General features: G+C 39.2%; 3 protein-coding genes, 1 long non-coding RNA gene and 1 other non-coding gene across 6 annotated transcripts; 1 reads left to right on the forward strand and 4 right to left on the reverse strand.

Moving 5' to 3' along the window:
• Positions 1–1,815: 1,815 nt before the first annotated feature.
• On the reverse strand, positions 1,816–9,843 carry LOC146472584 (uncharacterized). Its single transcript, XM_085119334.1, has 3 exons — positions 9,710–9,843; positions 9,414–9,487; positions 1,816–6,028 (listed from the first exon to the last, which is right to left on the reverse strand). Exon 3 carries the CDS (start codon positions 6,021–6,023, stop codon positions 4,338–4,340), a length of 1,686 nt encoding a protein of 561 aa, XP_084975460.1. The 5' UTR covers positions 6,024–6,028; positions 9,414–9,487; positions 9,710–9,843; the 3' UTR covers positions 1,816–4,337.
• A 455-nt stretch (positions 9,844–10,298) lies between these two features.
• Positions 10,299–18,631, forward strand: LOC146472585 (alpha-L-fucosidase-like). The gene is made up of 9 exons (XM_085119336.1): positions 10,299–10,545; positions 10,633–11,111; positions 12,238–12,344; positions 12,595–12,725; positions 13,832–13,962; positions 14,292–14,392; positions 15,889–16,021; positions 16,971–17,141; positions 18,388–18,631. Exons 2-9 carry the CDS (start codon positions 10,828–10,830, stop codon positions 18,629–18,631), a joined length of 1,302 nt encoding a protein of 433 aa, XP_084975462.1. The 5' UTR covers positions 10,299–10,545; positions 10,633–10,827.
• Positions 18,632–22,678: 4,047 nt separating this feature from the next.
• Positions 22,679–37,639, reverse strand: LOC146472586 (alpha-L-fucosidase-like). Its single transcript, XM_085119223.1, has 9 exons — positions 37,610–37,639; positions 37,183–37,382; positions 31,622–31,728; positions 30,970–31,100; positions 30,388–30,518; positions 29,557–29,657; positions 24,639–24,771; positions 23,818–23,988; positions 22,679–22,922 (listed from the first exon to the last, which is right to left on the reverse strand). The coding sequence occupies exons 1-9, from the start codon at positions 37,637–37,639 to the stop codon at positions 22,679–22,681; spliced, it is 1,248 nt and encodes a 415-aa protein (XP_084975349.1).
• Positions 37,640–41,153: 3,514 nt separating this feature from the next.
• Trnas-uga (transfer RNA serine (anticodon UGA)) lies at positions 41,154–41,226 on the reverse strand. Its single transcript has one exon. It is a non-coding gene; the product is annotated as a tRNA-Ser (tRNA).
• A 19,094-nt stretch (positions 41,227–60,320) lies between these two features.
• Positions 60,321–62,279, reverse strand: LOC146472588 (uncharacterized). Of its 2 annotated transcripts, none has more exons than XR_014866578.1 (3): positions 62,153–62,279; positions 61,205–61,289; positions 60,321–60,599 (listed from the first exon to the last, which is right to left on the reverse strand). It is a non-coding gene; the product is annotated as an uncharacterized LOC146472588 (long non-coding RNA). The 2 variants fall into 2 exon arrangements; XR_014866577.1 differs by having other exon boundaries at positions 61,202–61,289.
• Positions 62,280–62,651: the final 372 nt, after the last annotated feature.

Below are 62,651 nucleotides of genomic sequence, written 5' to 3' on the forward strand. Positions count from 1 at the left end.
ACCTTGGAGAGGTCTCCGCCTTGTTTAAAGAGAAAGAGAAAAGTAAAATTAAATAATGGTATTAAAAAATTCTGGGTGAAAGTGGCTCTCCCCCTTCCTGCGACATCTCCTTAAATGCCAATTTGATTACTGCGATTGGCTGAGACGTTTGGAAAGCCAACTGAAGGCTCTTTTGCAAGTGGCCGCAATTTTTCCTTTTACTTGCAACACGAGGCAACGGCCGCCCGGTTACCTCGAATGGTAAAGCATCGGACTGCTACGTCAGCGGGAAGTCGCGACTGAGTCTGGACGACCAACACTCAGGGTCTTAAAACAACTGAGGAAAAGGTGGCTAAACATGCCATCGTTTGATTCTCTGAAAGGCTCCCGAGTGAATGAGACGACAACTATGGCCGAGTGCTGAGTGCTGGGAAAAGGTGATGATGATAACTGCGTCTATTCCCCAGTGACTGTTTTTGCTCAGTGAATTTTTTTGGCCTGTTTCGTCGACCTTTGAAAAGTGCAGTCAGCTCGCGCTATGAAGATTTTTTTTGTTTTGTTTTGTTTTGTTTTTTGCAACGTCTTACGTGGTTTGTGGAGAGGACAAAAGAACGAACAACAGAACAATGTTCCTAGCCCTAAGAAAACAATGCAGCTGCAGGTTATCAGGGTCCAGTGAAAATAGACTTTTCGGAGGATGCAGGTCTACTTTCCTTCCGGACCACTATAATTTTGTGTCCGTAAAATAACGAGAAGTATTTTGCTGTAATTCTTTCTCGCCGGGACTTCAACCTCTGTCCATACTAACAGGGTGAGAACCGGGTGTTCTTAGAAGGGAGGTGTCCTTAAGGCAAGAGTTGACTGTAGCTAGTTACAATCGAGAAGAAGTACTTTTATAGCTAGGGAGAAAAATGACCAGACTCAAAATAAAACTCAAGATTCCTTTATTTGATATTAATACTGTTTCTAGTTTACAGTAAACTTAACTTATCATTTTTTTTTATCAGATATAATCCTTTCGGTGAACTCAACCTTGTATTTATAATTAAGTAAAGTCTAGAAGTCGTTACTTCCTCAGCAATATAAAAAAATGTAAAAATTTGTTTGTTGTCCTTCGTCCTGTTTACAGAAGTTCATAACTCCACATGCACTGTAGACTTCAAGTGAAATCTGCGCCTCGATCAACATCCGAGCGAATGTTTGCCGGCTTTGAGCCAACCATGATAGGGTAAGCTGTCAATTTGTTTTAACATAACCTAGTAACCGATCTATTCAATACGAAATTGAGTAAATATTGGTAATTTTCCACTGGCTGAGTGGAACAAATAAGTGGAAAATGTTTCCTCACACACCACTGGGGCCTGGGTTTAGGTCATGTAACCTTAAGGCGGGCAGTTTTTTTTGTTGCGTCCGCCATTACTGACCATCCCACCCACCCACCCTTAGAATTCAGTTTGTATGCTGTGTTAGTATGAATGTACAAACCTTGCTTTTTGGTCGTTTTTTTTCCCATTTTTTGTGTTAGTAAGTTGTACATTTTTTTGGTTTTACAATTAAGGCCAGGCTGCGGCGGCCAGCTTGACATGGCTACCAGTGGTGTGCGAGAAGGTTTATTTTTAGGTAGTTGGTTTGTTAGTTCGGCAATTTTTCTTGCAGGCGCCCGGCCCCAGGGCAGGCCATTAGGGAGCTTTAGCAACGACGACGGCAGTGAAAAGGTAAAACGAATTCACGTTTTCTCAAACGTCGTCGCGATAATTCCAACTCGCTTCAAATGTCAAATGTAGGTGAAATTTTCTGGAGTTGAATTCTTGGAGCCGCACCCAAGTTTAGAAAGAGAAAAAAAATTCGTCCTCGTGTATTTACATCCTCCATAAAACGTAACATCAGGAAATTTCACGTCCTAGACGTGCAGTGACGGCAACAAAATGTACCAAAAAGTGTAATGCACGTGCAGAGTTACTGTTTTGTTTATTAAGCCTATTGTCTTTTTGTTTATTTTTTACGTTCTCGTTGCCGTCGCCGTCGTCGTTGCTAAAGCTCCCTATTACGCCACGGTGCAGCCAATCATAGTGAGGCATATTTCGCAACTTACCCAAGTAGTCGGTAACTGGGCTATGCTAAAAGCAGTAATGAATTCGTAGCATACTAAACTCAACTTTTTAACAAGACAAAAGGCTTCACCTTGTAGAACCCTATTTCAAATGTACTAATCTGTCGTAACACATACATTTAAGAAACAAAAAAACACAACGTACAGTTAACATCTACTTAGTCCCGGAGCCTGCTCATGGGACAAACAAACACATCGAGTTCTAGCTAACTAGAGATTAGTCATCCTTGCTGATTACTCTGTCCATTCTACACCCGATAGAAAAATGATCGTTGTCTGATTTTCTTGGAATAAACACCATCAAGAGCCTTTTGTCCGAAGTGTGCAACTTCCAAAAATATTCTTATAACGGCGTTTTCACAAGAAGAGTTCTTTTTAGATAAGTATTTCCCGCGAAAAATTACTGTTTCCGTCGACATTCCGGCTGCTACTTTATCAGTGAATAATATTCAGTTAAAGTAACGCTTGAAATGCTATCAGAACACTACGAAAGAGAGTTTTCGCAATTCTTTTGAAGAGCCTATTCACCCCTCATCGCTTGTCATGGTTATCCGAAATCTTAACCCAAATTGTGAAATCACCATTTCCGTACGAGTGTTGATCAAGAATAGAGATAACTTGCCCTTATTTTCTTGCATCGTATCGATTGACGTGGTTTTATTTTCTAATTACCAGCCTTATATTTGGAGTTTCAAGAAGCAATAAAAAGACAACATGTACGCACTGACTCCAAGTTTTCACTGACATCATTAAGACCATTTTTCAATTAATTCGCCTACCTTTCAAGGACATCTTGAATCGTCCAATCAGAATTCAAGGCTGGGCCTTATATTTTACGAATTTACATTTTGTTCGCGTTGAACACAGTCCAAATTACAAATCAGAATTGAATCTGCAATCTTTTTGACTTTAAGGCCACACATATCTCGAAGCAAAGTGTATCACGTGTTGTCCATGTGGTTAATGACTTGATTTACTGCAATAGTCTAGTTTCCGAGTTGCTTTGAACCTCATTGTGAAAGCAAAGCTAACTGCAAAGTTTTGAAAATTAGCTTTAATTCATTGCAAAAACTAAGAGTGCTTGCCATTTGCCAGAACTGGCCAGTCCGGCCAGCCAGTCTGTAAATCAAATGAGTTATTTTGAAGGGATGGTGCTGCAAAATCTTGAAAAATAATCACTCCAAAAATGGTCCGCGCCATTTTGTAGAAATTCGAAGGACTAGGATAAAACTTATCCGTCAAATTGGTACTGATTCCGTTTACGAACTGAACGGTCTGGCTGGCCAGTACTGACAAATGGTAAGTGCTCAGATTATCATATGAAAAGCTTTGTACTTAGCTTCGCTTTCATAATGAGGTTCACATCGACTCGGAACTGGCCTATTTTTTTAGATTACCCCGGGCTTGAGTTAAATTCGACACGACTGAAATTGCGAGTATAATCCGAACTAATTTAACTTGTTAATTGCGCATTTATATTTTGGGGTCGTACAAGCTTGTTGATTACAATCTATGTTCAAGATAGGAATAAAATCTGCACTTTGCTCAACTCTCAGGCAACTCACTTCCCAACGCAGTGTTTTACTTGTTATGGTAGTTGTTAAGATATTGGACTGATGTTCTGGGACGTTTGCTATTGGAAGCGACTCTACTGCGATCAATGATTTAGGAAACCAACTCAAAGACAGCAACCGTGTATTTTTGATTGGATCGTTAATCTCACGAAAGTATGCAGATTAACCCAGTGGTCACGCTTTGCGCTCACTGTCACTTCACGGTGTAAGTTATCTGATACATGTAAAGGAACCTCCACCCTTATGTAAATCTAATTGACGTTAAATTGTTGAGAATAGTTAATTCCAAATTTTGTTTAGACAAGTGGAAAGAATGTTTTTGTGTCGAAACAATTGGGTGTGATTATCTTCAGATCTCCCGCAATTTGCATTTCACGAGGACTTTCGACTGCCGCTTTTGTCGGAAAACGGACTTTCTTTTGTGTGAAATTACTTGGCAACCATATGACGTCATAAAATCCAAAATGGCGTTGCGCGGGAAAAAGTAAAAACAGTGAAAATGGGCGATAAACAAATCCTGTTTTGTCTGACAGTGAATTACGATTTCCTTGTTGTCTACCTATACTTGGAATAAGCTGACGCGCGCTGATTTATCTCAACAGTGGAGGTTTCCTTTAAATGCCTTGAAGATCGGGTGGCAATGAGACATAGGAGATTAAATTAATGTAAAGCCATTAAACCTTTTTCTTCATACCTTGGTTGTGTCTGCACCGAATGTGCTTGTTCATGTTTCCAAGCTGGGTAAATTTTCTGAAACAATGTGGACACTGAAAAGGTTTTTCTCCAGTATGGATCCTGCGGTGCTTCTTGAGCGTCGATTGATCGGCGAAGCCCTTCCCGCACCCCTGGTGTTCACACTTGAAAGGCTTTTCACCCGTATGTATGCGTTTATGATTCCTAGCAGCAGTGGAATGCGAGAAACGCCGATCACAGACATCACACTTGAATGGCTTTTCTCCTGTATGCGAACGGGTGTGAGATTCCAGACCTCCCGCTTGCGCGAACGACCGTTTGCAAACTGTGCACGAGTATGGCCGTTCCCCTGTATGGATTCGCATGTGAACCTTGAGGGCTGACTGACGGGAGTATATCTTTTGACAGAACTTGCACCTATGAGATTTTGGTGATTTGTTCTGATGGAGACTTTCTTCGCTCACTGCATCTTTAAATTCCCTGGCCTCGTTTTGCGCTTGATGAGGTGCCTCCTCTTGGACACTAGGAACATGATTTATTTTGCTCGGTACTTCTTCGTAAACAGGTTTTTCCTCTTGAGGCACGTGGTTTGGCATCATTAGCAGGTTTGCTGCACGGAACATGTACTGAACATCGGGATATTGTGGAGTCGTTTCCCTGGTAACCAATGGAATAGGCGTCTGGCAGCCCATTCCTCGGGGAAGCTGTACGTTAGACACGTGATCTAACGTGTACCCCACGGGGGTAGTCTTAGGGCGCATGGCTGCTTGAAGGAACGAGTTGAACATCCCTGATTCGCTTTCAGGGCTCTGGCGCGGTGGACACTGCCAGCCCATCATGGGTGCAAATTTAGGCTCGTGAAACGGGGGAAACTGCGCGGCCATGTTGAGTGAGGATACAGGAAAGTAGGGAGAGAGATTAGGATCTATCATGGCTCCAGCAGCTAACGGCGAAGACAACCTGTTTTGTCCTCTTTGACCTACGGAGCTGAGAGTTTCGCTGTAATTAACACTCCAGGTCGGGGATGATCCATTGTGTGTTTCAAATCCCGGCAGCCTCAAAGCTTCATTTGGATGAAACACATGGCGCTGAATCTTAATTTTGCTGGCGAGATTTCCAAGTAGATTTCGCTTTTGATACTGCGCAGTGAGCTCGCTATGAGGAGCGTTCAGAGGCAGTTGAACTGAGGGCTGATTTTGCAGCATTGTGTTAGTAGTCTGCAAAGCGTCCTTGCACCAAACTACAACGCAGTTGTCAGGTTTCGAAGACGATGACCTGATAGGGGGCATTAGCAAGTCTCTGTGTGAAGCACTGTTCCAAATATCACAGCTTGGCGGAGAGTTTACAGAAATTGTGGGGAATCCATTTGGACTAGGCTGCATACCCTGTGTTGAGGAAGAACCATAAGTGTACGGCCCAAGAGGGTAACGACAGGAGAAATCTTTTGATGTGGTCGACACAGGCGATAACGCGGCGTGGTGAGGTTGTTGTTCGATCGATGAACCATGATAGTTCAACGGCTCAATCGGCGGGAAATCATTGATCAAGGTGTAACGGTTTTCACAGGACATCTTTCTAGTAGTTGACGTTGGCTCTTCTTGGTATTCCATTGGAGGGCTTAGAGAAGGGACTGATGTGTGAAAACTACTGTGATACTGTTTTGACATGAACCCTAAGAAAGGTAAAACGAAACAAGCAAATAAACAAAAAACTTTTCGCTATGGACGTAATTTCTCATTTATTTGATCGACCGGGTTCATTTTAAAATGCATTAAATAAAGGTGAAAATATAGCTCAAAATAGAGCCTTGTATGAGACTCGAAACAAAGTATACTTGGTAAGTTTTGACTTCTGGGCCCGGTTGTTCGAAAGCCGATTAACGCTAACCCACGATTAAAAGTTAACCGAGATTTTCATCTCTCATTTAAGGACGGTGCCTACTAATACCGAAGTATTTTTGTGCGGTTTATGACTATGCGGGAAAAACAGATCTTAGTGAGGCCTATTGGAATCCAAAATGAAAATTGGGGGTAACCACGCATTTTTTAGAGATAATTAAGCAACAATATCTCTAAAAAGCGCCAAAATATAAAGCAATGTACAAGTATGGGATTTTTTCCTAAATTAAATCTTAATTTTCTCTGAAAAATGTATGGTTACCCCCAATTTTCTTTTGAGATACCAAAGGAATTTGGTAAGTTCTACTTTCTCCGTATAGTTTTAAACCGCGCAAAAATATTCCTGTATTAGTAGGCGCCACCCATAGGAAACCCGAGTATCTTGCGATGCGCAGAACGTATGCGCAGTAACAATAGTAGGCATCGTCCTTTAAAGTGGGTTTTGAAAGCTAATTTTAGGCTCATGCTAAAAACAAGTCTAACTCAAAACTGAAGTTCAAAACTCTTTGGCAGAACCTTTAATAATAAGTCATTACACTCGAATCAAAGTTCACGTTAATCCAGGATTGTTTTAACCGAGTTTTGAACAACTGGACCCGGAAGTATCAGTTCATGGGGAAGGGAGGTTCACAAAACCTAAACATTAGTAAATCCAGACAGTAGTACCCTATTCCCTGTACGGGAAAGTATATTTAATTTACAAGGACACAATGATACCGACACAAGGATACTGATCTCCAAACATGCACCTTTTCGAAGAAATTGTGTATTTTTGGTATTCTTAAAGTGTTTCTTTAATAGATCTGTTCATACACTTTGCTTGTTCTCGCTTAGTAAAAGTAGTGACCAACCGCAAGTAAATCGGAAACAGTAACGCCGAGTTAAGTTGCTCACTCACATATGGAACATTTACGAGCATCCAACTATGGAAGTTGTCTGACTGTTAAAACTTAGGCCATTTCTTAGCCATTAGAGGATTTTCTACTAGTAACTCATCATACTTCTATTATGTCGCATTGTCTCGTGGCGTCTTTCTTAAAAGGAAGGCATTTTGCGCGCTACGTTCGTTTGTCGCCCGTTACCAGTTAAAATGGTGCAAAAAAGTCAAAGTGCCGTTTAGTCTCGAATGCACGTGATCTCGCTTGTCTTCTTTTTCCGGGAACAGCAATGAAACAAAAACTATCCCCCAGATCATTCTCTTTCCGCCCGCCATTTTTATTTTTATTTGATTTTATATTTTGGCTTTAAAAATGAAATAAATAAGTCATTTACATTTTTTCCCGGAGCACCGTCTATCCTTTGCATCCTGTAATCTGGTTCCTAGGAAAGTCTAATCTTCGACATTTAGGGATTTTCTTGTCGCATCTATGAAAATCCGTCGAGAACTATAAAGAAAGTAACCTATCCATGATACATTTACGCATGTGCGCTCGACTGCAAGTGGATCGGAAACAAATATACACTTAATTATAACTGATGTAATTACTATAAAAGATATGCTTTTATGGGTAAGATAACTGCTGATTATGCTCATCCCGTCATGAACGCTTCAGGCCACCACAGAGATTAAGAAGCCTTAGGAAAAGGGGACACCCTTACATCCTGCCACTTGTCAGAACTGAACGTCATAAACGCTGTTTTGGTTAATAGATGCCTTTTCAATTTTATCTAACTGTCTTGGCACATTTGTCAATAGTTTGTGATTAGTTCTTTTTTAGAGTAGTTAGTTATAAGAAATCGTAAATCCAGAGACTCTGGGCATGTTTCTTTTGGCACTTGTTAATAAAGAATTTATTATCTGGCGCAGATATTGCGACACGAATTTCACGCACAGCTCGCGCAGTAAGGATGCGCAAACGAATAAATCGAAGGAAATCAGGCGTTGACCCCCCCCCCCCCCCTCCCCACCTTACTGTATTTAAAAAAAAATTCTGAAATTTAAAACATTCTCAAGTAGGTTAAATAAAACTCACTTAAACTCGTACCCCAAATTTAAGAAAACAAATCTGGATCTGCATGTTAATTACTGAAAGCAATCTAAAATGGTGTCTTTTATATTTTTCAGCGCAAAACATAATGTAAACCTTTGAGCAAACTTGTTAAAATATGTATCTGAAGTAAACGAATGGATCCTTTTGAAATAATCAAATATAAACACAAAAATGTAGCTGCTCTAATTTGCCTCGCTCCTTGCTCTGGGACATGATCACTTGATCCCGGGGTTGCACGTGGGTAAACAGCAAGGATTGAATCATAAAAAATGAAAATATTTTCTCGTGGCTCTAGCAAAGTGACTTCAGGACCAATTCTGAAATTTCACTTTTCCTTGAGTTGTTTGTAATCAGAGGCGAGCAATTTTTGAATTCTTTGGAACTTTCTTAATGCCTCAATGTGTTTTCTGTTTGTACCATGTTGCTATGACGAAAGTGTGACTACCGCAAATTGAGAATCTAAGTAAATTTGAATTGAGAGCTTTTGATTCAAATTTCAAATATCGTCAGAGAGCATTATTCTGTGAATGCAGGAATAGATTTTGAAAAAAAAGCATGATTTGCCGACAAGTCGCAAACTACTAAAGCGGAGAATATGGCAACGAGCGACTCGATCGAGACCGGAAGGCAGTTCAACCTCGTTCATAGCATTTGGCCATATTTGTAAGTTTTCCAGCAAATATTCGTGTCAAGGAAAAAAACACGTTGTTCACTCAAATATGCAATGATCATTGGTGTTGTCGTTGCAGTCTGCTGTGGAAACCATTTGAGTTTTGAGAGACATGTATAAGCTTAGTTTCGATTTCAAAACGCAGAATGTCCTTGAATTTTTGAACACTTTCAATACTTGATGAGCTGTGAATGTGTAAAAAGTCGTTTCTAAATACCACCGAAATTGACTTAATTTTAATACTGATCTCCAGTAGAGACAAAAAGAAAATTGTTGAAATGTCTAAGCGTTGCGTTTGGCGCCGGTGGAACGTCTGGTCAGAATTTCTAAATGAAAACTTCTAACCTTGGAAATTCTGCATGAACAAACTCGAAATATAAGGAAAACTGCCTATAATCTATCGGCACTAACCTGGTGTGTCAAAATCGAGTCAAAAACAACGTCAACCTTACGTTCAAGCCGTGATTAGTTTTTAAAACATTGCACTTTTAAGCTTACCTGTGTTTACGGAATGCAAAATTTTCGAGGGATGGTTTCAGTCGTTTCCAATGGTACTTTCGGGGGCTTGATCTCTGAGAAAAAAAGGGTGAACATTCTCTTAGAACTTTTAATCTAAGTCTCTTTATTAAAAATAGCTTAAATGATTTTAAAGTTCCTCAAATCGGTCACACTTATGCCCCATGTACGTACAACGTGCGAGAAAACTTGCGCGCTTGATTTGTACAAACCATGCAGGTTAATAAATGTGCTCGCTTATTTCTAGACACTGTGCTACAGATCTGACTAAAACTTACCTATCACATAATCGTTTCTTCATTACATAGTTAGTCGGCACTGCTATTCCGTTCAATGATCAATTTTTGCCAGAATTTCCTCAGTCTTTCAACGTTCGCTTGTTCTCTCAGCGAACCGTTGCCAAGCGCTGCAGCGTTTCATTCATTGATGATTGACAAGTGCGCTCCAGGGGTCAAAGCTAATTGGGATGTGCCATAGCAAGGGCCTTCCCCTGTAAAAAGTTTAAGATGCCTAACTAGACAGCACGTCATTTTCTTAAAAATCCATTTTGGGAAGTGATGCTGTTACAGAAAAATCCCTCAAATTAAAGTACATCTGGCCTCAATCACTGGTTAGGTAAAAAAGCAGATCGCCTCTTGCAGTCTGTCAAATAATGAAGACTGGAGAATAAGATAGAATACAAAACTAAAAGATGTAACTTAGCCAAAAAAAAAAAAACAGAACAATAACAACGAAAAATAATAACAAAAAAGAAGGCGATATCAACAAAATATTATATATTTTTTGGCTTTCGCGTTGATTGGTTTACTTTTCGCGCCCTTAGTTTGGCAGAGAGAATCCTGGTAACGAAGTTGGGATTTTATCAACTGCAAAATGCGCGTGAAATTTTTTCAGAAACGTTTTGCAAAAAAAATTAGATTTTGAGATTCCCTAACTAGCAGAACCAGTGGCAGACGCGAGTACTTTTACTGCAGACCCCCTTCTGTTCAGATCTGGACGTGCGCGCGTTGATTTCGAAATTTATCACGAGTTTCAGTGGAAATTTGTTCTCATTTCTGCAGCGCCGAGTGAGAAGCGATCGAGCAAAAAATCATTTGCTGGGACTCCGATTTCTGTAAGTCATCAATTCTCCTCTTTTCTGTTTGAAGTGTTGGATATAAACGTTTATAAATTAACTAATTCATAGCTTCTTTCTTCGCAGGACTGCAGATTTGATTTGATTCTCGCATTTTGTTCCACGGCGACGTCTGCACACGAAGATACTGCTGCGTATTTAAAAAAAAAACTTACAACATTTGATGTTTTTATAAAATCTCCTGGCAAAGTTCTTGGATAGGATTCTAATCAGAAATGATGTATTGGTTATCATTCTGTATTCTTATCTTCTCGCTGAGCAATGTCTTTGCCAACATGGGAGTCGCTAGACTCACGACCTCTTCCCCCTTGGTATGACGAGGCCAAGTTTGGTATCTTTATCCATTGGGGGGTGTACTCAGTGCCCAGTTTTGGATCGGAGTGGTTCTGGTACCGCTGGAAAGGACAGCAAAGACCTGAATACGTAGAATTTATGAAAAAGAATTATCCTCCAAATTTTGAATATGCTGACTTTGCACCAATGTTTAAAGCTGAATTTTTTGACCCAAACATCTGGGCAGAGATACTGGCCAAATCAGGAGCAAGGTAATGTATAATGGGGGCATAAAGAAGTTGGAAAGGTGGGTCTTGATCTGTCCCATGGGTCATTGTATTTCAGACTTGTGGCTCAGTCAACTCCAAGCCTGACTGCTCCCCCCCCCCCCCCCCCTCTCTTCCCCCAAAAACCACAGTTGACAAAGACAGTTGTCATTGGTTTGGTCCCCAATGTAGGGCATTTGTCAACTTTCCATCCATGGGAAATTTCGAATATTAATTATTTCGATTCAATCACAAAATTATAGCTCCACAAAAAGTGTTTCTCTGCCTTCTTCAAGGACAAAAACGATTCCCATGGTCTGACTGTACCTTGGATTTTCTCAGGAACCAATTGTAATAAGAAAGCCTTACACACTAAAATTTAATGTTAGAAAGTGTGTGCCATTTCTTAATGAAAATCATTGGTGGAGGTGTTTGTGTTAGCCCATTTTCTTGAGTAATAATATTAGTCGTGGCTTTCGTTTTTACATGTTGTGTTAAGGCTGGTAATTCAGTTAAACAATATTTGCCAGCTTAACATTTGAAGGCTTTTGCATGCCTACAAAGCAAATTGAACAGTTAAAGGTAACAAGTGTTCTCTTGAGGTTTCTTCATTTATTAACTTTACAGTGATATACTAATAACAGTTTTTAGGACAGATTTCCTGGAAGGCACCCTTGAAAGTTGAGAGTAACCTTAATAAACACCCTCTCCAACCATAGTTAATGAGGGACTGGCTATGAAACCTTGCCATGAAAACAATGGTGCTGCAATTTATGTTGGAAGGGCCGTGACCCTGCACGATCATAATTGTTTTAATGTTCACACCACAGTTGAATATCTTCACAAAAACATTTCGATTGGTCAGTTGCTCCAACACATTTAAAATTCTATTGTTGTTTGTGCAGGGTCAAGGCCAAAAAGGCAAACAAAAACATATAACAAAGAAGTTTGTCAGGTTTCATAACTATTGCCTTCAATTATCTATGCTCCAACAATTTCAACTTTTGAAAATAAAATTACCAGGATCACTTTAATACTCAGTCATATTTAGTATTGTTTGTTTATATGAAGCAGTCTATGTGCCACCTAGGAATGGATCGGATAATGACGATAATGATTTGTTTATCAACAGATATGTAGTCCTGACAAGTAAACATCATGAAGGTTGGACAAACTGGAGATCTAACGTATCATGGAACTGGAACTCTGTTGACAATGGACCCCACAGGGATCTTGTTGGTAAGATCACCTGCTACTGATGGTGAATTAATAAAATGATAATTAAACAAGATTTAGTTTTGGTATTATATTTATTGTTCTTATTTATATAAGTGTCATTTAGATAGATAATTTGTTATTAAGACAATTAATTTGCATGTCACATGAAATTAAAACCTTATCAAAATGTTTGACCTGTACTAGGGAATGAGTTTGTAAGATAAATAAATGTATATCTCATTGAATTATATTCATCTCTCAAACCTTCCAGCTGAATTCTCACAAGCCATTAGGAAAAACACCAATGTGACGCTTGGCTTATACCATTCATTGTACGAGTGGTTTCATCCATTTTATATGAAGGATGTTGCAAATAATTTCACTACACAAGATTATGTTAAGGTAAGGAGCAGCACTGCCATTTGATACCTGTCACATGTGTTTGCTTTAAGTTCTGATTGGTTCATTTGGGTTATTTGTGCTGTCAGGCTGTAGTAAGGAGGAGCATTTGGGTTTTGTTCTCAATATTCAATTACAAATCACTCTAAATTACCAAATAATTTGATTACAAAGTGGCTAATTCACATGATAAGTGTAGTCTCTTACCATTATAATAACTATAATGGTGTGAGACAACACTAAAGAAAATTAAAGAAAATAATAATTATTATAATTATTTTCTTTAACTGGGTTTTCACTCATGGTACCAAAATAATGTTCTTCTTAAATGATATTTAAATTGCCTTTAATAATTTGCTTGCCTAACTCATTTGATTACAGCAAGAGTACTTACCAGTTTTTAATTTAGTGTAAATAAGAGTGATTTATATATTAATTATTTTTTTTGCTTTGGTTAATGTTTTGATAGTAACATGAAATTGAATCCTGACATAATTGCTCAAATGCAGTTTAATCCTTTCTTTATGGACACTGTTTTATACCCAGGGGGGGTACTCGGGTATATTAGTGACAGGGACGTGGAAAGACCTTTTTTCGGTTTGAAATTCTCGGCTTGGGACTTTTTTTGGGTTTGAAATTGTCTGGTGGACTTTTTTTGCCCTTAAGATTTTGGCAAGGACCTTTTTTGGGGTTGATGAAAATGTGACAGATGCATGAGGAATGAATAAAGTCGGACGCATGAAATATCTCGCATTCTCTTGGTGTTTTGTACTTTTATTGTTTTTGATGCTTAAAAAACTTGGACTTTTTTTGGGTTGCATTTTTGGCTGCTGGACTTTTTTGGGGTTTTCCTTAGTGTGACGGGACTTTTTTTGGGTTTCAAAATTTGGCCTCATTCGGACCTCCCCGTAACTAATATACCCGAGTACCCCCCCTGGGGTTTTATATATGACTTTATCAATTTTATTACAGTGCTACTCCTTTTGTTTTGACTGACCATGAGTGATTACTTGAAATCTGTTGTTAGGACACACCAACTCGCAACTATTAAACCAGTAAACCTATAGACTGAGACACTAATTGCTCACATGCATGTTGTTAATCAACAGGAGGTGTTGATGCCTGAGCTGTATGACTTGATCAACACATACAAACCTGAATATTTATATGCTGATGGCCCACATGGACCTGATACGTACTGGGGTAGCCGTGAGTTTCTAGCCTGGCTCTATAATGAAAGGTGGGCAGACATTTGGGGACAAAATTGTCTGAATCAAAAAATATGTAATCACTGCTGGCTGTAATTTTTTCTCTACGCAATTCAGTTTATACTGCCATGTAGTGTCTTAATAAACGTATCTATCTATATCTATCTATCTATCTTGAAAAGGAAATTGCCTTATACCAATTGAAGGGCGTGCCAGAAAAGGGCACAAATACACAATGATTCAGCTGAACAAAGCTTCTTCAATTTTCTTACATGTGTTTACCTTGAAAATGTCCAGTTTGATGAATTACATACATTTGATTTTCTGTGAATTAATGGCATTGTACCATCCTGGTTTATAGCCCTGTCAAAGACACTGTTTTGACGAATGACCGTTGGTGTGACAATGGCTGCAAATGTCATCATGGAGGAACTTTCACCTGCACAGACCGATACAATCCAGGTTGAGTAACTGAAAAATAATATTTTGACATATATCTGTTTTCCTTGTAATTTACCAGATCAATTGAGTACCAAGGATGGGGCATTAGACTGGTATTGTGGAGTAAAAGTGGGATTAACTCTTTTTTTAAAACTACTTTCCAGTCAAATGTCTGGAGCAGGATGAAGCACAGGATTCCAGTCCATTGCTTTGTTACCTCAAGCATTTTGTTACTGACAGAGCTTATAGGTTTCTCCAGTACCCGTAGTACACCTGGGTGTAGAGACAAAGTCTGAGATACTTCCCGAGCATCTTGTCGTCCATTCTTAATGCAGTCGAACCTCCCATAGGCGACCACCCATAATGTCAAGGATATGTGGTCGCTTACGAGAGGTGGCCGTTTACCAGAGGTCAGACCACAGTGGGTCTTACTTTCAGGTAATTTACTTATGGTAATTGCAGAGACTTAACCCTTTTGCCAGTGCTTATCGAAACCCATAGTTATAACTTTTCTTAGCTACAAGTATATTAAGACTGGTCCAAAATTATCCTAGGCAAAACATCTTAGGGTCTATGGTGATTATTGTTTGTTTCTCACAAATTACTTAATGCAGTGATTGAGACAATTATTGTGAGAGAAACGTGACTCTTTTATTACTCCAGGTGGTGTTGTCTAAATTTTTCAGGGAACGGAACATATAAGCAAAAGCATAAGAGCGTTTTTTTTTCCTACAAGGGATTCAATCTGATTAAAGTTTATTTCAGTGTGAAGTATAGTGCATGTGTATTTTATCAATTGTTTCAATACTAAGCTATATCGGGAAACACTTCCAGTAGCTCCGACTGTGAGATTTTACAGTGTCTGCTGTAATGGCATGGCCAATATGTTACAGTGAAACATTTTTCACTTTCCGCCTGTGAGAGATACAGCAGATTGTGTGTCAAGTGGTCACCTATGGGAGGTTAAAAACAGCTGCGGAAAATTTTAAACAATCATCTCTAAAAGTGGTCGCTTACGAGAGGTGGTCGCCTACGTGAAGTTCCATCTATAGTGATTTGACTTGAAAACTTTTGGTATTTTGGAAAAGTGTTCGCTAATGAGAGGTAGTCGCTTACAAGAGGTGGTCGCAAAGGGAGGTTCAACTGTATTTACGAAAGGTGCATAGTGTTTAAAGTTCAACCAGTGTTCTACATGTAAGATTTTTTTTGCATACTTTTTTCTCTTATTTCTATACATATTCATTAGCATTTCTAGTTATTTCTGTTCAAATTTGCATCTTCTGTAACATTTGCACTGAAGAAGGCAGACGTTTCTGCTGAATTGAAAATCGTTGTTTTACATTACATATCTAAAACATATTGTTCTAAGAGTGTGCTGGTATAGAGAATCAATACTCCTGCATAGAGTTGACATCATTTTCTATATTCTTATTACATCTCTGCTCAATAATGTATTGATTTTGTTTGGAGAAACTGACTTTTGGTCAGTTGGTGATGAATATTCTCCACACTGTCAGGTACACTCCAGAAACATAAATGGGAAAATGCCATGACAGTGGACAAGTATTCTTGGGGCTTCAGGCGAAATATGGTAATGGGGGATGTTCTAGACATGAATGAACTCTTGTACCAGCTGGCTTCTACTGTAAGGTAAGCAAAGATTAAACTAACATTACAGTTGATATAGAGGTGTACTAAAAAATATCAAAAGTTTTTCGTTAATTAAAGGGACTGTAGTCTGCCAAACAGTGTTTTTTTCTTTTGACAATTTCACACAGGGAGAAAAATAGCTGAAAGTATGAATTCTTGAGGCACAAGATGCTAAACATTTGGATTGTTAAACAGAAGCCTCACATGCCCCTAACCTACAATCATACCCACCCTCCCTTCAACTCATCCTGGGAAAAAAAGACGCCTGATTGCAGGTTAACATGCCCCTTCCAGTGTCACTTACTCTTTTCTTGCCATATTTTTCAGACTTTGCATTCAAAGGCTGTTTGCATTATTTGTATAACAGTCAAATGCAAAAAATGCTAACTGTTTTGGTGTCTTGAGGGTCTATGAATAATGGGCAATTGCTCCAATCACCTGAAAGATGACTTTTGTAATATAAAATTTTTTTTGTTTTTTTTTTTAGCCTTTATTTTCAAACGATGAGTATTAAAGCTACATGAGCTTGTGGGGTCGTAGGTAGCAAGGCTGTAAAATTATAGTAGTAATTGCTAAATATTTTATGAAGATACTAGCTGAGAGGATGTGAGTTGTATTCTTTTTTTTATAAGGAATTTTATAAGACATTGTAAGGTTGAAAAGGACTGTTAAAGGATTATAAATTTACAGTTAAATAAGTCAAAAGAATTCAGTACTCTGTACCCTCCTTTGGTAAAACCATGGTTCATCATTCATGAAAATCATTTTTGAAATGCAATCGATCTTACTCTACTCCTGTCCATTATCCAGTTTTTTGCATGAGTCTTAAATTATAGCGGATAAACTTGTACAGAAATTCAATTTCTGTAAGGCCAAGCAAGTGCCTTTGGTTTGAATAAGTCTAAAGTGAAGAGATTTTCTGACTGACGCTGTCTTTTGTTATAAATAGCTGTGGTGGAAATATGCTGATGAATGTTGGACCAACTGCAGATGGCAGTATTGTACCAATATTTCAGGAACGACTCCTGCAGATGGGTGAATGGCTGTCCGTGAATGGTGAAGCTATTTATAGCAGCAAGCCCTGGAGAGTTCAGAATGACACCATTAACAAGCATGTTTGGTGTGTATAGTGTTATAAGAATATTACAGAATTTAATTTTTTAAAATACCTCTAATCACAAACAGAAGTTATTAAGACACCTTAACACTTAACCCAAAAGTAACGATATACATGGTAAGGATGTGTACGTCAGTGAAAGTCATAAACACTGATTTTCAGGTTCTTACCTTATATCAGGACAGGCTGGCTAGACCTGTAAGCCTGAGTGTGAACAGAATGCCTTATTACCAAGTCCTGATTGAAAATGTCATATTTTATATATAATGAAGTGACTGTTCACAGGACCAGATTGGAGGCCCAAGGATAATAATCAGAGGAGGGGGGGAGGGGTGGAGTGAGTACTCCTTGGAAATATTTATGGTGGGGTGTGCAGCTCAGTTATCCAAACCCTGATCCTATTTCAGACCAAAATATGTAATTTTCCAGTACCCTTTTTCAGACCTGGCCTCTATAATTCATACTCATAATTTTCAGGCCTGGTCTGAAGGATCCCTACCCATTTCTGTAAAATCCATACTCATTTTTATTCTTTCAGACCAAAATGGTAAAAATCTATACCCTATTTTGGACCAAAAAAGCTCAAAAGCTATACCCTTTGGCGTCACACATGTCTATGGGGTACTGATCAGTATTGTATATGACTAAGCAAATGACAACAAAGAAATTCCTCTGAAATACTGAGTCACCCCTGTCCTTTACCATGGCTTTTTTCTGCAACCGACAGAAAATATTTCATGGCTTAATTTCTGTTGAAGTTATTTTAAGCCATACCCATAGAGCCAGCGCTGTACAAATGGGTACAAGTGATTTGTAAAGGTTGCTTTGAAATGTGAGAGCTTTTATTGTTTGGAGGAGAGAGAGAGCCATAAAAGTAATACCTTGCATGTTTATTCAATGAGAGGAGAATTGCTTGAAGAAGTAAATTGCGTGATGTATTGAAGTCTCAATTTGAATGAGAGGCAAATCTTGAATTAAGCAACAGAACTTTGTTTTATGTAGGCTCAGTTTTACAAATACTGTAATGCTCTTTATAATTGGGTGGTATGCGCTACTTTAACAAAGATCTTTCTCGTTTTTGATAATCTCTACATACCCTTGACACATACCCTTACAGTGCTGCATAACTCTGCACCATTCTCAAAGAGCCATTTATTTGCCCTTTTTAACAAAACCCCATTTAAATTTAAACTAAAGATCATGTACATAGCTGTGTGGTTCTCACTCAGATTTCCTATTTTTCTCCTAGGTACACTTCCAAAGCTCATGCGGTGTACGCTATTCTCCTTAAGTGGCCTTCCTCTGATGAGCTTACTTTGGGAGCGCCAATCACCACTGAAGACACACAAGTAACCATGCTAGGCTATGAAGGAAAGTTTGTCTGGAAACCAGCGAGTGATAAAGGAGGAATGATTGTCAACATGCCTGGAATCCCCGTGAACAAGCTCCCATCTCAGTGGGCGTGGGTTCTAAAAATACAAAACATAAAATAACCATGATCACATAAACAAAGGAATTGGAGACTAAGTTCGGATTGAGCCCGCATTAGTCGACAAAGGGGTTGCCATGAAACGAGATCATGTAACATAATTAGGAGTTGTGCACACTAGCTCTGCAGAAGACGTTCTGGTATAAACGGGTTCTGGCCTGGTTATTTTCATCCAGCTGTCAACCAACCATTGAAATAAATAACTGACAAATACCGTGGGTTGTAAACATTTGTGACGAGAAGTTCGGGTTACTGGAATTCAGTCAAGTTACCCAGACTTCTACTGTACCTTATTTTACTGAAGAGACATAAGTGTAACTAAAGCCTGTAGTTTCTTAAGATGCAGTGACAGAAAGACACTTAAACATTACATTTGACACGGTGCGAAATGGAAGAAGTGCTAATCTTTTATAACGGAACGTCTTGTTTAAAGAGAAAAGTGGCCGGGGGATATGGATTTTCCAAATTTTGTATCTGAGTTGGTAGTTGAACTTGAGAAGTGATTTGCGCAGTAAGGAACGTTTGTTGGTTTGCTGTTAATATGGTAGCGAGAATTTTTAAAAACTGATTGGTTAGTAAAGAGCCTTTTTTTTTTTTTAAATGTCTGATTAGTCTTGATTAAAAAAGAAAAAAAGAAAACAAGCTGGGTTCATGATAAACAATCCCTTCCAACCAAGGGGGAAGTAATTGGGTTAAATGAGAGTTTGCAACAAGAAGCACAACAAATATTCCTTCTCATCATCTTTTTTGGCCCGACTGTCTGTCTAAGTCTCCTGAGAATGTTACCCACTGAAAAACTGTTTCACAATATTTGGCGGACAATAATATTTTTAATTAGCGCAAACAAGACTCAGTGCAGCGCTCACTTAAAATTTGAACACCCAATGTCTGATAACTTTTTTGCAACAACAATAGAAAGAAAGAAAAGAAAAAAGAAACCACTGTGAAATGTGTAATAGGGGAAAACTTGATACCGTATCAAAGGTTAGTAAATGTCAATGTGAGTCACCAGTCAGGTGGCGGTAATAAGTGTTGACTTAATAGCCAAAAACAGAAAAATAGCAACGGCTTTAACAGAGCTCTTCGAGTGACGACCCGATTCCGTGAACAATGTCAACAATCCGTCGAAGGAGCAATCGTTTTCGGGAAAACGGCGATAAAAATTGTAAGAATGAAATAAGGTAAAAGGAGTCCAAGACTAACGGTTACTCCAAGACAACAGGTCGTTTGACCACGAGTCATCCTTAATTCTGTCATTATATCGGTTTAGCCCGTGCGCATGCTCAAACCACAAAACGTACCATATGGAAGACAAAATGACTACATTATCATGTATATACATGGCCGAACCTCAGTTTAAGTCAGTAAGGTGGAACTGAGGTGCCAACGAAAGGGATCTGTCTCATATGGTCTAGGGACCGACTTTTCTCTCCCTCACCGTCTTGTCGGGGACAAGGTATCGAAAAGCAGCGCGGAGCCATCTCCAGCTAGCATAAGCGAACCGCGGGCCGAAATCTCGTGGTGCATCGTCATACTACAAAGCTCCGGCAAAGTGTCCAGAGGTACCGCTGTCGGCTGTATTTTTCTCTCTTTTTTAGCCATTTTGATATTAAGGCTGGCACGTCGCCCGAAGACATCATAGCAAAAGAAGCGTTTCATTCATGTCTCTTGTTATCAAATTGTCGACGGGTATTGTGTACAATTCATAGCCTTTAAGCCAATTCTGTACATTAAACTCGTTCCCTTGAAAATATAACATCGATAAATACATTTACGCGCGGGAGGATTGCAACCCTTAGGTATCCAACATCAAGGGCCCATGTTTCACGAATCTGGAGGAAGAATGTCAGGGAAACATGAAATAATTACGGTACAGCAGGATATTAAAACTCAGGAAATTCGAAATCTTTTCCGTGATTGTCACCGAAAAATTGGGAGGATATTCCAAGTTTCCGGAAAAGGGCAATTTTATTGGACAAAAATACCTCGAGAGGACCATGTGTATTTTACGGCCTTTTCGAGTGCAAGAAAAACGTTGGTCATGTTCTGTGTAAAATAGTTTCACATAGAACAGTGGAGCCGCCGTTATTTCCTGGCGCGCTACTTGCCTTCAAATTTCATTGGTAAAGACGATGTTAGAGCGAAAAGTCAAATACGATTTTTTACGAGCCTGACAGGGGTCCTGACAGGCAGGAGAAACAAACGAGACACTTTTTACCCAGCTAGAACCAGTATTTTAATAAAAAAAATCTCAGCAAACTAGGTATTTAGAAGCGTTCTAGCCAGTTAACCGTCTTTTGTATTCAGTTCCCAGCCAGCTCTATTCCAACCTGCAGAGCGCGTTTTTATTCGAGCGGGCCCCAGGTACTCCTGAAAGTTCACAGTTGATAGTAACTTTTATTACAGTTATAGGCCGTAAAGTTTCGTCAGCAAAATCTTTGGTCATATATTTTCAACTTACAGCGTTTAAAATTTCCACGAATCGATCGTACGACAATATTTGTCATCGGAATCTGCCGGATGCAAACACTGTAAATCGTTACATGTTTGTCCCAATTCACAAAAGCGGCCAGTTTGCGTGATTATGGGGATTATAGACGATTTATAGACCACAAATTAAAAACATTCTATCCTTTAATTCTGGTTTCATTTTTATAAACTGATTTGTAGGAAAATCTAAAAAATCGTAGTGTATTTTTTAAATGCTGCAGTCGCGTCGTATTGTAAAGATTCTAAACAAAACTTTCAATGAATATTTTTCAGTTTGAAAACCCAGGCCCACTTGGACTTGAGTTTGTTAGCTGGAATGCAAGGTACAGTAACTATCATTCCTCCTTTGTCACTTGCTGGCTTCCATTCAAATTTCCCTTCATAACCCAGCATGGTGACGTGTGTGTCTTCAGTGGAGAGAGTAAGTTCATCAGTAGAGGGCCACTCAAGGACAATGGCGTACACTACGGAAGATTTGGACGTGTACCTGAGAAACAAAAGAAACGGTGAGAATCATGTACCAGAAAAACTAAACTGTTTCGCAAGAAGGGCGGATTTCGACTGGATCGACTTTGGTGTCCGATGTGACAAGTTTCATTTTTGGCGTAACAACGTTGCATCTAAACCTGCATCCCTTCTTCTGCCAATATGAACCTTTTGGTCTCCTCAGGAAGGACAGAAGATGAAATCAATACTCTTCTATCCCTCCTTCACGAACACACAACGCCAACAAAGCGCACTTAGTATGAGCTCATGTACGAGTAATTGTTTCAAAGGGCAATTTTATTGGACAAAAATACCTCGAGAGGACCATGTGTATTTTACGGCCTTTTCGAGTGCAAGAAAAACGTTGGTCATGTTCTGTGTAAAATAGTTTCACATAGAACAGTGGAGCCGCCGTTATTTCCTGGCGCGCTACTTGCCTTCAAATTTCATTGGTAAAGACGATGTTAGAGCGAAAAGTCAAATACGATTTTTTACGAGCCTGACAGGGGTCCTGACAGGCAGGAGAAACAAACGAGACACTTTTTACCCAGCTAGAACCAGTATTTTAATAAAAAAAATCTCAGCAAACTAGGTATTTAGAAGCGTTCTAGCCAGTTAACCGTCTTTTGTATTCAGTTCCCAGCCAGCTCTATTCCAACCTGCAGAGCGCGTTTTTATTCGAGCGGGCCCCAGGTACTCCTGAAAGTTCACAGTTGATAGTAACTTTTATTACAGTTATAGGCCGTAAAGTTTCGTCAGCAAAATCTTTGGTCATATATTTTCAACTTACAGCGTTTAAAATTTCCACGAATCGATCGCACGACAATATTTGTCATCGGAATCTGCCGGATGCAAACACTGTAAATCGTTACATGTTTGTCCCAATTCACAAAAGCGGCCAGTTTGCGTGATTATGGGGATTATAGACGATTTATAGACCACAAATTAAAAACATTCTATCCTTTAATTCTGGTTTCATTTTTATAAACTGATTTGTAGGAAAATCTAAAAAATCGTAGTGTATTTTTTTAAATGCTGCAGTCGCGTCGTATTGTAAAGATTCTAAACAAAACTTTCAATGAATATTTTTCAGTTTGAAAACCCAGGCCCACTTGGACTTGAGTTTGTTAGCTGGAATGCAAGGTACAGTAACTATCATTCCTCCTTTGTCACTTGCTGGCTTCCATTCAAATTTCCCTTCATAACCCAGCATGGTGACGTGTGTGTCTTCAGTGGAGATTGGAGCACCAAGAGTAAGTTCATCAGTAGAGGGCCACTCAAGGACAATGGCGTACACTACGGAAGATTTGGACGTGTACCTGAGAAACAAAAGAAACGGTGAGAATCATGTACCAGAAAAACTAAACTGTTTCGCAAGAAGGGCGGATTTCGACTGGATCGACTTTGGTGTCCGATGTGACAAGTTTCATTTTTGGCGTAACAACGTTGCATCTAAACCTGCATCCCTTCTTCTGCCAATATGAACCTTTTGGTCTCCTCAGGAAGGACAGAAGATGAAATCAATACTCTTCTATCCCTCCTTCACGAACACACAACGCCAACAAAGCGCACTTAGTATGAGCTCATGTACGAGTAATTGTTTCAAAGCTAAAACCAAACTACGCGTGAACATTTTCACCTACTGCCTTGCTTGGCACCAGTTTCATGCTATCCCGCTTGGCGCCATATGCATGTACCCTCGCGTTCATTTGGCATCGGTTGAACGCTTTCCCGCGCTTGGCAGGGCGGTTTCTTCATGTCTACACCTCAAGCTTTGATTGGTTAGTTTACTTAAGGTGGGGGTACACATGAATTTGGATGGAATTTTCAGAGGTTTTAGGAAGGGATAGAAGAAAGAAAATGATTTTTGGAATACTAACAGACAGTTGATACCCTCACAAGAGCACCCCAGGTTGCTAGTGGACTAACTTGGTATCCGTCTATTAATGATTAACTACAATATTCAATATTTCTTATTTCTCTTAATTTTACTACTCTTTTGAGAAAAACTATCTCCTCCCAAATATACCTAAAAAAATTCACCCAAAAATTTTCAAAACACCCCAAAACATTGATTTGTGTAATGCACATAGGGTTTTTGTATTGCTTGAAACGCAAACGAGATATTTCGGTTAAACCGATTTTAAGCGGCGTGAAAACGGCTTTCATGTAGACTCCCGCCTTCATTTTCTTTCTTAACACACTTAGACACACCAGACATCTTCGTTAATGGTGTCATTCTGAACTCTCCAGGGCTTGGTGCCATAAATAGCTTCACCATTCACAGACAGCCATTCACCCATCTGCAGGAGTCGTTCCTGAAATGCTGGTATGATTCGTCCGTCAGCAGTCGGCCCTACATTCATTAGCAGATTTCCACCGCAACTGTGGAGAACAAACAATCAAATCAGTAAAACATTTTGTTATCTGGTCAGCTAAAGGTAGGTCTAAAATAGCTGAGTAACATTGTACTAAGGCCTAGATCATATAAGGTGCTCATGCGCGGTTGTGTTCGGGTCTCCGGCACAGGTCCTAGTCTGAACAGGAATTCGTCAGTTCTCGCGGTTTTTCCCGTACTTTCCGGTGATTCAGTCATCAAAATGGACACAGGCGCTAAAGTGGACAAACGAAGCAGAAACCTTTGCTTTGCTCGAGGCATACAGCGAGAAAACCGTTCAAAAATGTATTGATGGGATGAAAAGTAACGAAAAAGCTGACCGAAAATAAACTGAAGAAACCTGAGAAACCTAACCTATCGCCTTGATGTGTAAAGTAAACATGGGGATTTCTTTCAATCGATCAAAAGCATTCTCAGTTTAACCAATCGAAAGTTAGCTTACGCAAGTTTTCCTGTTCTTGGCACCGGTTGCATTACGTGTGCATCTTTCAGTTGTGAATGGTAAAATGTGTGAGCTTTTAGTCGTCATTGTTAGAAAATCGCTCTATGGTTTACGTTTATCTGACATACGGATTTGAATATCGGGTAAGGAAGGATAAAAACAGATCGGGTAGGATGCGATGACTTATTTCGTTACCTGACAGTAGATACCAGCTGATATAATAACTCCTCAATAGTCAAATAATCCATGATAACAGCATTCCGTCTGTAGCCCCAAGAGAGTTTGTCAACCGTCATCGCATTTTCCCATTTATGATTCTGGAGTTTTCCTGACAAGCAACAAAATTAAACGATATGTAAAATAACTCTTTCCGATAAAAACAGATTAACAGTAACGCTATTATTCTAACATAACTGCTTGGGCTGCGATTTATTGAGGCACCTGTGAACACCGTTTTCACCATCTACTACTGCTGCACAAACTGGAAATGCGAAAAATAGAGCGCTGTGAGCTGACCTCTGTATCTCAACTTTATAAGTGGCTTTGTATTTTCATGTTGCTTCGTAGGGGTGGGAGGCCCAGGGGCAGATTTTCGAGCAAAGGAAATTTGACTGAAACAGGTGAAAAGTAACATTGGGGGCTAATTTCCACTCCAGAAATAACTGCTGATCTTTTACCGTCTGATTCACCTCACCCCGAGAATGACAGTGTAATTCTGCACCCGCGCAGGCATGGGGGGGGGGGGGGGGTGGGGGGGTGGGGGGAGAAGTCCTTGGTAAGGTAAGGTAAGGTAAGGTAGGTAAGGTAACTTTATTTAGACACGGTAAATCCTTCAGCAAATATGAGATATACATTCAGAGAAAAAAGATAAAAGATAACCAAAATCATACCTAACTAAACTAACTAACCTACACTACTGTTAATCATATACTAAAAGCTGCTTTACAAGGATGCCGTGTTAAAAAACTCATTCAAAACTGTGGTGACGTAGATTAAGTTTAAAATTATGTAAAGATGTTGCTGCACGAAGGTCACTAGATAGGCTGTTCCACAACCCGGCTCCCCTGTAAGAGAAACTCTTCTTTAAATAATTGGTGCGGGGCTGTGGAAGAGCCAATTTATTTTCAGTATTCCTTAATCGATATGATGTTACGTCGTTGCGAGAAACAAATCTAGAACTCAGATATTCAGGGGTCATTCCATGTAAAGATTTGTACATCATGATAGCAGCTGATTCCAATCTTTGGTATTTTAGTTTACGCCAACCCAGTGCCCGGAACAATTCATCGATGTTAGAGTCATAATTGGCACACATTAAAATACGGGCTGCACGATTTTGGAGCTTCTGAAGCTTTTCAGAGAGACCACTGCCACAGTTGCCCCAAACAACACTACAGTAATTAAAATGTGGTTGAACTAGGGCGTCATATACATTAATTAATATGTTAAAAGGTATAAGATGTCTTATTCGCTTAATTGCGCCCAAAGCAGAAGCAATCTTTTTACAAATGTTCTGTATATGACATTCCCAGTTCATGTTTTGGTCGATGTGCACACCAAGAGATTTCGTGGATGACACCTGCTCCATTGGATGGTCATTTATACTGAAAGAAGGAATTTCAGGAAATGTTGATAACTTCTGTCTCGACGCAACTAACATGAATTCAGTTTTTGTTAAATTCAAGGTCAGTTTATTGGCAGATAGCCATGTATACACCCTGTTTAAATCATAGTTAAGGCAGTCATCGATATGTTTTAAATCTGCGCTAGCGAAGGTGAGGCTGGTGTCATCTGCATACATTCTTGGTTGTGAAAAATACAGACAATTAGGCAGGTCATTAATATATAATAGGAAAAGTAAGGGTCCTAGAATTGTTCCTTGGGGGACACCACATTTAACTAATTTTGGAGTGGACATAAAGGAGTTCATTAGACAAGTTTGAGTGCGATTGCTTAAATATGACGTAAACCATTTGTGACAGAGACCGCGTATTCCATAGAATTGCAATTTTGTTAATAGAATATTGTGGTCGACGGTGTCGAAAGCCTTTTTTAAGTCTAGAAAAACAACGGCATTGACGAAACCGCGATCAATATTCATGGCCCAAGTATCCGTAGCTTCGAGTAACGCAGTAACCGTAGAGTGTAAAGAACGAAATCCGGATTGATACTGAGAAAGAATACAGTTTTCAGTAAGATAGTGGTATAACTGGTCATACACAACCCGTTCAAATATCTTGGCCACGACTGGGATTACTGATATTGGTCGATAGTTTGAGGGATCATTGCGTTTTCCAGAATTTTTATACAATGGGGTAACCCTAGCAGACTTCCACTCATCAGGAAAAATACCAGTTAACAGGGATTGGTTAAATATATAAGTGAGAGAATCTGCAATTAAATCTGGGCACTCCCTTAACAATTTAGCTGAAATATTATCTAGTCCTGTAGCCTTAGACTTACAAAGTTTTGAGAGCAGAGAAAAAATATGTGCCGATGATGTTTCCTCAAAGACGAACTCCTTGTCAGTTGCACAAATAAATTCTTCATAGGTGGTATCAACATTCTCAATGTTTCAGTAGACTTATAATATTTAAGCTAGCCATTTTAAATCCGCGGCCCTTAGGAATTATAGAGTCTGGATTGCACCGGGAACTAGGTGGCGTTAAGAGAAAATCAGAAGTCGCCCCCACAGATGATGAATGAGGATTAAATCAATGGACGATATGATTAACTAAATTACTTGCTAAAATGGCGATGCCCTTCTTGTTGAGATGGAGCTTCTGATTGTTTACGCATGTTTCATCAATGTTTGGGTGTTTAATAAAACCCCATCCATTTTGGTTACAAAAGGATTTGATGACTTTGTTACAGTCGGTTACCTTTTTACCAAGACACTCCTCGTCATAGCGCTGTGTCAAAGCCGAGATGGTGACTTTGGTGGCTGGAGAGGAAGACGAAATTAGGTTTCCTAAGTCGACAATCTGTTCAGCAACAACACGTGACGAGTGATCCTTAAGGTCATTGGTACCAACATGGAGTACAATTTCGCTAGGTTTAAGTTGCAGGGAAGGCTGTAAATAATGCTTCATGTCACCAACTGTAGCACCAGGGAAGCTTCGGACTGTCACACGTCGCTTCGCCGCGCGGCTCAATAGGTCTCTTCGGAGACCTTTAATTATGGAATCGCCAACAATGACAGTTGTATCAGTTGGAGTGTCGATTTCGGGCTCTCGATCTGCTGTAGCTTTAGTTTCATCTTGATTCGATCCTTTATTCTTCTTCTTTTTCCTCTTTGAATTCACGTTATTGAAGTCAGCAGTTTCAATAGCCTGATTCCCATGCCGGTCTGATAATTCAGCGAGCTTAGCAGACAAGACGTGGTTGTCGTTGTTTAAAATAGTTATGGTTTCTTGTAGGCTTTTATTCTCAGCAATCAAGTCTACGTTCGGTAGTTCATGCTGAGAATTGTTTGTGGATTCCTTTAATTCCTTTGACAAGAGGCGCAGGGAGGTGAGAAGGCATTGTTTCTCTTCATTAGCAATACGCATCTCATCTGCATATTGGCGGTTTTTACTTTTTGCAAGATCAAGTTCTCTGGATAAATCGCACAATTTCTTTTCGTAATCACCGATTCTACTGTTGTCAGGCGAAGGATCGCGGGTGAAAGAATTAAATTGGTTCTGTAGCGAGTTCACATTAATTTGCAGAGATTCAATTTTCTCAAGCAATTTAGCATTAAGTTCACCGCAATGACAATTATGAATACACCCTTCAATGGTATCCACATTGTTGGTACGAGTTTCGAGCGACATATCAGGTTCCTCCTCTTCAGAGTCCTCAGTCAAGGGTTGCAAAACTTGAATTCCTGGTGCGCTTTGGCGGTCGATAGTTACGTTCACTGGACTAAAGTCATTTGTTGATTCAGTACTTTCGGCACTATCTTCACTCTTGTCGTCATAATTACACGTTTGGGCGGCAGGCACATTCTTCACAATGTCCTCTAAAAACTTCCTAATATCACCACATGCACTTCCCTGTATCTGTAGCGTCTTAGTGGTCAGATAGAAATTGAATGTCGCGCAAGGTAGCTTTAGAACGACACAAGAGCCATTGCACGATCTCTTCAGCTTACCGCTAGTACAGTCGCCATCTTCGTTGCCATCTTCATTGCCCTTGACAAATCTAGCATCAAGGAATTGTTCAAGTTCATCTGCAGAGCCATTCCAACTGAACCGGCTTTTCCTTTGATTAAACGACAAAAACCGGTCGAGATGCAACGAAATCTCGTTCGAAGCACTGGAAATAGCTGATTCTGAGAAAGGGTTTTCGGCACAAGCGTATGCACGTCCGTTCGCCATCACGTTTTCACGTTGTTTATTAGCGACCACAATGGAGTTTTTGGTGAGGGTGTGCCTACAAGATCTCAAAATCTTGAAAATATTTCAGCCTAGAGTACATCATTGTCTTGATTTCAGAACCGCTGCCCAGTTAGCTTAGTTGGTAGAGCACTAAACTGCAAGGCGGGAAGTCGTGGGAGAAGGTGCTGCCTTTGCTTTGACATCTGCAAATGGTTAGATCTTCACGTGCCTCGGATGACCACGTAGAAATGGCGGTCCCGTCTTCAATTTGGGGACATTAAAAAAGCACTGAGGACATAACGAACCCTTGGTGTGACCACCCTCAGTGCCAGTATGTGGTCGGCTTGGCGCGATTAGCTTGAAGGGCTTCTGAATGAGACCACAAAATTGTAAACAGCCAGAGGTCTGGCTACTTATCCCAGGGCTGAAACTCTCACTAAGACATTGGCCTATTTTGGTTTTTTATTCTTTGACTTTCATTTGAAGCCGAAAACGAATGAAAAGGTTCTACACGCTTGTCAACAGGTGCTCTTAAAAGGCCACACATAATTTCAGACAAAAATAACAAAATCTATGACCCAAGTTCAGAAAACCAAGCGGTAGCACCCAGTATCTTATGCAATTTTCTTTTTTAAATGCTGTTCCTGAGACAGAACTGAGAGTCTCTAAAGGGCTGCACTCATCTGGTTATGAGTATTCGTGTTTAAGCTAACCAAATGATCAACTGATCATTAGAAATGTAGGTAACTTACCCGAATTATAGCGATCACTGCATGTGTACACTCCACCATGGTGACAACTACATCCATTGCTACACCAGCGATCATTTGTTACTACTGTATCTTTTACAGGGCTGCAGAAAAATATGCCGGCATAAGCAAAATGAAAAACACTGAAGATTAATTTCTGTAGTGTATGCACAGGATCAGAAGAGTGAGATCAGAAAATAGTTGGAGTGCAACAGATTGATGCCCACCCATGCCTCCACATCAAACTATATATATGGATCCTCTTATATAGAACTTTGTTCAGGTAAACCTCTCAAATATTCCACTGGGGTATATGCCTGTTATGATCTGATCTAACATTCCAAGTTTCTTCACACAATGGAAAGTGGAAATTAAAAGCTCAAGTAGTGCTCCTTTCCCTTCACTTTGCCTTCACACAAGAGCGCCTCACTTTTTTCCTCTCAGTTCTGTAACTAGGCTTGATTTCCGCTGCATCCTCGGGTCTGGCTTTCCTCCCCTTCGGGGGCGAGAGGTGTGGGCTCATTTCCGAACAGCAGTTGGTAATCAAGCCTATTCTGGAACTTCTCTTTAGCTCACTGTTTAATTGCCATTAGCATAACCTGGTGAGTGACTAAAAGGGAAATTCACAAATTACCCGATTAGCTATACAAGGCCATATATTTTCAATTGACTGCCCTGGCTAGAAATAAACCATTTCAACCAAATTTCCTTGTTGAATAGATTGCTCACTGGAAGGCACTTCATTTGTTTCTACCAACTTTGATAATTGGCTTAGCGCTTGATCAGCTGATAGAAACTCATGTTTGCTGCCTAATTTGATTGTCTATAAGTCACCTTTCATTGAAAAGCCAAGCAAGGAACTCTTTGCTTGTCCAGTAAGTGTCTGGTCCTACTGCTCCATCAGACCACAGGTACTCTGGCTTGTAGGTATTAACCAATTCATGCAGCTCAGGAAGAAGCACTCCCTGAAAATTAGTGAGTCAAAAAACTTCTTTCCAAATAATCATTATGATAGTTTACATGGATCGTGTTCTTATGATCCTAGACTTAGCCAGTCAGCCCCATAATTTGTGTTTTTGTAAATCATGAATTGGGAAATTGTAAAATATTGTGCTATTTTTACCTCACCCCCTCATTTTTGGCTCAACTAGCTCAACATTTTTTACTTCCATGATTAATAATGCAGGCAAAACAATTTGAGCTACTTAAATTTATGGAACAGTTTACTGCCACTTTCCATATGGCTCCCAATAATCACCCACTGTTGTAAATTCAGCCAGAAAAAAACTCTGCAATCATGTAGAAACAGTCACTTCTGTCATCACTCACTTTGTAGTTGGTGGTGATCTTGCAGTCATGATCAGATGCAGAAGATGAAACCATGCTTATTCATATCAGTGAGTGACACAATCGTACCTTGACATAATCTTGTGTCTGGTAGTTGCTAGCTTGATCCTTTAAGTAAAGAGGATTGAACCATTCAAAGAGTGAGTGATATAATCCAAATGTGATGTTTGTATTCTTTCGAATGGCTTGGGCAAGGTCACCTAAAAAAATTACACAAGATGTATTGTCAAAATTTTTGGATTTAAGAAATTACAATCCTGCTGAGCAAGATACCACTCCACCACTCTGACAAGACCTAATGCATTTAATCAGTTTTGGGGAGTTATTGACCAGCAAAGAATAAACCATCTAGGGAAGATTAGATGGGGAACCATGCAGTTAGCTATGTCTCAATCTACTTGATTGCTTCATATGTTGCTGGAATTAGAGAATATTACCTCGTGTTAATTTAGTAAGCAACAGTGTGGCTTGCAATATTAGTGAGCTTATGGAACAGTGTGTCTAAAGTATTAGAGTATGGCAAAATAGTGTCGTGTCACCTGCATGCATGATTACCTTTTCATTTAGCAAAGACGTCTTTCAGAACTATTCATACACTCTCATGAACAAAAATATGATAAATGTATGAGGTTATTAAATTCAATGGTTGGGGCAAAAAAAGAGGATCTAACTTGCTTTCAAAATGTGGCATCATAAAATAATATTATAAATATAAGCCTACCAACAAGATCCCTGTGGGGTCCATTGTCAACAGAGTTCCAGTTCCATGATACGTTAGATCTCCAGTTTGTCCAACCTTCATGATGTTTACTGGTCAGGACTACGTATCTAGTTAAACAACAATCATTCAGTGCTTGTAACAATCAACACTACTAATATGTCAGAAGTACAAACATTTAGTATTAGTGTTACATAATTATAGCGTATTTTTAATGCGACATCCCTTTAACATTTCAATTTGTGAAATTATGGGATTTGATGTAACATATCAAACACGAGACACAGTGTTCCATCACATGTCAAACACCGAGAAGAGAGTTGAAAATACGACGCGTAGCGGAGTATTTTTGACAAACTTGGAGGTTTTTTATATATTGTGATGAAACACTGTGACGAGTGTTTGATATAACTTCTCAAAAAAACTGATTTTGAAGGAGAAATTAAGGATGCAAATACGAGGAGTTTTTCATCAGATATCCAAACACGTCACGGTGCATGATTTCCTTTGTCTTTGGCTTTTGAATTATTAATGAGTTTGAGAAGAGATATTTATAAAGAGCAATTGATCATGATATCAATTCAGAACTGAGACAAAATTTGAAGGATTTATATGGAGTCACTGGAACATAAAAGTGCCAATATCTCAACAACAAGTAGGCATTTGACACCTGATGCTCCTTCAGAATATCTCATCTAAATTAACCCATAATTGAAGGAGTGCATGGAAAAAAGCCCTAAGTGACACCTGATAGTCACTGCTAGATTATCCTAACAAATTGCCTTGTTTTACCTGCTATCAAAAAAGGAAAATTTAACATGAGATAAAGAATCACTTAAGGCTTTTTTCCACGCATCCTTTTAATTTCCCAAATTGTGTTTTTGTGATGTCATCCCTTCAGGAGTCTCTATACTGTAATACTGGTAATTACGTGACCAAGCTCAGCCAATGTAATTAGTCACATCTTATATTTAAAAGATTTTTGAAATGTCACCATTTCAGTTAATTAGGAAAACCTATTATTGAACTTTTCAAAAACTACACAACTGTAAGCTCTGCCAGTACTTTGTTTGTACCATCTAAAGGTAAAAGAGAACAGCTGGTCATATGAAACAAAGTATAATTATGTATCAAACCAGTAGTGTTAAGTCAGCTTAAAACTAAAGATATGTTTGGACAACTAATTCAGTCTTTCTTTTCATTATATTTACTCTTTGTCTGTTTTGTTTTGTCTTCCTTTGGAATGGGGAGGGAGAGGGATCAGAGATTGAGCTATGTATTTTTTAACTAGAAAAGATCACCTTGCAATGGCCTTAAATAAATCCTTTTTATTGTCAAAGACAAATGTTTAGTCAAACAGAGGTGGAAAATGGTAAAATAACCTTATCAATGCAGTCGATAAAAACAAATATTCATTTTCACTCCCTCAATGACACAGCAGTCCACAGCCGCTTTCTTTTCTGTTTTTATTTTCTTTTAATTTTCGAGAAGTCCATTTTCAATAGCTGTTTTCATTTCCGGACAGAATTCACTGCTTCGTTAACCTTTAGTTGCTATGGTAGTTTACATCTTATGGATCTATCTCAGTTTTACATCTATAAAGCTACTGGTAACATCAGTGTAAAGTTCAGACAATATAATCTTAGACGCTTTATACGAACACCGGTTTATAAGGACAACGAACACTTTTCAGTGAACCTTTTGACATGCTCTTATGTATATGTATCGCATGAGGCCAAGTAGAATTAAGGATTAATTTTCACGGGCTTTACATAGAGGGCAACATTTTCTTAAAACTAGCGAGCCACCTCGTAGTCAGCCCCGGCCTAGCGTGAAAACACTCAACGGTGAGCAAAACAAACAAACAAACAAACAAACAAACAATTCACCTGTTTCTTAGCATACAAAAAAGACAAAACGAGAAAAGTTGATTGTTATATAGGTGTAATTAAGAGAAAATATAAGTTTAATTCATGAGCAAACTAAAAACAATTAAACCAAATGTCAGGCATCAACTGAATGACTTTTTTTCACCTGTACTGTGAAGCTTTCTAAAGCCGGCGACACACCTGGCGATTTTATACGCCGATCGCGGCGAATATGATCGCTAGCGAAAATTTCGCCCCCGATTAATGCGGACTCACCTGGCGATTTTTGTGGCCGATCGCGGCGATGTGGCAGTTTCGAAAAGTCATGTGATAAAATTGCCCAACCTGATGGGTTGACTTTACTGGCGATTCGTAGCAATAAAAGTAGAAAATTGCGGGAACGGGTACACTTGGCAAATACTGGCGAATTTAATCGCCGATATCTGACATGCCAGATATCGGCGATTTTATACCCCGATCGCGGCGATCGGCGAAAATCGCCAGGTGTGCCCGGTGCAGCGATTGTGGTTTTCCCCGATCGCCGCGATCGTGGGTCCAAAGAAGGAACTTGCAGAGTAATTTCTTCCACTGAATTTGACCTGTTCCTTCCTCCCAAACAACCAAACAAATCCAACCAAGTTTTTAGGGTCGTAACGAGATATTTTTTTCCCGACTGATCCCACATTTTGGCCTTAAATTTTGATCCATGATTCCAAAATCTTCATGAATCTTTTTCCGTGATCCCGTGAGAATTAGTTGATCCCTGGGTTCAGCTCAAACGCGGAATCTGGGTCGAACAAACGGCGTATAATTGTTGGTTGATTAAACCTGAATAAACTACAAAATGGGTAAATGAAGTGTCGCTTGAGTTTTTAAACTTAGTCCCAGCATTCACGAAATGGAGAATGACTGAATGACAGTTTGACTCCCGTTAGTTCTTCAAGTTATGATTTCGTATCGGCATAATAGGTTTTCTTTTACTGGTTGACCAACTCAGTTCAGTTGCACATCTAGTCATAACTCATTATCTGCTTATCCTAATTGTACTGATCTGGTTTTTTTTTCTGGTTGGGTAACGCTGTGACATAATTGTAAGATCTTACGAGCTCACAGCTGAGATCGAATAAGCTTGAACTTTAAAACTGAATGGTGCCTGCAAAACGGCTTTAGACATAATTAGTGCGTGTAACGCACGATCGAGCTATGAATCCAGCATTCCGTTAGGTTCTTTATCAGAAACTTTAAGACTAGACGTTTCTCAAAATGAAGTCTTCTAATATTATAAATCTTGCCATGAACTAATCGTCCGCACTTGTAAGAAGGAAAACGAGAGCACCATGAGGTCTCTTTGAAATAGATAATGGCTAATCTCGTACCCAGATCTCCCACGGTCGACATTCCCGAACCGACTGAGATCTGGGTACGAGATTAGATAATGGCTACCGAGGGGCTTGACCAACGATCTAGGAAACTACAGAATCAGAATGATTAGATGGTACTTGCCGTACCAGAATGAGAAAATACGAATTTAATTGGGCAGAGAAAGGAAACTTGAAAAAGATTTTTTTTGTCTTTCTCGATTGGCATCAATTTAATTTCAATGAGGGGTAAATTTGCTATCAAAATTTTGGATGGTTCCCTTGCCGCCTTGTCAGGCTTTATGCATTAAGTTTGGTCACTCGGACGTCTCAGCTACCTTCTCCCTAGCACAATCAGAGCAAGCTTCGTTATTGGCTGTATCTTCTCTTAACACTTGTCACTTGTTATTCTCAGGAAAGTAATTTGTGTTGAGAGCTTGGAAATGAAACTTTTTTATGATATTATAAGAAGCTGTTAAAGGAGTGAGTTATGTTTAAGGCTAGCAAGAGACCATGAATGGTCTCTTGAGCTTGGTCAGAAATAAAAAAATACAATAGTAGTGTACAGTACCAAGTGCTATAACCAGTTCTTTGATAACAGGATTGTGTCTTAAAAAAGACCTCGTCTTTCACTGTCGAAAGGGTATGCATATTTCTCTGCAAATGAAGACGTCTTTGTTAAATTTATTATTCAAAGGCCAAGCACCATCCTCGTGTGATAGATTTAGACAGAGGAAAAATGTTGGCAAAAGGCAATGTCCATTGTAAGTCCTTATTCAGCAGTCAAAGACCCAGACCAATTCGGTAGATAAGTCACTGCAGTTATGTATAGTTCCAACAAACTGAGTCAATCACAGCAGAGAGTCACTGATATATACTAAAAAAAGGGCAACATGGTATAAATATATTTAAGAATTCAGGAAAATATCCACGTTTTGTAGTCATGCTAGTCCAGCGGATCGTATTGCATACAGTTTAGAACCGGAACACAATGTTACCACAAAAATGCATTTGAATTTGTAAACGGTGGCAGTTCTTTCCGTCCAATTAAACTGAATTTTGTCATGTGATGATATTTGATTTTCTGTCGGAAAACTTGATCCCTGATCCCCCTGCAACACTACTGATCCCGATCCCACGGCTTGTCTGATCCTAGATCCCACCCCATTTTTCCCTTTGATCTATGATCCCATATACCTCATTACGACCCTGAAGTTTAAGCTTTTGACACTTATAATCTCTTGCTGTTTCTTGTAAGAAACGAAAGTTCACCTTAAGGAATTTCCTTTGTAGCCGTAGCACTTGATTTCCCAGGTATTTGAGCCTGTGACCTATAGGAAACTTGTGGGAGCTAGACCATTAAACTAGGTTTATTATTGTTGGTAGTTGGGTAGGAATTTTGAAATATAGATTAAACGAAATATGAATTAATTTTTCGTGCTAAACACATGCACTTGTCTTTTACACAGTTTTAATTGATGTTTAGCTAGTAAGGCATGTGGGTAACATCTATATCAGTATATATACATTCAGGTCATGTTTTTAATTCCTTCTTGTAAGATTTTACTCATTTTAGGTTGCGTTCGATTGACCGTATTCCGGAATAAGAAAAAGAATAAATATAAATTTGGGAACACATTTCTGCAAACGTTCGCTGACACATGATAATTTAAGAGCGATTTAATTTTGTACCTCAGTAACACCAAAAAGCTCTTATGACGGATTTCATGTAATCATTGTATCAGGGCCGTAGCCAGAAAAAAATAAGGACTGAGGCAAATGCATGGTTGAATTCCCCGCCTATAAATTTATGGTCTTTATGATGATTACGTTTAAACAAAACACTGGGATCAAACCTTATTTGACAAAAATTCCGCTAAGAGCCCTTACCGCCATCTAGATCAAGAGATCGAGGTGACTTTTCTTGTGGGGGAGGGAGCTATTTAAACGCTACTTTAGGGGCTCTGTGTTCTTGTATGCGGCTGTTTAATGTGCTTGTTGGCGGTTTGTTTCTATAGGAAGGCCTTAGATAACAACGACCTAAACCAGGTTAGCCTGACCAGAGGTTTCGTGAAAAGAAGGGTTTATTGGGAGGGGGGGGGGGGGGGGGGTGCTCAGTCTCGCAGGTTCATAAAACCTGGTCTCGGCCGTTCTCATTTGAGGATTTTGGTTTCTATAAATTATGGCAACAAAGTTAGCTGTTAAATGCCAGCACGATTCGCCTCTGCCCACTAGCATGCCACCGCTGTAGAGGCTCGAGCGGGTCCACAGGGATTTCGCTGTGGACGTAGGCTAATGCAAGCCATTCACCCTGTTAGAGCCCATAGATAAACGGCACCTGGTCTTCAACCTGCAGAGAGCGCTTAAGCTGGGCTTGCACGAACAGCTTCCTGCACTTAGTGGCGCTGCCGCCTGTCCGGTTTTTGCCTCTACAACTTTTTTGCGACCATCTCCGGTGGCTTCTTCACTGACACCACCATCTCTACTAGATGGAATGAAAGACAAACTTGCTTCGCTGAACACTAGTAACGGCAAAACCTAGGTTAAATTTTGGTTCGATTATTGAGAAGAGCTGAAAGCATGTTATGAGAGTAACTACTTTCCGCTTTCTTTGAAAAAAGCTGTTGATAGAACGCTGCATTTTGATTGATTTTTCTCACTAAGATCAAAGAAGACAGAAGACTCGAGAAATGGCGGAAAAACACATGAAAACAAGGCAGTTTTCTTTGGGAAGTTGGCATGAATTTTTGCTCAATTTTTCTCACCCGTAATTCAGGGCACTGCCTGATTCGCATTATCATTTAACATAATATCATGTTGCGTTAACATTTTTTTACTTATTTAAGTTTGTCAACAATGACTGAGGCAAGTGCCTCGGTTTGCCTCATACTGGCTACGGCCCTGTGTATGTATCCTTATTCCGGAATACGGTCAATCGAACGCACCCTTAATCATTGTTATTGAACATCTTTGATATCACCATTTTATACGAATTGAATAGCCAGTTAATTAATGTTTCCTTCTTTTCTTCTACATCAACAACTCTGTTTTCTCCGCGCTTGTGTTTTTGACTCATTCTGATGTGAAAAATTTCTGAACCACGGCCTGCTCCATTTCAAAAAAGAAAAAAGCCATTTTAGAAAAGGAAGGAAGCCAGACTTTACTGCCCACTCAATAAAGCCGCAAGTTAGCAAATAAAAGGAGAAAAGCGTTAGGATCGCGAAGTTAAAAGTTAACTTTCGTGCATTGCCAGCTACTCTGTACCCCAAGAAAGTCAGGTTAGCATGGACCCGAACGACGCCGAAGCAGCCACCAACTCCTCCATTGAAGCGTCAGAATTTTTCTGTTTGGGGTTTTTCGCTACATACATTACAGCGGGAGATGTGGTCGATAGTACACCTCTATGGATTGTTATTGGTTTGGTATGTCTTGCTTCTCCCACGATAGTGTTTTTAAACGCATTAGTGATTATAGCTTTGAGGCTAAGAAAAGAGCTGCAAAGACTTTCTTATGTTTTGTTATTGAACATAGCCATCTCAGATCTTCTAATAGGTGCTGTATGCATGCCTTTGGCTGCCATTGTTGACTCATTTGTTGCCCGCCAAACGCTACCTGTACCAGAGTATGTTTGCGTATTAGAGATAGTGACCCTAATCTTGATGTATATTTTTTATTGGAGTTCTCTTCTCCTTGTGACATTGATTGCTTGGGAGAGGTATGTGGCGATACAAAAATGGAAAGAGTACAAGAGCATTGTTACTAAAAGCCGACTCAACAAACTAGCGATAATAGCTTGGGTGTCAGCCATATTTCTGGTTTTTCCAGATGTTATATTACTAACAGCAGTCAACGAGGACGATAGGCTCGTCTTTACCGACGCATGGTTTGTCGTAAGTGCTATTTTGACAGTTTGTGCCCTGGTTCTTATCGTTTATTTCTATGTCAAGGTGTACTTTGGAATTCGCAATCGTAAGCTAAGCCAAATTAGCCAGGTCACTTCTCTCATATCAGCAAAATTAAAGAAGAAAGTTGCAAAGATGACGGCCTTGGTGACAGCTGTCATGATAATCTCCTTACTTCCAGTAACAGTTCTGCTTTTGTTGAGTGGAGTTTTTCCAGTCCTTGGCAAAAGATGGGCTTTTAGATTGCCGGAGATTCAAATGCAGTGCAACTCGATAGCAAATCCACTAATTTACTGCTATGGAGATCGCCGCTTTAAGAAGGCTGTGTTGGAGCTCTTGAGAATCAGAAAACCAGGAACAAACCAACCCGCGCCAGTCGCTGGTGTCCGATTTGTCAGCCGAAAAGGACGGTTTGGTTCAGTGGAAAATGTTATGGAGCTGAAAGAAGAAGTAAATCTCATGCATTTTACCAGGCGAGCATCCTGTGATAAAGCCGTTGTCTTAGACTGTTCTCAACTGAAATCGGGCAATGCACAGCTGAATGCAGGTTTCAAAAGATCCTTATCGGCTCCGTCGCTCACTAAACTGTCATCAGCTGCTACCGGGAAAGATTCGCAGCCTGCTCGCTCACACATCGTAGAGTGCACTGCAATGATCCATTCTGAAAGGAAAGGACGAAAAAATTGCGAGCAAAAGGAATCCTGCGGAGTTACCCGAAGCTGTGAAGAGGGTGGCGGTACGGAAGGAATAGCGAAAGTTTCTGTTGACTGATTCAAGGGAAGATATCGAGGTGCTGCAAAACGAGAGAGACAAAAGGAACATTCACTTAAAAAGATCGGCATCTTGCGATTTGGCTGTGGCTTATGTTACATTTCACAAAGTAAGGCAAAGATCCATGTCATCTCCATCACTCCTGTAACAGATCGACAGAATTTTATTTTATTATTATTTTTTAACTTTTAATGGTCGCATTTGGAATGTAAACTTATTTCTCCTACAATAATGCGGCCTTCCTTAGATAGCTCATTGATGATTCACTGTCATACTTTTGTGTGCAGCCTTGTACAAAATTATTCCCGTCTTAGGATAATGTTGCCAAAGTCTGCACTGATTGTACTTGAGTAAGCTATTGCAGTTCGTAAATTTTCAGCTATGAGATTGGATTTGTAAGATGTCATAGAAACGAAACAAAAGAATGCAAAACATATGCACTTGGGTGTTTTGTTGTAGAAAGCCGGGAAAGTTGTTGTTCCTGGTAAGGATTCCAAATTATTATTCAGCTTCAGTACATATACCGTAACATGGTTAAATTTCCTCATGTTGGTCTTGGGTCTATCTCCTCTTCCTTAAAAACCACAAAAACCACAAGTAGCGCTACCGTAAAAGTTCGTGCGTCATCGTATTTGTGTCAAGACGAAGTAATCAGTGGAAGATTGTTATTTTGTTTGTTCTAATGAAAATAGGTAAGGAAAGCTAGGAAAGATGGCTTAAATAGTTGATTGATTTCCCGTTCACGGCTGCAAATACTATATAGTTTTTTGGGTTTGTGGTGCGTGTGGGAAGGATGCTAAAATTTTTGATATTTTAAGTCCGTTCTTGCAAATTGATAGAAAAAAAAAAAGAACAACAACAACAACAACAACAAAAGAAACAAAACAAAACAAAACAAAGGAAAAAAAACAGTGAATATTTTTTTTCTTCAAAATAGTTATTTGAATGAAAACATTTACGATGTAGCCTCCCATGCAGTGGTTTTAAGCGGAGTCGTATTACCTACAATCTTGGACAGAATAGTAAAAAGAGAAATTAAACAAAAACAATGATAAATTCACGCAAAAATCAAAACGCGCCATTTTTCCGTCATTGAAATGCGCCGGCGGTTGGATGGTCTTAATTTATCATTTGAATTGTCCAAGATTGTCTCCTGGGCCGGGTTGTTCGAAAGCCGATTAACGCTAATCTACGATTAAAAGTTAATCGAGGTTTTCATCTCGCTCATTTAAAGTGGTTTTAAAGCCTAATTCAAGCTTAAGGTAAAGAAAAGTCAAGTCAAACCTGAGGGCCAAAAATCTTTTGGAAGAATCTTTACCGATTAGTAATTAATTAAACTTGAATCAAAGTTCACGTTAATCCAAGATAAGCTTAATCGGGCTTTGAACAACTGGGCCCTAATTCTAATGTGCTAAAAGAAAAAACAAACAAACAAACAAAAAACAAAACAACAAAAACATTAAAATAAAAAATAAGTAATAAATACTTTGTTTATAGTGGAAATGCACTTAGCTACCCAAAGCTAGTTTACAGGCATTCCACACTCAGAAATAATGGGAAACAAATAATCAAATCGAACATAATATGTTAAAAATCCCAACTGGCAGGAGGCAAACCAGCTGGCTATTTACAAGCGCGGCCGAGGCGGGACTTGAACCCGGGACCTCCGGATTTCAAGTCCGGCGCCCTTACCACTGGGCCACGCCGCCTCCTTGGAATCGATGTTTAAATGATACTTGAATTGCAAATTTAATTGAAGGTTTATGATAAATTTTATACAATGTGTAGTTGATTTTGATTGGTTTCAAACGGTTTTGAACGATTCCGGCGATCAATGAATAGGCACTGATTGATAGCTATGATTTTCGTTTCACGGCTACAAAACTGTGGCAAATCGTAGAAAATCGTGGATAACAGCTTGTAAATCGAGGCAATCAAGACCTTACATAAGAAAACCCTAGTTAGTTCTTACTTAAGGACAAAATATCACTAACACAGTGTCCCAATCACTATTTCAACGAGAACAGTTTGACGACTTTTAAATTTAGGACTGATGTGTAGATAAAATGGCGCACGGGCAAAGTGCAAATATTTCTGGTGTGCTGGTAGATGTTACTTCAGATTCGAATCCTAATTAATTCATCCCATGTTAGCTTTCTTTTCTGTTTTTATTTTCTTTTAATTTTCGAGAAGTCCATTTTCAATAGCTGTTTTTATTTCCGGACAGAATTCACTGCTTCGTTAATTATAACCATAGTTTCTACCTAGTTGGTAGTTTACATCTTATGGATGTATCTTTTACATCTATAAAGCTACTGGTAACATCAGTGTACAGAGTTCAGACAATCTTAGACGCTTTATACGAACACCGGTTGATAAGGACAACGAACACTTTTCAGTGAACCTTTTGACATGCTCTTATGTATATGTAATCGCATGAGGCCAAGTAGAATTTTAAGGATTAATTTTCACGGGCTTTACATAGAGGGCAACATTTTCTTAAAACTAGCGAGCCACTTCGTAAAACAGTCAGCCCCGGCCTAGCGTGGAAACACTCACCCGTGAGCGAAACAAACAAACAATTCACCTGTTTCTTAGCATACAAAAAAGACAAAACGAGAAAAGTTGATTGTTATATAGGTGTAATTAAGAGAAAATATAAGTTTCATTCATGAGCAAACTAACAACAATTAAACCAATGTTAGGCATCAACTGAGTAACTTTTATTCACCTGCACTGTGAAGTTTTCTAAAGCCGGCGACACACCTGGCGATTTTATACGCCGATCGCGGCGAATATGATCGCTAGCGAAAATCGCTTACGAATTTCGCCACCGATTGATGCGGACTCACTTGGCGATTTTTGTGGCCGATCGCGGCGATGTGGCAGTTTCGAAAAGTCATGTGATAAAATCTCCCAACCTGATGGGCTGACTTTACTGGCGATTCGTAGCAATAAACGTAGAAAATTGCGGGAACGGGCACACTTGGCAAATGCTGGCGAATTTAATGGCCGATATCTAACATGCCAGATATCAGCGATTTTATACGCCGATCGCGGCGATCGGCGAGAATTGCCAGGTGTGCCCGGTGCAGCGATTGTGGTTTTCGCCGATCGCTGCGATCGTGGGTCCAAAGAAGGAACTTGCAGAGTAATTTCTTCCACTGAATTTAACCTGTTCCTTCCTCCCAAACAACCAAAACAACCAAACAAATCCAACCAAGTTTTTAGGGTCGTAACGAGATATATTTTTCCCCGACTGATCCCACATTTTGGCCTTAAATTTTGATCCCTGATTCCAAAATCTTTATAAATCTTTATCCCTGACCCCGTGAAAATTAGTTGATCACTGGGTTGACCTCAAACGCGGAATCTGGGTAGGACAAACGGCGTATAATTGTTGGTTGATTAAACCTGAATAACCTACAAAATGGGTAAATGAAGTGTCGCTTGAGCTTTTAAACTTAGTCCCAGCATTCACGAAATGGAGAATGACTGAATGACAGTTTGACTCCCGTTAGTTCTTCAAGTTATGATTTCCTATCGGCATAATAGTTCCATTTTACTGGTTGACCAACTCAGTTCAGTTGCACATCTAGTCATAACTCATTATCTGCTTATCCTAATTGTACTGATCTGAATTTTTTCTGGTTTGGTAACGCTGTGATATAATTGTAAGATGTTACGAGCTCACAGCTGAGATCGAATAAGCTTGAATCTAAAACTGAATAGTGCCTGCAAAACGGCTTTAGACATAAAATCATAAAGACTAGACATTTCTCAAAATGAAGTCTTCTGATATTATCTTGCCATGAATTATCCGTCCGCACTTGAAAGAAGGAAAACGAGATCACCATGAGGTCTCTTTGAAATAGATAATGGCTAATCTCGTACCCAGATCTCCCACGGCTGACATTCCCGAACCGACTGAGATCTGGGTACGAGATTAGATATTGGCTACCGCGGGGCTTGACTAACGATCTAGGAAACTACAGTATTCCACAGAACAAGAATGATTAGGTGGTACATGCCGTACCAGAATGAGAAAATACGAATTTAATTTGGGCAGAGAAAGGAAACTTGAAAAAGAATTTTTTATCTTTCTTGATTTGCATCAATTTAATTTCAATGAGGAGCAAATTTGTCATCAAAATTTTGGACGATTCCCTTGTCACCTTGTAAGCTTTGTGCATTACGTTTGGTAACTCGGACGTCTCAGCTACCTTCTCCTTAGCACAATCAGAGCAAGCTTCGTTATTTGCTGTATCTTCTCTTAACACTTCCATTTACCGCTTGATATTCTGCGGAAAGTAATTTGTGTTGAGAGCTTGGATTATGCTTAAGGCTAGCAAGAGACCATATATGGTCTCTTGAGCTTGGTCAGAAATAAAAAATACAATAGTAGTGTACAGTACCAAGTGTGATAACGAGTTCTTTGATAACAGGATTTTGTCTTGAAAAAGACTTTGTCTTTCACTGTCGAAAGGGTATGTATATGTCTCTGCAAATGAAGACGTCTTTGTTAAATGTATTATTCAAAGGCCAAGCACCATCCTCGTATGATAGATTTAGACAGAGGGAAAACGTTGGCAAAAGGCAATGTCCTTTGTATGAATTTTTTTCCTAAGTCCTTATTCAGCAGTCAAAGACCCAGACCAATTCGGTAGATCAGTCACTGCAGTTATGTATAGCTCCAACAAACTGAGTCAATCACAGCAGAGAGTCACTGATATATACTAAAAAAAGGGCAACATGGTATAAATATATTTAAGAATTCAGGAAAATATCCACGTTTTGTAGTCAAGCTAGTCCAGCAGATCGTATTGCATACAGTTTAGAACCGGAACAAAATGTTACTGCAAAAATACATTTGAATTTGTAAACGGTGGAAGTTCTTTCCGTCCAATTAAACTGAATTTTGTCATTTTATGATATTTGATTTTCTGTCGGAAAACTTGATCCCTGATCCCCCTGCAACACTACTGATCCCGATCCCACGGCTTGTCTGATCCCAGATCCAACCCCATTCTTTGCCTTTGATCTATGATCCCATATACCTCATTACGACCCTGAAGTTTAAGCTTTTGACACTTATAATCTCTTGCTGTTTCTTGTAAGAAACGAAAGTTCACCTTAACGAATTTCCTTTGTAGCTGTACAGGGGCGTAGCCAGGGGAGGGTTCCAGGGGTTCCGGAACCCCCCTCTCCTATTTTTGACAGTGATTTTATCCCAGCAAGAATGTATTGGACTCTTGATTCCTGAAATTCTTCGTTTTGTTTTATGCTTACAATAAGTACAGTGAACGTCATTGTGGTATCTATTTGCGTTTCACTTATATTTTCGAATTCGAATTCCTGTGTAACAAGATGCACGTGTGTGCACAGCAGAAATGCCCGCGAAATTAGTAGACGATCCATTGGTGTTGTTCGAGCTGGTGGTTTTCGTAACTATGCCCGATTGCAAAAGATCGATGCATTTTTTTCACCAAAAATGTAGGCACAACAAAATATTGAGTGATAATGCGTAAGGAATTCGAATTAAGACATTTTTCCGGCCCTAACATCGAATATATTGATAAAATTCCAATCCCAGAACCGAAGAGACAGAACGACGACAAAGCAGCGAAAGAGAAAGCGTCGAACCAGCAGAGGAAACAGGATATCCATCCAAGAAGTCAAAGGAGCAAAAGCAAAATAGCATTCTAAATTGTAGAGGAAAAATTTTAGAGTTAAGATCTTGCCCTGGCTTCTCGTTCGGCGTTGGCATTTGCTTGGTAACAGTACGACTGTTCGACTCTTTGGTTGTTATAATTAACAACACATTGCATCTGGGAAAGAAATACTCTACACTCTTTGAGAAATACAGGAATATTTCTATTGCTTATAAATCATGATTTCTGTGTTTTATCCTATAGCAAATCTAATAATTAGTTGACTAGTATTTAACCCTAACCCCAACAGTAATAATGTCACGGACGATCTCCAGGACTCCGAGACAACATCGAAGACAACTGGACCGAGTGGTTTGATCTGGCGATCACTACCGCGGCAAATGTAGGTGTTGTGCCTTTCATCCAGCCCTGGACCAATCAGCAGCAGCATCGCGACAATGTACCAGCCCAGACACCATCTGATTACTATAAGAGGGCAGTTGCTATTCCCCTTCTAGACCATCTACAATCAGAGATGAAAACATACTTCAATCCTACTAATGATGCTGTTTTGTCCAGCCTCTTTAATTTTTCTTCCTGAGCTGGTAGCCGTCGGAGACAGAAATCCTGACATTGAAGCAGCGCTCGAGTATTATGAGAACGACCTTTCTTCTCCTCATGTGGTTGATGTTGAGCTCCTGCGATGGAAGAGAAAGTGGTGCAGCACTGAGGCTGCCGACCTTCCCACCAGTGTAGTTCAGACACTCGCAGCGTGCGAGAGTTCCTTCCTAACATCCACACCTTGATCCGCATTTTGTGCACGTTGCCGATAACGTCAGCTGAATGTAAGCGCTCATTCAGTACACTAAGAAGGTTAAAAACATACCTGAGGTCGACCATGTCGGAAATATGAATTTAATTTTTCGCGCTAAACACATGCACTTGTCTTTTACACAGTTTTAATTGATGTTTAGCTACTAAGGCATATTGGTAACATATATAAATCAGTATATATATGCAGGTCATGTTTTTAATACCGTCTTGTCAGATTTTACTCATTTTAAGTTGCGTTCGATTGACCGTATTCCGGAATAAGAAAAAGAATAAATATAAATTTGGTAACACATTTCTGCAAACGTTCGCTGACACATGATAATTTAAGAGCGATTTAATTTTGTACCTCAGTAACATCAGAAACCTCTTATGACAGATTTCTTGTGATCATTGTATGAATTTTTATTCCGGAATATGGTCAATCGAACGCATCCTTAATCATTGTTATTGGACATCTTTGATATTACCATTTTATACGAATTGAATAGCCAGGTAATTTATGTTTCCTTCTTTTCTTCTACATCAACACCCTGTTTTCTCCGCGCTTGTGTTTTCGACTCATTCTGATGTGAAAAATTTCTGAATCACGGCCTGCTCCTTTTGAAAAAAGAAAAAAGCCATTTTAAAAAAGGAAGGAAGCCAGACTTTACTGCCCACTCAATGAAGCCGCAAGTTGGCAAATAAAAGGAGAAAAGCGTTAGGATCGAGAAGTTGAAAGTTAACTTTCGTGCATTGCCAGCTACTCTGTACCCAAAGAAAGTTCAGTTAGCATGGACCCGAACGACGCCGAAGCAGCCACCAACTCCTCCATTGAAGCGTCAGAATTTTCCTGTTTCGGATTGTACGCTACATACATTACAGCGGGAGATGTGGTCGATAGTACACCTCTATGGATTGTTATCGGTTTGGTATGTCTTGCTTCTCCCATGATAGTGTTTTTAAACGCATTAGTGATCATAGCTTTGAGGCTAAGAAAAGAGCTGCAAAGACTTTCTTATGTTTTTTTATTGAACATAGCCATCTCAGACCTTCTAATAGGTGCTGTATGCATGCCTTTGGCTGCCATTGTTGACTCATTTGTTGCCCGCCAAACGCTCCCTGTACCAGAGTATATATGCGTATTAGAGATAGTGACTATAATCTTGATGTATATTTTTTATTGGAGTTCTCTTCTCCTTTTGACATTGATTGCTTGGGAGAGGTATGTGGCGATAAAAAAATGGAGAGAGTACAAGAGCATCGTTACTAAAAGCCAACTCAACAAACTAGTGATAATAGCTTGGGTGTCAGCCACATTTCTGGTTATTCCAGATGTTATTCTACTAACAGCAGTCAACGAGGACGATAGGTTCGACTTAACCGACGCGTGGTTTGTCGTCAGTGCTATTTTGACAGTTTGTTCCCTGGTTCTTATCGTTTATTTCTATGTCAAGGTGTACTTTGGAATTCGCAATCGTACGCTAAGCCAAATTAGCCAGGTCACTTCTCTCATATCAGCAAAATTAAAGAAGAAAGTTGCAAAGATGACGGCCTTGGTGACAGCTGTCATGATAATCTCCTTACTTCCAGTAACAGTTCTGCTTTTGTTGAGTGGAGTTTTTCCAGTCCTTGGCAAAAGATGGGCTTTTAGATTGCCGGAGATTCTAATGCAGTGCAACTCGATAGCAAATCCATTAATTTACTGCTATGGAGATCGCCGCTTTAAGAAGGCTGTGTTGGAGCTCTTGAGAATCAGAAAACCAGGAACAAACCAACCCGCGCCAGTCGATGGTGTCCGATTTGTCAGCCGAAAAGGACGGTTTGGTTCAGTGGAAAATGTTATGGAGCTGAAAGAAGAAGTAAATCTCATGCATTTTACCAGACGAGCATCCTGTGATCAAGCCATTGTCTTAGACTGTTCTCAACTGAAATCGGGCAATGTAGGTTTGAAAAGATCCATGTCGGCTCCGTCGCTCACTAAACTGTCATCAGCTGCTACCGGGAAAGATTCGCAGCCTGCTCGCTCACACATCGTAGAGTGCACTGCAATGATCCACTCTAGAAGGAAAGGACGAAAAAATTGCAAGGAAAAGGAATCCTTGGGAGTTACCCGAAGCTGTGAAGAGGGTGGCGGCACGGAAGGAATAGCGAAAGTTTCTGTTGACTGATTCAAGGGAAGATATCAAGGTGCTGCAAAACGAGAGAGACTAAAGGAACATTCACTTAAAAAGATCAGCATCTTGCGATTTGACTGTGGCTTATGTTACATTTCACAAACATCCCCATCACTCCTGTAACAGATCGACAGAATTTTATTTTATTTTTTTACTTTTAATGGTCGCATTTGGAATGTAAATTTATTTCTCCTACAATAACGCGGCCTTCCTTAGATAGCTCGTTGATGGTTCACCGCCGTCATACTTTTGTGTGCAGCTTTTTACAAAATTATTCCCGTCTTAGGATAATGTTGCCATGCAAAGTCTGCACTGATTGTACTTGAGGGGAAGCTATCGCAGTTCGTAATTTTTCAGCTATGAGATTGGATTTGTAAGATGTCATAAAAACAAAACAAAAGAATACAAAACATATCACTTGAGTGTTTTGTTGTAGAAAACGCGGAAACTTATTATTCCTGGTAAGGATTCAAAATTATTATTCAGCTTCAGTACATATACCGTAACATGGTTAAATTTCCTCATGTTGGTGTTGGGTCTATCTTCTCTTCCTTAAAAAACGAAAACCACAAATAGCGCTACCGTAAAAGTTCATGCGTCATCGTATTTGTGTCAAGACGAAGTCATCAGTGGAAGATTGTTATTTTGTTTGTTCTAATGAAAATAGATAAGGAAAGCTAAGAAAGATGGCTTAAATAGTTGATTGATTTCCGTTCCGTTCACGGCTGCAAATACTATATAGTGTTTTGGGTTTGTGGTGCATGTGGGAAGGATGCTAAAATTTTTGATATTTTTAGTCCGTTCGTGCAAATTGATAGAAAAAAAAAAGAACAACAACAACAACAACAACAACAAAAGAAACAAAACAAAAAAAAACAAAAGATAACAAAAACAGTGAATAATTTTTTCGTCAAAATAGTTATTTGAATGAAAACATTTACGATGTAGCCTCCCATGCAGTGGTTTTAGGTGGAGTCGTATTACCTACAATCTTGGACAGAATAGTAAAAAGAGAAAGTAAAAAACAACACAATGATGAATTCAGGCATAAAGCAAAACGCGCCATTTTTCCATCATTGAAATGCGCCGGCGGTTGGATGGTCTTAATTTATCATTTGAATTGTCCAAGATTGTCTCCTGGGCCGGGTTGTTCGAAAGCTGATTAACGCTAATCTACGATTAAAAGTTAATCGAGGTTTTCATCTCGCTCATTAAAAGCGGTTTTAAAGCCTAATTCAAGCTTAAGGTAAAGAAAAGTCAAGTCAAACCTGAGGGCCAAAAATCTTTTGGAAGAATCTTTACCGATTAGTAATTAATTAAACTTGAATCAAAGTTCACGTTAATCCAGGATAAGCTTAATCGGACTTTGAACAACTGGGCCCTAATTCTAACGTGCTAAAAGAAAAAACAAACAAACAAGCAAACAAAAAAGAAAACTACAAAAACGTTGGAATCGATGTTGAAATGATACTTAAAAATTAATGGAAGGTTTATGATAAATTTTATACAATGTGTAGTTGATTTTGATTGGTTTCAAACGGTTTTCAGTGAACGATTCCGGCGATCAATGAATAGGCACAGATTGATAGCTATGATTTTCGTTTCACGGCTACAAAACTGTGGCAAATCGTAGAAAATCGTGGATAACAGCTTGTAAATCAAGGCAATCAAGACCTTACATAAGAAAACCGTAGTTAATTCTTACTTATGGACAAAATATCAATAACACAGTGTCTCAATCACTATTTCAACGACAACAGTTTGACGACTTTTAAATTTACGACTGATGTGTAGATAAAATGGCGCACGGGCAAAGTGCAAATATTTCTGGTGTGCTGGTAGATGTTACTCCGCTTCAGATTCTAATCCCAATTAATTCTTCCCATGTTAGCTTTCTTTCCTGTTTTTATTTTCTTTTAATTTTCGAGAAGTCCATTTTCAATAGCTGTTTTCATTTCCGGACAGAATTCACTGCTTCGTTAACCTTAAGTTGCAATGGTAGTTTACATCTTATGGATCTATCTCAGTTTTACATCTATAAAGCTACTGGTAACATCAGTGTAAAGCTCAGACAATATAATCTTAGACGCTTTATAAGAACACCGGTTTATAAGGACAACGAACACTTTTCAGGGAACCTTTTGACATGCTCTTATGTATATGTAATCGCATGAGGCCAAGTAGAATTAAGGATTAATTTTCACGGGCTTTACATAAAGGGCAACATTTTCTTAAAACTAGCGAGCCACCTCGTAAAACACTCACCCGTGAGCAAAACAAACAAACAAACAATTCACCTGTTTCTTAGCATACAAAAAAGACAAAACGAGAAAAGTTGATTGTTCTGTATAGGTGTAATTAAGAAAAAATATAAGTTTCATTCATGAGCAAACTAAAAACAATTAAACCAAATGTCAGGCATCAACTGAATGACTTTTATTCACCTGTACTGTGAAGCTTTCTAAAGCCGGCGACACACCTGGCGTTTTTATACGCCGATCGCGGCGGATATGATCGCCAGCGAAAATCGCTTGCAAACTTCGCCCCCGGTTAATGCGGACTCACTTGGCGATTTTTGTGGCCGATTGCGGCGATGTGACAGTTTCGAAAAGTCATGTGATAAAATCTCCCAACCTGATGGGTTGACTTTACTGGCGATTCGTAGCAATAAACGTAGAAAATTGCGGGAACGGGCACACTTGGCAAATGCTGGCGAATTTAATGGCCGATATCTAACATGCCAGATATCAGCGATTTTATACGCCGATCGCGGCGATCGGCGAGAATTGCCAGGTGTGCCCGGTGCAGCGATTGTGGTTTTCGCCGATCGCTGCGATCGTGGGTCCAAAGAAGGAACTTGCAGAGTAATTTCTTCCACTGAATTTAACCTGTTCCTTCCTCCCAAACAACCAAAACAACCAAACAAATCCAACCAAGTTTTTAGGGTCGTAACGAGATATATTTTTCCCCGACTGATCCCACATTTTGGCCTTAAATTTTGATCCCTGATTCCAAAATCTTTATAAATCTTTATCCCTGACCCCGTGAAAATTAGTTGATCACTGGGTTGACCTCAAACGCGGAATCTGGGTAGGACAAACGGCGTATAATTGTTGGTTGATTAAACCTGAATAACCTACAAAATGGGTAAATGAAGTGTCGCTTGAGTTTTTAAACTTAGTCCCAGCATTCACGAAATGGAGAATGACTGAATGACAGTTTGACTCCCGTTAGTTCTTCAAGTTATGATTTCCTATCGGCATAATAGTTCCATTTTACTGGTTGACCAACTCAGTTCAGTTGCACATCTAGTCATAACTCATTATCTGCTTATCCTAATTGTACTGATCTGAATTTTTTCTGGTTTGGTAACGCTGTGATATAATTGTAAGATGTTACGAGCTCACAGCTGAGATCGAATAAGCTTGAATCTAAAACTGAATAGTGCCTGCAAAACGGCTTTAGACATAAAGTAGTGCGCGTAACGCGCGATCGAGCTATGAATCCAGCATTCCGTTAGGTTCTTTATCATAAAGACTAGACATTTCTCAAAATGAAGTCTTCTGATATTATCTTGCCATGAATTATCCGTCCGCACTTGAAAGAAGGAAAACGAGATCACCATGAGGTCTCTTTGAAATAGATAATGGCTAATCTCGTACCCAGATCTCCCACGGCTGACATTCCCGAACCGACTGAGATCTGGGTACGAGATTAGATATTGGCTACCGCGGGGCTTGACTAACGATCTAGGAAACTACAGTATTCCACAGAACAAGAATGATTAGGTGGTACATGCCGTACCAGAATGAGAAAATACGAATTTAATTTGGGCAGAGAAAGGAAACTTGAAAAAGAATTTTTTATCTTTCTTGATTTGCATCAATTTAATTTCAATGAGGAGCAAATTTGTCATCAAAATTTTGGACGATTCCCTTGTCACCTTGTAAGCTTTGTGCATTACGTTTGGTAACTCGGACGTCTCAGCTACCTTCTCCTTAGCACAATCAGAGCAAGCTTCGTTATTTGCTGTATCTTCTCTTAACACTTCCATTTACCGCTTGATATTCTGCGGAAAGTAATTTGTGTTGAGAGCTTGGATTATGCTTAAGGCTAGCAAGAGACCATATATGGTCTCTTGAGCTTGGTCAGAAATAAAAAATACAATAGTAGTGTACAGTACCAAGTGTGATAACGAGTTCTTTGATAACAGGATTTTGTCTTGAAAAAGACTTTGTCTTTCACTGTCGAAAGGGTATGTATATGTCTCTGCAAATGAAGACGTCTTTGTTAAATGTATTATTCAAAGGCCAAGCACCATCCTCGTATGATAGATTTAGACAGAGGGAAAACGTTGGCAAAAGGCAATGTCCTTTGTATGAATTTTTTTCCTAAGTCCTTATTCAGCAGTCAAAGACCCAGACCAATTCGGTAGATCAGTCACTGCAGTTATGTATAGCTCCAACAAACTGAGTCAATCACAGCAGAGAGTCACTGATATATACTAAAAAAAGGGCAACATGGTATAAATATATTTAAGAATTCAGGAAAATATCCACGTTTTGTAGTCAAGCTAGTCCAGCAGATCGTATTGCATACAGTTTAGAACCGGAACAAAATGTTACTGCAAAAATACATTTGAATTTGTAAACGGTGGAAGTTCTTTCCGTCCAATTAAACTGAATTTTGTCATTTTATGATATTTGATTTTCTGTCGGAAAACTTGATCCCTGATCCCCCTGCAACACTACTGATCCCGATCCCACGGCTTGTCTGATCCCAGATCCAACCCCATTCTTTGCCTTTGATCTATGATCCCATATACCTCATTACGACCCTGAAGTTTAAGCTTTTGACACTTATAATCTCTTGCTGTTTCTTGTAAGAAACGAAAGTTCACCTTAACGAATTTCCTTTGTAGCTGTACAGGGGCGTAGCCAGGGGAGGGTTCCAGGGGTTCCGGAACCCCCCTCTCCTATTTTTGACAGTGATTTTATCCCAGCAAGAATGTATTGGACTCTTGATTCCTGAAATTCTTCGTTTTGTTTTATGCTTACAATAAGTACAGTGAACGTCATTGTGGTATCTATTTGCGTTTCACTTATATTTTCGAATTCGAATTCCTGTGTAACAAGATGCACGTGTGTGCACAGCAGAAATGCCCGCGAAATTAGTAGACGATCCATTGGTGTTGTTCGAGCTGGTGGTTTTCGTAACTATGCCCGATTGCAAAAGATCGATGCATTTTTTTCACCAAAAATGTAGGCACAACAAAATATTGAGTGATAATGCGTAAGGAATTCGAATTAAGACATTTTTCCGGCCCTAACATCGAATATATTGATAAAATTCCAATCCCAGAACCGAAGAGACAGAACGACGACAAAGCAGCGAAAGAGAAAGCGTCGAACCAGCAGAGGAAACAGGATATCCATCCAAGAAGTCAAAGGAGCAAAAGCAAAATAGCATTCTAAATTGTAGAGGAAAAATTTTAGAGTTAAGATCTTGCCCTGGCTTCTCGTTCGGCGTTGGCATTTGCTTGGTAACAGTACGACTGTTCGACTCTTTGGTTGTTATAATTAACAACACATTGCATCTGGGAAAGAAATACTCTACACTCTTTGAGAAATACAGGAATATTTCTATTGCTTATAAATCATGATTTCTGTGTTTTATCCTATAGCAAATCTAATAATTAGTTGACTAGTATTTAACCCTAACCCCAACAGTAATAATGTCACGGACGATCTCCAGGACTCCGAGACAACATCGAAGACAACTGGACCGAGTGGTTTGATCTGGCGATCACTACCGCGGCAAATGTAGGTGTTGTGCCTTTCATCCAGCCCTGGACCAATCAGCAGCAGCATCGCGACAATGTACCAGCCCAGACACCATCTGATTACTATAAGAGGGCAGTTGCTATTCCCCTTCTAGACCATCTACAATCAGAGATGAAAACATACTTCAATCCTACTAATGATGCTGTTTTGTCCAGCCTCTTTAATTTTTCTTCCTGAGCTGGTAGCCGTCGGAGACAGAAATCCTGACATTGAAGCAGCGCTCGAGTATTATGAGAACGACCTTTCTTCTCCTCATGTGGTTGATGTTGAGCTCCTGCGATGGAAGAGAAAGTGGTGCAGCACTGAGGCTGCCGACCTTCCCACCAGTGTAGTTCAGACACTCGCAGCGTGCGAGAGTTCCTTCCTAACATCCACACCTTGATCCGCATTTTGTGCACGTTGCCGATAACGTCAGCTGAATGTAAGCGCTCATTCAGTACACTAAGAAGGTTAAAAACATACCTGAGGTCGACCATGTCGGAAATATGAATTTAATTTTTCGCGCTAAACACATGCACTTGTCTTTTACACAGTTTTAATTGATGTTTAGCTACTAAGGCATATTGGTAACATATATAAATCAGTATATATATGCAGGTCATGTTTTTAATACCGTCTTGTCAGATTTTACTCATTTTAAGTTGCGTTCGATTGACCGTATTCCGGAATAAGAAAAAGAATAAATATAAATTTGGTAACACATTTCTGCAAACGTTCGCTGACACATGATAATTTAAGAGCGATTTAATTTTGTACCTCAGTAACATCAGAAACCTCTTATGACAGATTTCTTGTGATCATTGTATGAATTTTTATTCCGGAATATGGTCAATCGAACGCATCCTTAATCATTGTTATTGGACATCTTTGATATTACCATTTTATACGAATTGAATAGCCAGGTAATTTATGTTTCCTTCTTTTCTTCTACATCAACACCCTGTTTTCTCCGCGCTTGTGTTTTCGACTCATTCTGATGTGAAAAATTTCTGAATCACGGCCTGCTCCTTTTGAAAAAAGAAAAAAGCCATTTTAAAAAAGGAAGGAAGCCAGACTTTACTGCCCACTCAATGAAGCCGCAAGTTGGCAAATAAAAGGAGAAAAGCGTTAGGATCGAGAAGTTGAAAGTTAACTTTCGTGCATTGCCAGCTACTCTGTACCCAAAGAAAGTTCAGTTAGCATGGACCCGAACGACGCCGAAGCAGCCACCAACTCCTCCATTGAAGCGTCAGAATTTTCCTGTTTCGGATTGTACGCTACATACATTACAGCGGGAGATGTGGTCGATAGTACACCTCTATGGATTGTTATCGGTTTGGTATGTCTTGCTTCTCCCATGATAGTGTTTTTAAACGCATTAGTGATCATAGCTTTGAGGCTAAGAAAAGAGCTGCAAAGACTTTCTTATGTTTTTTTATTGAACATAGCCATCTCAGACCTTCTAATAGGTGCTGTATGCATGCCTTTGGCTGCCATTGTTGACTCATTTGTTGCCCGCCAAACGCTCCCTGTACCAGAGTATATATGCGTATTAGAGATAGTGACTATAATCTTGATGTATATTTTTTATTGGAGTTCTCTTCTCCTTTTGACATTGATTGCTTGGGAGAGGTATGTGGCGATAAAAAAATGGAGAGAGTACAAGAGCATCGTTACTAAAAGCCAACTCAACAAACTAGTGATAATAGCTTGGGTGTCAGCCACATTTCTGGTTATTCCAGATGTTATTCTACTAACAGCAGTCAACGAGGACGATAGGTTCGACTTAACCGACGCGTGGTTTGTCGTCAGTGCTATTTTGACAGTTTGTTCCCTGGTTCTTATCGTTTATTTCTATGTCAAGGTGTACTTTGGAATTCGCAATCGTACGCTAAGCCAAATTAGCCAGGTCACTTCTCTCATATCAGCAAAATTAAAGAAGAAAGTTGCAAAGATGACGGCCTTGGTGACAGCTGTCATGATAATCTCCTTACTTCCAGTAACAGTTCTGCTTTTGTTGAGTGGAGTTTTTCCAGTCCTTGGCAAAAGATGGGCTTTTAGATTGCCGGAGATTCTAATGCAGTGCAACTCGATAGCAAATCCACTAATTTACTGCTATGGAGATCGCCGCTTTAAGAAGGCTGTGTTGGAGCTCTTGAGAATCAGAAAACCAGGAACAAACCAACCCGCGCCAGTCGCTGGTGTCCGATTTGTCAGCCGAAAAGGACGGTTTGGTTCAGTGGAAAATGTTATGGAGCTGAAAGAAGGAGTAAATCTCATGCATTTTACCAGACGAGCATCCTGTGATCAAGCCATTGTCTTAGACTGTTCTCAACTGAAATCGGGCAATGTAGGTTTGAAAAGATCCATGTCGGCTCCGTCGCTCACTAAACTGTCATCAGCTGCTACCGGGAAAGATTCGCAGCCTGCTCGCTCACACATCGTAGAGTGCACTGCAATGATCCACTCTAGAAGGAAAGGACGAAAAAATTGCAAGGAAAAGGAATCCTTGGGAGTTACCCGAAGCTGTGAAGAGGGTGGCGGCACGGAAGGAATAGCGAAAGTTTCTGTTGACTGATTCAAGAGAAGATATCAAGGTGCTGCAAAACGAGAGAGACTAAAGGAACATTCACTTAAAAAGATCAGCATCTTGCGATTTGACTGTGGCTTATGTTACATTTCACAAACATCCCCATCACTCCTGTAACAGATCGACAGAATTTTATTTTATTTTTTTACTTTTAATGGTCGCATTTGGAATGTAAATTTATTTCTCCTACAATAACGCGGCCTTCCTTAGATAGCTCGTTGATGGTTCACCGCCGTCATACTTTTGTGTGCAGCTTTTTACAAAATTATTCCCGTCTTAGGATAATGTTGCCATGCAAAGTCTGCACTGATTGTACTTGAGGGGAAGCTATCGCAGTTCGTAATTTTTCAGCTATGAGATTGGATTTGTAAGATGTCATAAAAACAAAACAAAAGAATACAAAACATATCACTTGAGTGTTTTGTTGTAGAAAACGCGGAAACTTATTATTCCTGGTAAGGATTCAAAATTATTATTCAGCTTCAGTACATATACCGTAACATGGTTAAATTTCCTCATGTTGGTGTTGGGTCTATCTTCTCTTCCTTAAAAAACGAAAACCACAAATAGCGCTACCGTAAAAGTTCATGCGTCATCGTATTTGTGTCAAGACGAAGTCATCAGTGGAAGATTGTTATTTTGTTTGTTCTAATGAAAATAGATAAGGAAAGCTAAGAAAGATGGCTTAAATAGTTGATTGATTTCCCGTTCACGGCTGCAAATACTATATAGTGTTTTGGGTTTGAGGTGCATGTGGGAAGGATGCTAAAATTTTTGATATTTTTAGTCCGTTCGTGCAAATTGATAGAAAAAAAAAAAGAACAACAACAACAACAACAACAAAAGAAACAAAACAAAAAAAAACAAAAGATAACAAAAACAGTGAATAACTTTTTCGTCAAAATAGTTATTTGAATGAAAACATTTACGATGTAGCCTCCCATGCAGTGGTTTTAGGTGGAGTCGTATTACCTACAATCTTGGACAGAATAGTAAAAAGAGAAAGTAAAAAACAACACAATGATGAATTCAGGCATAAAGCAAAACGCGCCATTTTTCCATCATTGAAATGCGCCGGCGGTTGGATGGTCTTAATTTATCATTTGAATTGTCCAAGATTGTCTCCAGGGGCCCGTTTCTCGAAAGTCCCGGTAACTTATCGGGCCCGGTAAGTTGCCCGTTAAGCCCCCGATAAGTTTACGGGTGTTTCTCGAAACTCCCGTTATTTACGATCCCGGTAAGTTGCCCGGTAAGTTGCCCGGTAATTTACGGGAGGTCATGACCTCCCGTAAAGTGCCCGTAAAGTTTACGGGAAGCAATATTTTGTTGCAAGAAAACAAGATGGCCGCCGGAGGCGGTCATGTTTGTCCCGGTTTGTCGGTCGCGATTGATTTTAGACAAAATAGAAGAAAGAGAAATAATAGAAAGATACTGGTCATCCAGGGAAGTAATAAATTCGCTTGTTGACGAGTTTACTGGAGGAAACCTTTCGAGAGATACCGTACAGTACGAGAAGCTGTCCGCTGTTCCGCGAAAACACAGGTAAATATTTTGCAATTTTAGAGCTAGAACAAACTCCTAATCCAGTTGGTTTCAGTCGGTAAAAACCAGAGCTACAGTAATTTGCTCAGTGTGTTTCGAATTTCGGTTATCCCGGGAGGACTTGCAATTTTGCCCCGTAAAGCATATACTTGCCAGGTGCGTGGCCCTTAGATGGTTTTTGTTTGAGATCTAAGCTGGCTTTTTTTACGTAGAAACTGCTTCCGATCGTCCGAAAAAGTACAGTATGAGAATTACCGAATTAGCTGCATTTACTACGAAAATGGGGGGAAATAACTAACGTGTTTGAAATGGAAAGATGAATATAACAAAAAGGAAATCCGGCTGAATTGAAACTAAACCCACTCAGTACTCAAGTCATTGATGGTTGTAAATAAACACTTCATAAATTTGGGGAAAAAAACGAAATTGATGGAGGTGTCATTTTCAACTACAAATACAGGAATTTGTGTTACTGACCTAGTGTAACATAGGAGTTCACAGGACAAACAAACAAACAAAAAAATAAAATAACTGGGGGCAAGGGTAGGGTAGGGTAGGGGGAGGAGGAGTAAATAAAAAACGTATGAAAATATTCTTTGGGCCATGGAAAGCAGACGTACAACTGAACTGCCCAAATAATGTATTGAATGAATGAATGAGCAGCCACAACTGCAACTGAACAGGCAGACATAAGCATGCCAAACCAAGCAAGTGCCAGCATGGTACAGACAAGAACAGCTGCACGAGAGATTTTCGGGCATGAGGCCCACTCTTAGACATAACCAAAAAGGACAGCTGAACATGCACTTAAATAATTTTGTGAACAATAACTTGAATAATGTTTTTAAATTGTTATTGAATAATTATTTTTCAAGATAATTTTTATTGAAAATTCTTTTTCATCCACAGGGGTTCAACTGACAGAAGAGGGCTAACTGAGAACATCAGGAGCAGGGGAACAACTGATGGAAGAAGACTGAGTGTGAACAACTTAATTGAATTTTAATGAAAATTTTAATTAAGAAAAATGTACATACATGAGTAATTGGGAGAATTAAATGAGCTTGAAAACTGCACTGGCAGTAAATCCTTTACACGTGATAATTAAACTCAATTTTACTAAATGTTTACATAAGGTTAGACATACTTAAAAATATGGGAACTGCTAATTCTTTTAAAGTGTTTCAATACTTTCTTTTCCTTGTAATATAGGACTTCATGAAAGTGAAACTGACTATTTTTGTTAGTGAAACAACATGAGAATGTAAAAAGTTAAGTAGCCACCTTGAAATGACCTGGCATACAACATTTTTGGCATACGTACAGTCTGGTTCTTGTGTCAGAAAATTATATGGTTCCATGCTCACTTTGTAATTTGAGGGCTCAAATCTGCCAAACAATTAGCTTCTGACTTAAGCCATTAACCAAAACATAATTTAAGTCCCGCTATTCTTCCCACCCCAGGGGAGGGTACTCAGTTATATTTGTTGCTGATGTATGAAAGCTTTTGTGGGTTTGAAGTTAGGGATTTTCAGTTGGACTTTTGGGTGGCTTAGGTTTAATTTTTTTGGCAGATTTATTTGGTTAGAAAACATTTCGGTGGGGAATTTTTTGGTGTTGATAAATATGAAGCAATTATTGTATCAATTTTAAATAGAAGAAAGACCTTCACAGTTATTTATGCAACTTTCTTCTATTTAATCTTTCATCTGCAGTTCAAAAATATGTTTCATACATTCACAGGGATGTATCTTTTTTATTTACCAGTTCAAATGACAAGCAGAAAAAAAGAAATTACAAAAAAATCTGATAGCCTGCATGAATAATTATTGAGATGATTTGTGAAAAGTTTGACGTAAAAGATATCCAGCAAGAATATTACCTGTTAACCTGGCTATCAGATTCCAGTGGGATAGTATACATTAGTATTGTTGAAATTAAAGTCATATTTTGGAGTTATATGGCCCCAATATTCAACACTGTTCAAAGTCACAGGTCTAATGAACATGCGCTTTAATTACCTGTTCTAATGCAGATATAGACGTCTATAATGTTCAAAGCTACAAGCAATAATAATTATTTATTGCAAAAAGGTTGAGACACTCTCATCATTTTTCCTATTTCCTGCAAATAATGCACTCTAAAAGGGCAATGAACAATGTAATACTCTGTTAGCCCCCTCCCCCCCACCCCCACCCCCCCCCCCCCCCCGTTCCCCAAGTTTTCAGTGTTGAGGCTTGCTGGGTTGAATGTCACTGCGCATTTCATTCAACATAGAGATTCGAGAAACAGGCAATACAATGGTGAGTGTCTAAAATGTACCCATTAATGGACAGTGTATCAATAATATTACTCTTTTCAATAATTTTTTTTTCTGTAGAGCTGGTCCTTAGAGGTACGCCAAGAGTTCTCCTCCTCCTCTCTTTTGTTCTTTGAAATGATTCATTTCTAATTCCACCTTTTGCATCTTCATTTTATAGTATGCAGTCACTGTTTCAAAGTACAAAAGGAAAAATAATTGTTTTGCCTAGAATTCAATAAATTATACTTTCTAATCTCCACATGTTCAGCACATGTTCGGAGCTATTAAAAAGATGCATGTGGTCGGCTGCTAAGAACCTTATCAATGATAACGATGATGATGATGATATATCCTGACCAATATCTTAATAGCTATGTATAAGTAGCATTTTCGGAAAGGTTCCAAAATGCTATAGGGTTCCTTAGTTCTGCCAACTCAATGTCATTAACTCACTAAATGTTTTTCGGCCTATATTGATTCCTGAAAAACTTGCAGCTAAAATTTATTATTGTTACTATTTTTATTTAGCATCTTCCCCTTAAGGGTATAAACTAGTTACTTAAAATATATTGGAGACACTCAGTGGATAGGCTACATTGTATAACTTAACTCTGGAACATAAAATTGAGATCTGCAACCTATTATATAATTAGTCACTTGAATACAGCATTAGCTTTTGTTCATTTTTTATTAATAGACACTAATAATTAAAAATGAATATTCACACAGAATGTACTGGTGATTAGATTATTTTGAAAACATCAATTATTGTATGGTTCGAATATATTACTACCAGCTGAGCTTGAGCAAGTGTCTAAATTGGTGGCTTTTTCCTTGTTTGCCCCAGTTGGTGTTGTGCCTGTCCATTTTTTTTTATCCTAAAAGGTTAAATCATCAATAAATTATTAGTACTATTAGAAGTGTTGTTGTCCTAAACATCATTTCAGTGATCATCACCAAAGGTCATGACTGTAATCCAATACAGTAGGTTAATCTTGGCTGACCAGAAGTATGGCAAAATAGTCATAAACTGACCACAATTATGCTCCCACTGATATTAATTGCTATCACTAGCATCCTCCCTTTCCCCTCTCCAAGATAATGCATGACTGGTTTTGGAATGAGTTTGATTTTTGAACAAAAAATCACAAATATTTGTATTTTCAAGTGAGCAATTTGGCAGCCAAGTGTTATTCAGTTGCAAATATATTTATTATTACCAGTAAATTGTAACAGCAGCAGTGCAGTGTTACCAGCTGCCAGACTGACTTCCTGTATCAAGTTATAATAAGATAACAACTTTATCATACTTGTAACATTATTATGATCAAAATTGAATATTAATACCATTAATCTGAATCCAGACATGACAGCCACTCATTGGTTTCACAGTAGGGTTCAGGCACAGGAACAGAGACTACTTTTTTTAGCGATTGAGCAACTGAGCATGTATTAGTCATATAAAGACTATAGCAATCCAATAAAATTCCGCTACGTAGAGTAAAATCACTAAGTGTTGCTTCATACCTAGTATCTGTAATCTAGAAATTGGAATTGGCTCACCATTATCATTCAGACATGGTTTATTTCTAAGAGTGTAATTAGAATTAGTCATTTCCGGTTTGACGTATGTGTAGGATTTCAATAAACTGACTAACCAAGAACCAAAAATACAATATTTGATTTATAAACAATAAAAGGGATAGCTAATTTTTGGTTATCTGAACGTACATAAGCTTACCTTTAACACCACCAAATGTTTGTTGCACAACCACGAACTGACCATCAAAGAGAAAAGCAGATCGGAATCCAGCAGGTCAATACACCTTCCTTCCTCCCACACTGGCGCGTTCTAAAATAATGTAAACATGGCATCTCCAATTCGCATATCCATGTGAAGTATCATCATACAAAAAATACTTCACAGACGATAGATACATGTACGATGGCGAAAAGGTCGAAAAGCGAAACTGTCGAATCGAGCTACCAAAGGCAACCGATCATATCTTGCAAATTACATGATAATGCAAAATAATGATCTCTCTTGGTTGCTCTCCTTTGACAAAACGACTAACTGAAAGTTAAACTTAGCACGTATTGCACCGTCCTTCAATAATCGATTAATCATGAAGACAGTCCTATCCATAGTAGACCATAGTATAACCGTGCTTTTCCATCGAGTAGTCCCAAGTCGTTCTCCTTCTCTTTTGAACGAGCGTGTAGCGCGCGCAAGAGCCTGG

The sequence above is a fragment of the Pavona decussata genome, unplaced genomic scaffold, assembly GCF_977016875.1.
Source record: "Pavona decussata unplaced genomic scaffold, jaPavDecu1.1 SCAFFOLD_98, whole genome shotgun sequence".
Taxonomy (NCBI): Eukaryota; Metazoa; Cnidaria; class Anthozoa; order Scleractinia; family Agariciidae; genus Pavona; species Pavona decussata.

Coding starts and splice junctions, on each gene's coding strand:
- LOC146472584 (XM_085119334.1), bottom strand. CDS start 6,023: ATGTCAAAACAGTATCACAGTAGTTTTCACACATCAGTCCCTTCTCTA.
- LOC146472585 (XM_085119336.1), top strand. CDS start 10,828: ATGTCTTTGCCAACATGGGAGTCGCTAGACTCACGACCTCTTCCCCCT. Junction 13,963..14,291: donor GCCTGGCTCTATAATGAAAG/GTGGGCAGACAT, acceptor CCTGGTTTATAG/CCCTGTCAAAGACACTGTTT. Junction 16,022..16,970: donor CAGCTGGCTTCTACTGTAAG/GTAAGCAAAGAT, acceptor TGTTATAAATAG/CTGTGGTGGAAATATGCTGA.
- LOC146472586 (XM_085119223.1), bottom strand. CDS start 37,639: ATGCGAATCAGGCAGTGCCCTGAATTACGG. Junction 31,101..31,621: donor ACCCCACAGGGATCTTGTTG/GTAGGCTTATAT, acceptor TAATTTTTTTAG/GTGACCTTGCCCAAGCCATT. Junction 22,923..23,817: donor ACCATTAACGAAGATGTCTG/GTGTGTCTAAGT, acceptor TTTGTTTCTCAG/GTACACGTCCAAATCTTCCG.